Source organism: Dipodomys spectabilis, unplaced genomic scaffold, assembly GCF_019054845.1.
Source record: "Dipodomys spectabilis isolate Male_0828 unplaced genomic scaffold, ASM1905484v1 ptg000259l, whole genome shotgun sequence".
Classification (NCBI taxonomy): domain Eukaryota; kingdom Metazoa; phylum Chordata; class Mammalia; order Rodentia; family Heteromyidae; genus Dipodomys; species Dipodomys spectabilis.
The window spans coordinates 1,468,027-1,540,115 of NW_024870936.1; positions in this window are offsets into that span (position 1 = coordinate 1,468,027).

The window sequence follows — 72,089 nt, forward strand, 5'->3', positions numbered from 1 at the left end:
TTGTTTCACACAATAAGAGTATATTTCCTGGGTAAGGATAATTCTCAAGGGAACCTACAGGATTTACAGCAAGGTTTGTGAGGTTTGTTTGTTTACTGTGAAAATGCGCCATCTTACCACATTGCTCACTCTCAGCTAAGTCGCCATGGATTTCTTTGCATGAAAGTCTATTTTCCCAAGCAATTTTAAATTTTCTTAATAGGCTAAGTTAAAAAGTTTGAACAATTAAATTTTACCTGTCATAATTTTAAAACTCTTTTGAAATTCCTTTATCAGAATCGCGAATTTACCCATCCTAATTCCACCTTGACCATCAAAAACAGTTAACATGTTGTTTTCATGATATAGTATCCATGAAACTATTATTTTTCAGTGGCTTTGTTATGCATACATATGAACATATAAGCTGATGCTGAGCAAAATGAACTCCAAGATATGGAAAGAGATATTTATTTGCAGTTGTTGTTTTTATTGTACTATGTGGTTTCTATTTTCCTTGGGTTTTTCCCTTATGGTTTATCTCTGACTGTGTTTGATTTTGGTACCCTGTGTATTGTGTATACATTTACCTTAATTAGGGAAGGGAAGAGGAACAACAAAATGGCGAGACAAAGGACAAAGGGGAAACCAATGCAATAGCAATACTCACAAGACAATATGTTGGAAATGTACATTACAACTTGTGAGGGGTTTTGGGGTGAAGGAAAACTGTGAGAAAAATGAGAGAGGGGATAACAAGTTTGAAAAGTTATGTATTCACTGCCTTACAATTGCTAAACCACTACACATCACTTTCACATTAAAATTAAATTTTTAAAAATCAGCTGCATGAAATAAAATTTCACTGTATTGCTATAGTAAATATTATTCTGTATGTAGTAACGTTAAAAAATCAGTACTATTTGGCATCTAATTTGAATTAATTACCCCTTCTTTTTCAGAGGGCCATCTACTTGAATGTTATCCAACTAGACACTTTTTCACAATATACTTGCCAATATTTTCAAAAAAGAATAAATTAGTACATTCTCATACTAAAACCGAAAACTGTTTAATTCTATAGAAACCTATAACTTTTAAATTCCTATGACTAGTAACTACTCACTTTCATATTCTGAACATTCCATAACTGAGAGATTCAAAATAGTACCTGTTTGCATTTTATGTAATTCTGTAATAGATGCATTTTCCAATGAGGTGTTAGAGAATGTGAAGTGAACAGAAAAATAGCCATATTCTGGTTAGGATAAAACTATAAAGCATCGGTTATAATTAATTCTTCAAGAGTAAGCAATAGTTTATCAGATTAAGCTATTATTTCTATGACCATCAATCCCAAAATTTATGCCATGAAGTCACCTAGACCAACAGTTTCCAACTTGTAAGGTGCACCTCAAAATTCCCTTAATTCACATCACAAATAACTTATCTCTATTGGGAAAAAATACTACACCTCTGTTATTGTGATGCCCTCCATGTTCTGGAAAGAACACCACAATAAACTGGGTTGCATCATTTTTCCTCCACTGGTATTCTTGCAAAAATTATTTATATTTATACTTTTTTAACTATCATAGATATTCAGGATGCTAAGATTGGAAGATTACAGTTCAAAGCACACCCGGGCAGGAAGGTTCCCTAGATTCTTAACTCCAATAAATTTCCCAGCAAAAGCCAGACACAAGTGGTACTGAGGTTGAAGTGGTAGGGCACAAGCCTTGAGCTTAACAGGCTCAGAGACAGTGTCCAGGTCCAGAGTTCAAGCCCTATGACAAAGCAATAAAACAAAAACAAAAATAAAAACAAGCCCCAAAACTAGCATTTTTCTCATAGTATACAGAAGCACATAATTAAGGAAATTGCTTCCTGTGTTACATACCGGTAGAAGAAAGAAGATGTCACACAATTATTCTCTTCATACCATGTTATATTAAAGCCTCAAAAAATTGCTTTTTCTAAATTTATAAATTAATATAATCAATTTGTTGGCATCTCGGTCTATATTATTCACATTATCATTTTATATATGAAGTGTTAGTATTATCTATTAACTGAGTTCTAATTATAGCTCTATTGAAACAATATGCTAGGCAAATAGAATGCAAGAAATATTTGTAAATTTGTCAATTAAACCCTCTACTTAAAGAGAATTTTGTAGTATCCTGTAGAATATGATATTACAAACAAAACCAAAATATTTATTTGAAATCTAAACTCTAATTTAGCAAGATCTATAAAGACCTACATTAGATGAACATTGCTATTCCTCCAGGCTTAAGCTTTTGTAATCCTTCATCCTATCATTGGAATCTAGCAGAATGGTAATTACTTACTATTTCAAATTTTGGTGGGAATCATGAACCATTTTGCATCTAGGAATGTTCTGTAATGAAGAGAGCATTTAAAACAAAACTGAGGAGTATATACCAGTTGCATTTCAATAGAAAAATTGGCTTCTCAAAACATAATGAAGAAATCAACCCAAACTTCCAACTGTGTATTCCTTTCTTGTTTAGTTTGTTTTATTAAGACAACATTATACTACCTGGTCCAGGGAAGGTATCAGTAGTAATTCCAGTCTCTAATCTCCTGTCAGTCTGAGTGCTATTGCCCCATCATAGCTTCTTGGTTTATTTATTTATTTGTTTGTTTATTCATTTTTTGGGTCCATTAATGGGTCTGGACTCTAGGCCTGGGTGCTGACCCTCAGCTCTTCAGCTCAAGGCTAGCGCTCTACCACTTGAGCCACGGAGCCAATTCCGGCTTTTTTCTTTTTGCTTATGTGGTGCTGAGGAATTGAACCCAGGGCTTCATGCATGCAAGGCAAGTGCTCTACCACTGAGCCACCTTCCCAGCTCCTTCTTGGTTTATTTAATCTTGATACAGCCTAGCAATTCTGAACTTCTCCAGTGATATTATCCACTAGACTTCTCAGACTGTTCATGTACTATTTTCAAAGATGTTCTAACAATTGACACAGGGTATGAACATTTTCAAATGCACCTGCGGGGTCTCTGATTCATTCCTCCATGGATCCAATCCCTTTAATATTGATTACTTGACTCTCTTACTATCTCTGGTCCCTACATACGTAATATTCTCAAACTCTTTTGAAGAAAGTTCACTTTAGGACTTTCTAACATTAAAAATTATCACTTGATTCTAGTCCTACTCAGGACATATTTTCTATTGTTTTCTAACTTTTCTCCATATTCTGAGAATTGCTTCATTTTTGTATATGTGTGTGCACATATAAGTGCCTCTGTGTGTATGTGTATGTTTATATGTATGTATGCAAAAGCCTCAAACTCTTATTCATCATTCTTGCTCATGACTGTTATTCCATCACCTGAACCATTCTTCCAATCCAGGTTTTGGCTGGTTAATAATAGATATTGTCTCAAAAACTGTTCTGCCCTGGCTGGATGCAAACTGAAATTCCCAGACTCCTTTACATTCTTAGGTTTCATTTATCCAGTAGAATCAACTTTTAAACTACAAACATTTTTGTGAGTATAAAGTCTAAGCTGTAGCCCAGATTTTTAACTCAAGAATTCATATAAAGATAGATGAACATACACATTACATATGCTGAGTGCACACTGTTAGAAATGTGATCCTAAGCTGGTGAGAACTGAGGATTGGGTTCAAAGCCAGCCTGGAGACTCTTTTCTCTAATTTACTGCAAGAAAACTGGAAGTGGCACTGTGGCTCAAGTGGTAGAGAATTAGCCTTGAGCGGAATAGCAGAGGGACAGTGCCCAGGCCCAGAGTTCAAGTGCCAGGACCACCACCAAATATATATATATATATATATATATATGTAAAGGAAAGAAAAAAATGTGATCTTATCCACCAGTTCATGGCTAGTATAATCACTGCTCTCTCAAGATGGAATATTTTTTTCCAATTAAGTCCATGCTCTTATATCTGACTTGCATTGGAAACAGAATTATTGTTCCATTCTACTTTCTACAAAGTTGTATCATTAACAAGCGTGATTTAGAAAGGGAGTGTCCTCATACTTCATGTTCCACGTAGGAGTCATACTTTTTCTCTAGCACTCTCATAAATCTACATATTGGACTTGGCTTTATTGTTTCAACGTGGTCCTATTTGTAGAGTCTTCAATAGTGTTTTGAACCCTTATACTTAAACAGAATTTCTCTTTCTCTTATTATTGTTATAGTTAACATGAGTTAACAAATTCATGTACAGTTGGAAAATAATGCGCAGCACATACACTCACAAAAAATGGTCTGAGAAACTTCTTCCACTTTAAAATTAGCCTTAATTTACAGAGAATTTACAAAGTTTGAACTCAATATACTCATGCATAATGTATTTATAAGAAATAAAAATTTCATATTTTCTCTTCACTAAGTTGTCTCTGAAACATGTGTTACCTCAGGTCCAAAGGTGTCCTTGTGTTATTTCGGTGAAGCCAGAAAACATTCATTATACTTCAAGCAGCACCATAGATTGTTCCTTGAAGTAACTGTTACTGGATGTGGAAACTGATCCCAGGAGAGGAATTGAACATATAGGATTGACAAAGTTCAAGTTAACTTGTGCTTTCCTTTATACTATAAAAGGAGACAATCTGAAGTCTTGAAGGAAACTCTGTCCCTGACTTTTTCTAGTGTGCTTTTACCCATATATAATTTTTCTGTAAACTTCTAGTTGAGAGTATTACAAAAAGATATAATGTGCCATTAGATGGCCAGCATAGAACAAAAGGAAATAACGTTGTTTTAAATATGTTCTACTGCAGGGGCTGGGAAGGTGGCTCTGAGGTAGAGCACTTGCCTTGCATGCCTGAGGCCCTGGGTTAGATTCCTCTGCACCACATAAGCAAAAATAAGCCAGAAGTGGTGCTGGGGCTCAAGTTGTAGAGTGCTAGCCTTGAGTTGAAAAGCTGAGGTAAAGCGCCCAGGCCCAGAGTTCAGGCCCACGACTGGATCCAAAAACGAATTCTACTGCAAAGAAACAAAGACATGGATGTTTTAAAGTGTTTTATGGTTGGATATTTCACCCTTGAGATTATTCTTTTGTTGCAGGAGTCAGTTATCAATTCCTTATTTTGGTCCTGAGTTCTCCAGAGCAATAAGGATTCCAAAAAAGCATCCAGTGCGTATGATCAGCAAAAGGAGCTACTTCTCAGACCAGTACTCCTTTAAGGAGGGTCCCAATGAAATATCTGCTTTTTGTTTGCTTTTTTGTTTAGCTTGTGTTGGTTCTGGGGCTTGAACTCAGAGACTGTTCCCTGTCCCTGAACAGTTTTCTTTCCTGCTCACCTACCCCCAAAGCTAGTACTCTACTGCTTGAACCAAAACTCCACTTGTTTTTTTTTGCTGTGTAATTACAGATAAGAGTTTGACAGACTCTCCTGCCTGGATTGGCTTTAAACTAACATAGTAAGAAAGCCAAGTATAGACTGTATAGACTGTATAGACTTCTCTTTTCAAACCAGAAATATTACATGAAGTTTATTGTAAAGCTAATATTTGATAATTTTTTCTTTCTTTTTTATTGTGAGCATACCATACAGAGAAGTTACAATTACATGGGCAAGATAACGAGTACATTTCTTATCAATCATTGTTGCCTCCTCTTTGTTTCCCCTTTCCATCCCTTCCCATATAGCCCCCTTCTCCACACCCGATCTCCACCCCACCAAAGTTATAAAGTTCGTTTTCGACATAACAACCTGTACATCTCATTGTTGCAATGGGTCCACGGGTATCCCTAGTTAAACGCTTTGTTTTTAGAGAATATGTCCAGCAAAGAATCCATGACATAACTCAGCAAAAGTAGGTACACTGAATCATTTTGGAATTTTTTTTTTGCTTGGGAAGATTATTGATCTTGTCATTCCTTTTGGGGAAACTTAAAGTCATATTTCAACTTTTTTGTTGGTTGTGGGGCTTGAACTCTGATCCTGGGTGCTTAGCTACAGCACCACCTCCGGCTTTCTGATGGTAAATTGAAGGTTAGGGTCTCATGGATTTTCCTGACCAGTCTGGCTTTGAACCACAATCCTCTGGTCTCAACCGCCTGAGTAGCTAGTATTACAGGTGTAATCCACCAGCACCTGGCTCATATTTGCATTTATGTGCACAGAATGACACTGTGTAGACAAAGAATGGAAATTTTAACCAAATGATGATATTGCAGCATTTCAGAAAAATTGAAGTAGCAATAAATATGTCCTCCTTTTCCATTTTGTTACATTAATGACTGATGAGGTATGAGACCCTTACATTAGCATCCTCTGCCATCTGTATAGGTATATTTAGTATCAGGAATTGTTTATAGAGAAATATAGAAGGAATGAGATTTTTAGAAAGCAAAGGAGATAAGGTATGAAAGAATAACTTAGAAGGAGATACATTTATCACACAGAGATTAATAGCTAGCCTAAGAGATTTAGAATGCTAAAGGCGATGAGGAAAAGCCTAGGTGACAACTAGTTCTACAGTAACCAAAAATGGTTCTCTAGAACAGTTTCTGGTATACCTTAATTACTATAATTTATTCCCTCTATCTGGAGTTATTTCTTATTATCTGTCACAACTATTAATTAGCCTCTGCCTTTTTGGTGCCATTACTGACCAAAAAGATTTCAAAATCACACTTAGCCTACCCTTCTCTTTGTGATTAGTAGTGACAACACAAATCCTGGAATCGCTGAATTTCTAGAATTAAACTTCACCTGACATCTAAGCACATTCCTGGCATTAATTGCTGTGACTTAATGAACAAAACTTTTTCAACAAAGTATCCTCATATAAGTAACGTACATGAATTACGGACTGTTGTCAGGGGTCAGTATGGAAGGAGCAATTATATATTCCAAGTATGGGATCTTTAGTTTGCATTTACTAACTAAATGTTTTATTTTTTTTTTGTTGTTGTTCTTTTTGCCAGTCGAGGGGCTTAAACTCAGGGGTAGGGAATTTTCCTGAGCTTTTTTTTTCTTGCTCAATGCTAGCTCTCTACCACTTGAGGCACAGCACCAATTCCAGTGTTTTGTTTTTTTAAATGTGTTACTAAGTAATTGAACCCAGGATTTCATGGATGCTAGGCAATCACCTTACCATGAAGCCACATTCCCAGAGCCCTAAATAACGTTCTTAAAATGGCATTACATTTTCATTCCATGACTATGTATCATAATTTTGGCCAGGTGCTAGAAAATGATGTAGATAACAATACAATACAATAAGGCTAGTAAGGCTGGATGGACAATGAATAACTGTCATGGTCTAGCCAGGGAACAGAGGGGCTTATCTCATGGAGCTTTTTCAATGAGCTGAGCAAGACAGCTCCTGACCCACAGCCCACCTTGAGAATGAGAGGGCCACCTTGGGTTCCAGCCACATGGGGATGCTTTGCCACCTCCTCCAGCACCCAGTCAACCAGTTTTTGTGAAAGAGAGAGAGAAAAAGTCAGAATTACAATTAAGTCTGGTGCCAGTGGCTCAGAATTCTAATCCTAATTACACAAGACAGTGAGATATGAGGATGATGGTTCATAAGCAGCCCAGGAAGGAATATCTGTGAGACTCTTATCTCCAAATAACCACCAGAAAATCAGAAGTAATGCTGTGGGCTCAAGTGGTAGAGCACTATCCTTTTGCTGAGGCTCTCGGGAACAGCAACCATGCCTAGAGTTCTATCTCCACGACTGACAAGAAGTGGACTTCCTACCACAAGAAGTGGACTGAATAGCACCCATTGTCCTAGGGAGCATGGGAATAAAGTCAAGCAGAGCTTCCTGTGAAGTTGAAGTCATAAGTAGGTCACCTGGATCCTCTGTGCCTTGGTTTCACCAGCTGCAAAACTAAACACAGTGAAGGATCCTCTTCCTCATGGGGATAGGGTAATGATGAAAGAGAGCCATGTTTTGTTTCATAATCCCATATCTGTTGCGCAATTCATAACAGGCCCCACCTGAGCGCTTTCTGGCTATCTTCCTGTCATTTGCTCACAGAATTGCCGAGAACCTTATCTGAAGTTTGTTCCTAGCCATGCTCCAGAGATCCCTCTGTATAAATCCCTTGTTTCCTCACAACTGTACTGTGAGGAGAATGAGGTCTGATGGTTGCGACCCTACCCAGAGCTTCACCTGAGGTCAAGAATCGTCTTCTGTGATTTTGCTGCCTGCTCAAACTGACTTAAGAAACCATTCAAGCCACAGGAAAATCAAACACCACATGCAGACCAGAGACTCCAACAAGAGACAGGTTAAGCACACAAGGGAGATACAAGATCTTCACATCCCCCCCCCCAAGTAAATCAAAGAACTCTTTTTTTTGTACCTTTTATAAAAATTTTTTTTCTAAATTTTTTTTTAACTTTTAACTTTAATTTATTTTTTTGTTTGCTATTAAATTTTTTCTTCCTATCATAATTTTTATTTTAGGGTTATATGTTTGTGTACTTTTTTTTTCCTCTTTTTTTCTTAAAATTTTTTTTTTGTTTAGCTCCACTGACCATTTGTCCTTTTTTTCTTTCCTTCTCAATCTTTTCACTTTTTCTTCTTTTTCATTCTTCTTTGCGTGACTTAATTGCTGTTCTGCTCATCCTCAGATATGCCAATAGTCGATTATTAGACCTTAGCCACATTGTGTACACACTTAATCCAGAAATTTATTACTCAATTTAAAACCTCTTAGAGTTAAATTCATTAATAGTACTACCTCTTTATGCCTATATAATATTTTAAGCATTTTTATTTTTAAGTTTTTCACATCTCTTTTCTATCCCTCCCCTTCTCTTATTCTATCCACGTTCTTCTCTGAATATTATGTTTTCATCTTTGCATACATTTTTGTCGGTTTTGGGGCTTGAACTCTGGACCTGAGTGCTGTAACTCAGCTCTTCAGCTCAAGGTGAGCACTCTACCAATTGAGCTATATCGCCACTTCCTCATCTTTGCATAATTCTTAAGTGTTGCTCTTAAATTTTAATTTTTGTTTTTCTATTTTTTCTTGTCTTTTTTCTTTCTCTTAATTCTTATTTTCTCTCTCTCTACTATCGTTCTATCCAAACTATTTCCAGCTTTGAGATTAGAATTTAGTTAAGTTAACTCTCCCACTGCCTTTCCACATCCCTATATGCCTATTTTTACTCATATCTCTCCCTAAATTTAATAATTTCTGTTTGCCAAATTCTTCTTTGCAGTTCGTAGCACATTAATACATAGTTGTTTGATGTTGAATAGTGTATCTGTTGAACTAGATTGTATCTGCAGAATTTTGACTTTGCAACTACAGACTTTGGTTGATGCTTGCCTTAAAATAGTGTGCTAGCACAAAACTGGCATTACTTTCATCCAAATGGGCAGAACAACCTGGAAAAACACAAGAAAAATGGCAAGTCCGGGTATCTCAACTCACACTCATGATAATCAGGGGTCAGAAAAGATAATCAATAATCCAGAGGAGAGTTGCCAAAAAGCTCTACAAACACTACTGGTAAATATGGTAAGTGAAAAGATTGAAAACCTGCAAAGGATTCTGAATGAGTGTGATAGGGAGAGGAGGCAAAACAAAGCTTAATACAGGAATATCATGAACGTGAGGAAGCTACTCAAAGATTGATACAGTAATTGCATGAGCAGCTTGAGAACATTCAAAGAGAAATAAAGGAATGTCTTGAGCAGGCCGAGATCAGTCAAAGAGAGCTACAGGAACTGTGTGAATGTGAAGAAGCTAATCAAAGGGTGATACAGGAGTTGAGAGAGCGGGAAGAGAATGCAGAAAGATCACTAAAGGAATTCATGGAATCCATAAACAGAGAACTGAAAGAAGTCAGAGAGATCACAAAGGGAATCCTGAATGGAACTCACCAGAAGGAATGGGAATAACCAATCAACTAATTGATTTGAGAATAAACACTGAAAACCAAATTTAAGAAGTAAAGAAGTTCACACAAGATCTAAAACAATGCTCCAACAAAGAATTTGAAGCCATCAACACTGAACAACTAGAAGAAAAAGGAATTAAATTCAAAGTAGAAAGTCTGGATAGTAGGTTAGACCATGAAGAAGATCGAATTTCGGGATACAAGACAGCCTAGATATTACAGAGAAAGACCATACAACCATCCAAGACATCCAAGAAATATGATAGATCTTTTCAACACTTGGAAGACACCATCAGAAAGCCTAATATGAGGATAATGGGTATAGAGGAGAACCTAGAGACAGATGTTAATTGTCTAGGAAATTTGTGTAACAGGATCCTAGCAGAGAACTTCCCAAACATGCAAAAAGATAGGCCTATATAGATACAAGAAGCTTATGGAACCCCAAATAGACCAGACCAAAACAGGACATCCCACTGTCACATTATAATCTGCACAGGATCAATTCAGACCAAGGAATGGAGCCTTAAAGAAGTCAAGGAGAAAAGAACAATCACCTATAAACAGAAACCAATTATAATCATTACAGATTTCTCAGTAGAGCCTATTATAGCAAGAAGATCCTGGAATGGTGTTTGCCATGCGCTAAAGACTAACAACTATTAACCAAGAATACTGTACCCAGCTAAACTCTCCTTCATAACTGGAGGTCAAATAAAAACTGTCCATAGCAAAGAAAATTTGAAACAATATATCTCCACCAAACCAGCCCTTCAAAACATTCTTAAAGACGTCCTACACATAGAAAACCAACAAGACCACAATAAAGGCCAAGAAATTGCACCCAAACTGAGAATCCAAGAACCATAGGAAGAACCCAGTTGACTCAGCCCCCAAGAAGGTGGATAAAATGGCAGGTACTCCCAAATACCTCTCAGTCCTATCTCTCAACATTAACGAACTTAACTCTCCAATTAAGTGGCGTAGACTATCTAGTAGGATTAAAATCAAGACCCTTTTATCTGCTACCATCAGGAGTCACTTCTTGCCCATAAAAAAAAACACATTTTGAATATGAAAGGCTGCAACAAAATCTACCAAGCAAATGGCCCCCCAAAACAGGCAGGAGCTGCAATCCTAATATCAGATAAAAGAGTCTTCAAATTAAAATTCGTGAGAAGAGATAAAGAAGGTCGCTGCATACTAATTAAGGGATCTCACCTTCAGGAGGATATTACAATTCTAAATACCTATTCGGCAAACAACAGAGCACCTAAATTTATCCAAGAAACACTACTTTCCCTCAAATCCCACAGAGATCCTAAGACATTAATTGTGGGGAATTTAACACACCACTTTCCCCAATAGATAGATCAACTGGGCAAAAACTCAACAGAGAAACCAAAGATCTAAACAACTGCATAGATCAACTAGATTGCATAGACATCTACCGAATATTTCACACAGCAGCATCAGAATACACGTTTTTCTCAGCAGCACATGGAACATCTTCCAAAATAAACCACATTTTAGGACACAAAGCAAACTTGTCCAGATTCAGAAACACTGAAGTTATACCTTGCATTCTCTCAGATCACAAGGGAATAAAATTTAAACTCAACACCAAAAGCCACCAGAGAAAATCCTGTAACACATGGAGGCTGAACAACACACTGCTGAATCACGAGTGGGTCATGGAAGAGATTAGAAAGGAAACTCATGAACACACAAATTACCAGCTCCTCTGGGACACAGCAAAGGAATTACTAAGGGGCAAGTTTATAGCTCTGAAATTCCTATATCAAGAAATGGGAGAGATCTGAAACCAATCATTTAATGAGACATCTGAGCCTCCTTGAAAAAGAGCAGCAAGATAATCCCCAATCCAGTAGACCGTAAGAAATAATTAAAATTAAATCAGAATTAAATGAATTAGAATAAAAAAAAAGAATAAAAAAAACAAAGATTTCTTACTTCGAAAAAATTAACAAAATTGAGACTCTTAGCAAATCTTATCAGAAAAAGAAGAGAACAAACCAAAATAAATAAACTCAGAGATGAGCATGGAAACATCACCACAGAAACGACCAAGATTTTGAACATTATAAGGAAATATTTCTCAAAACTTTATGCTAATAATTTTGAGAACTTGGCAGAAATGGACCTTTTCCTAGCAAATATTCACATGCAGAAACTAAACCAGGACGAGTTAAACCAGCTTAACAGGCCCATATCAAGCATTGAAATAGAAACAGCAATACCAGACCTCCCATCTAAGAAAAGCCCAGGACCAGATGGCTTTACAGCAGAATTCTAAAAGGCCTTCAAAACACAGCTAATACCAATACTCCTCCAACTCCTCAATGAAGTTGAAAGAGAAATTTCACTACTGAACTCATTCTATGAAGCCATAATAACCCTCATCCACAAACCAGGCAAGGACTCACCACAGAAAGATATCTATAGACCCATTTCTTTGATGAACATTGATGCAAAACTTCTCAACAAAATTTTGACCAATGGACTTCAACGATTCATCCAAAAAATCCTACACCACGATCAAACAGGATTCATTTCAGGGATGCAAAGCTGGGTCAATATAGGCAAATCAATTAGTATAATTCATCACAACAACAGGAGCAAGGATCAGAACCACATGGTTATCTCAATAGATGCAGAAAAAGCAATTGACAAGATTCAACGCCCCTTTATGATGAAGGTTTTGGAAAAATTAGGAATCTATGGAACATTCCTCAATACAATAATGGTGGTATATGACAAACCTACAGCCAGCATTATACTTAATGGTGAAAAACTAAAGCCATTTCCTCTTAACTCAGGAATGAGACAAGAATGTCCACTCTCTCCACTTCTCTTCCATCTAATATTAGAATGTCTAGCTACAGGATAAGACAAGATGCAAACCTAAAAGGAATCGAAATAGGGAAAGAAGAATAAAATTCTCCCTCTTTGCAGATGTCATGATCTTGTATTTAAAGAATCCTGTAGTCTCCACTCACAAATCACTCAAGCTGATTCAAAACTTTGACAAAGTAGCAGAGTATAAAATTAACCGTCAAAAAGCAGTGGCTTTTCTGTATACCAACAATGAGAAAAGTGTGGATGAAATTAGGAAAGCATCCCCATTCTTAATAGCCCCACAAAAAATAAAATGCCTAGGAATTAACTTAACCAAAGAAGTGAAGGACCTCTATGATGAAAATATTAAAAACCTGAAAAAGGAAATCAGAAGAGATCTTAGAATGTGGCAAAAACTCCCATGCTCCGTGATTGAAAGATCAAGATCATGAAAATGGCAATACTTGCATAGGCTATCTACAATTTCAATGCGATCACTACATATACTCCAACCCCATTCCTCAAGGAAATAGAAGAGGCAATCCAATAATTCATAGGGAACAATAAAAGACCCCGAATAGCAAAAATGATCCTCAACAGGAAGAACAGTCTTGGAGGAATATCAATACCAAATTTCAAACTCTACTACAAAGCAACAGTAATCAAAACAGCTTGGTACAGGCACAAGAACAGACCTCAGGACCAATGGAATAGAATTGAAAATCCAGAAATGAACCTACAGGCCAATAGCCATCTAATATTCTATAAGGGAGCTAACAAAATAGAATGGAAGAAAGACAGCTTCTTCAGTAAATGGTGCTGGCAAAGTTGGTTATCTACTAAAGCTAGATCCTTATATATCACCCTGCACCAGAATCAACACCAAATGGATCAAAGACCTCGGAGTCAAAGCAGACACGCTGAAAACATTACAGGATGGAATAGGAGAAACCCTAGTTTTCTTTGCCACAGGCTGAAATTTTCTTAATAGAGACCCAGAAACATAACAAAAGGTTGGACAAATGGGATTGCATGAAATTGCAGAGCTTCTGCATGGCAAAGGACATAGCTAGCAAGATCAATAGAAAGAACACGGATTGGGAGAAAATCTTCACTAGCCATACAACAGACAAGGGTCTCATATCTAAAATATACCTGGAACTCAAAAAATTAAATGTCCCAACAACAAATCTTCAAAGAAACAACCACCCAATTAATAAGTGGGCTAAAGCCTTAAAGAGAAACTTCTCTGAAGAGGAAAGAAGGATGGCCAATAGACACATGAAGAAATGCTCAACCTCTCTAGCCATAAAAGAAATGCAAATCAAAACAACATTGAGATACACCAACTCACCACAATTAGAATGGCTATAAAGGAGAACTCTGATAACAGATTCTGGAGGAGATGTGGACAGAAGGGAATCTTACTGAATTGTTGGTAGGAGTGTAAATATGTTCAACCACTTTTGAAAGCAGTATGGATGTTCCTCAAAAGACTCCACATAGAGCTCCCTATGACCCAGCATTCCCAATTTTTGGCATTTACCCAAATGTTCACAAACAATACCACACTAAAGCTACCAGCACAACTATGTTTATTGCAGCCTTATTTACCATAGCTAAGATATGGAACCAACCCATACACAATATACATAATATACACAACCCATACACAATATACACAATGGAATTCTATGCCTCCATAAGAAAGAATGACATTGCTCCATTTGTCAGAAAATGGAAAGACTAATTATATTAAGTGAAGTAAGCCAGGTCCAAAGAATCATAGGTCCCATGGTTTCCCTTATTTGCAATAACTAGTATATGTCTAAGTCAAACAGAAAAGTTAGATATGTTGATGTTAAGGAAATGAACCCTAAGACATGTATTCAAAATTTTTTTCTTTCATACGATTGTTTCTAGTACATTTATAAGATTATTTCTTTGTTGCTTTTTATATCCCTCCCTCACGGTATAATCCCTGCTTTCACTGTATTTGATGTTGTTATAATTTATGGAGGTGAAAGGAAAAAACAAATTGTTTAAATAGGGAGTACAGGTGGACCCATTGCAACAAAGAGATGTAGAAGTCATATGTAGAAAATGAAATTTACAACTTTGATAGGGGGAAGGGGAGAGTCCGATAGGGGGTGGGGGGGAGAGGATGGGATGGGATGGGGAAACAAAGGAGGAAGCTATAATGCTTGATAAGTAAAGTACTCATTATCTTGCCCATGTAATTTTAACCCCTCTGTACAGTAATTTTACAATTAAAAAAAAAAAAGAAAGAATCGGCTGCTGTGGACTAAAAGTTTGGCATAATCCATCTAAATCGATAACTGTGCATGTTGTTACATGTCTACCATCCCAACTACAGAGTACCAGGTCTGTTGGAGCATATCTGTCACAAATAGAAGGACCTCGATCCAGCCCAGCCACAGCATATATTGAGGCTCTGTTTCAGAAATGCCCAAGACAGAAAGGTGGTTCTTCAGAGCCAGGGACAGGACACAAATAGGGGGTCATGGTGCCCCCAGAGTGGTGTCTGACCCAGGGTAGGGGTGGTTTTGTGGCAGCCACTCACATGTGCTGCTGGGAGAAGTTGCTTGAGGCTGCTCCAGGTGGGATGAGCAGTGATGGCAGTGGCATTGCAGACACATGGAGGCAGAGCAGAGAACCAGGTCCAGGGACCAGGTTGGGGCTTTACGAGGCCTGGCAGGGTGCCATTGCCTGATGTTTGAAATTCCGAACCTTGGGAAGGTGGGGAGGGGGCTGGTGCGTGGGCAGGCATCTCAATTTCCTTCCATATTCCAGTCGCCTTGAGTCTCTTCCTCACCACTTAGCCATCTCTACCTTCCTCAACTGCTGGTAGTGGTGTAAACTAACAGAGGGAATCCCAGTGCTACCAGGCAGCATGGAATGTGGGCGTGGCCACCATTCTTGTATCTCATTGGTCAGAAAGAACCATGAAAGAATGGGGGTGTGGCCAGAATCCTGTGATGCAAGCAGCATGGGCTGAGTCAAGAAGACAGCCGCTTCTCTAGCCCTTTTCCCAGGGAACAATGTCCAATTCAGTTGGAGACAAGAGGGTGACCTGTGTTAGCCAGATGGCTGCACAGATTGTTGTGTATGTCTGTTTGTTCCCAGTCCCAGACCTTGAACTGAGTATATGAGCACAGTCTGTGAGCTGCTTTTGCTCAAAGCTAGCCTTCCACACTGGAGCCACAGGGATTCTGGCTTTGTTGGCCCTGAAGTTGGACTTTCTTGCGTAGGGTGACTTCAACCATGATCCTCCCATCACAGCCTTGTAAGTATAAAGGAAGACTGTTGAGAGCCACTGGTTCCTGCCTAATCATTGGTCTTACGGATGTTCTTAGACAGACTGGTGAGTTCCCTATCCTCGGGTTTAAGTGGTGGGAGCTGTAGCCCACAGTTAGAATCCTGGTCCTGCCACCTCCAAATGGAAGGAGATGCTAAGAAACTTATTCCTGTCCTTATGCTTACCAATGGAATATGATGTATGTCATGATTGAAAGAGCAGTTCTTGAATGATTCTAGGATAAAATTATAAATAATTATGATCAATGTTAGTTAATTCTTTATGAAGCATTTAAACAATCACATTCATAAAATGGAGGCATAATGAAATACCTAAGAATTACTATACTATTACATAATATAAAGGTGCCATTTTTATGCCAGGACTGGGATTGGAACATATGGTCTTGGTAACTCTGTTGCACTGTGTGGGAAGGGGAAGCTGGCCTCCTTGAAGTCAAGAAATTCAAGTCTGTTCCTTAGGCCTGAAATAGATCCCCACCACTAGAAAACATCCTATTCATGTACAATTTACATATATTATTTATATTTATATACATATGTTGACTCCATATTGCATTCAGTGCAGTTATTATATTTTTTTGTTTTATTCATGTATAGACCGTTTTTTGACTATTATGGCACATAAAACATTGATTACATAAGATAGAGGTCTGCATATGTATTCCACTTCATACCTAACACCCAGGACTTTCACAAAAGGAAAACATGTGTTACCATCAACTTCTTACTCCACAATTCATTTTGGCTGAGTGCTGGCATCTGAACTCATGGCCTACAAGCATACAAGGCCCAATTGATGAATGGGTGAGTGTCAGCATGCCATCCTGGGGTAAATTGATCTGACAGTCTCTTCCCTGGACCTGAGATCAAGCCCCAGGTGTTAGCAAAATAAGAACAGGTTGGCATGCAGATGGCAGTACGCTAATAAATATGTATTTTTATAGAGTGTTAGAGATGTCTATACATTATTCAGTTATATAGACTACATTCCTACCAATTCCTGGGTATTAAGCATGCGTCCATGCAATTAATGTTATTGTTTTCATCCTTATACTATTAATGAAATCAATCAGTGTCCTGAAATTATTGCGTTCCTGTAAGTAATAACATTCTTTTCATGCTTCATAAATATTAAAAAAAATCAATTAGCCTCCTGAAATAATGCTGTCTAAATTTATAGGAGCATCATTCATGATCAACTCATTGAACCTTGACATTGATAACATTCCATTGTTCTTCCTATGGATAGGAACCATTTTCTTAGTTATCTCCTGCCATTGGTTGGTGTTAGGAGGGGGATTCGAAATCAGGGCCTATGTTGGCACGTGGGCCTATGGCTTCCCTTCAGCAATGCAAGGTGAAGTACACTTTGCAACAGTGTCATTCAGACCCGTGAGGGTCACCATGCAAAGGAAGAAAACATAAAAAGGCCACATATTTTCTGTGCATTTCTTTCCCTGCAAGACCTGGAGGTCTATGATCCCAGAAGCAACTGTAGGTCTAGTGGCTGCACCCCAGACTAGGGTGATCAAAGCTGAGGCAGTTGCCAAAACCTGATTTCAAGCCCGTACTGAGAAAAGTAAAATAAAAAATTTAGCTCCCTGGATTGCAATTTGTGATGTTTATTCTAACAGGCTTTGGATTTGAACTCAGGATCTGGGTAAATCTGCAGCAATGTGGATGAAGGGGAAGATCACTGTACTTGAAGATAAGAAAGTCAGGCCTATTCCCTAGTCCTGAATTCAAGCACCAGCCCTTGAAAACATATTATTTATATACATTGTAAAGATAGGATTTATACTTACCTATAGATGTTCAGTCCATACATGTTTGGTGTGGTTGTTCCTTGAATTTTTTGTTTTATTCATTTATTTACCATTGATTATACTATGATGATACCCATTCCGTTTATTACATTGATGACATCCTATCACAGAGCATCTATATTTGTAGAAATGTTCTCCATCATGCCAGTATTCTCAGGATCACCCAGGATATTCAGAGAAAGAGAAAACAAGTTTCACACTTGGCTTCTTACTCCACAACCCACTTGTTGGTAGTGTTGGAACCTGGACTCAGGGCATAGTAGGAACAATTGGTCAATAAGTCAATGTGAACACACCAACCTATGAGCAACTAAGGATCTAGGCCATTCCCAGGATCTGACATTGATCCCCAGGGTCGTCCACTCTAGTCATAAATTAATAATTTAAACATACAGTCTATATTGACATACATGTGTCAACAGAATCTTGTGTTTAGTGAACTTCTCCTTATTTTGTCTCTATTTCATGGAGGTATTGTGTATTTTACTGAATATGGTAACAGGTATAACTTTGCTGCAATGGATGGCAACTTGTTCCTATGGTTATAGGGTTGCCTATGAATTCCCCTACTTGGTTGAGACTCAGGACTTTCACAGGAGAGGAAAACGTGCAACAACTGTCTTCTGACATCAGGATGAAATTTTTGTCAGTGCTGCGATTTGAACCCAGGTCTGGGTAGCTCTGTTGCACTGCGGGTGAAGGGGAAGCTCACCATCCTTGAAGACTAGAATGTCAAGCCTGGTCTAGGGCCTAATTTGAAGCCCCAGCACTGGACAAAATAGCAAGCCCACCTTTTTTAAACGTAGGCTCTCTCTTTACCAACAGAAGTGTGGTATGGCCAGTTCATAGGACAGGTCGATATTTAGCTTTCGTAGGTACATCCAGACTGCTTTCCAAATTGGTGGTATTAGTATACATTCCCACTAGCAATGTAGTAATGTTACTTTCTTTGTATCCCTTCCAGCATTTGTCATTGGCTGAATTTAGGATGTGGGCCATTCTAACTGGGGTAACGTGTTATCTCAGAGTTGTTTTTATTTGCATTTCCCTTACAGCCAGGGATGATGAACATTTCCTCATGTATTTCTTTGCCGGTTTTATCTCTTCTTCTGATAAGTCTCTCTTTAGCTCCCTTGACCATTTCAAGATTGGTTTGTTAGGTTTGTGAAGGGTTAGTTTCTTGACTTCACTATATATAATATAATGGATATTATAATATAATGGATATTAGACGCTTGTCTGTTATATTGCTGGTAAATATTTTTTCCCATTTCATCCCATTTCCTGGTAATCTCTATGATTCCTTTTTTTTAGGTTTTTATAGGTTTCATGAAACAGACCCTCTATATCTTTAGTGAGGTTAATCCCTAGATATTTTTTATTTTGAGGTTATTTTGAATGGGGTTGTTTCTTTGATTTCCCTTTCTATTTGTACATTGTTACTATACAGAAAGGCGATTGATTTCTGTAGGTTAATTTCGTATCCTGCTACTTTGCCAAATTGGTTTATAAGCTCTAAGTGTTTGGGGATGGAGCTTTAGGGCTTGGTAATTTATAAAATAATGCCATCTGCAAAAAGAGAGAATTTATATTCTTCCTCTCCTATGTGGATCCCTTTAATGTCTTTTTCTTGCCTTATTGCTCTGTCTAAGAATTCCAGAACTATATTGAAGAAGCGTGGATAGAGTGGGCATCCTTGCCTTGTTCCTGTTTTCAGGGGAATTGGTTGTAGTTTATCCCTATTAAGTATAATATTGGCCTTTGATGTGCCATGTAAGGCTTTTGTTATCTTATGAAATGTTCCTCCTATTCCTATTTTTTTTCCATAGTGTTTAACATAAATGAGTGATGAATTTTATCAAAAGCCTTTTCTGCATCAATGAAGATAATCATGTGGTTCTTGACCTTGGATCTATTAATGTGATGGATTAGATTTATTTACTTACCTATGTTAAACCATCCCTGCATCTCTGGAATGAAACCCACTTGGTCATAATGTATGATTTTTTTGAAATGTTTCTGGATTCTGTTGGCTGCAATTTTATTGAGGAGCTTTGTATCTGTCTTAATCAAACTGATTGGTGTGTAGTTCTTTTTTTGTTGGGTCTTTGCCTGGTTTGGGAATGAATGTGATATTGGCTTCATAGAATGAGTTTGGGATTATTCCCTCTGTTTCTATTTCTCTGAAGAGCTTGAGGTCTTATAGAATTCTGTAGTGAATCCATCAGTTCCTGGACTTTTCTTGTTGGAAGATTTCTGATTACTTCTACTATCTCATTGTAGGTAATTGACATGTTTAATTGATTTCTTTCTTCTTGTTATGTTTGAGCAATTTGTATTTCTTATATTTCAGGCAAAAAAAAAATGTTTATTTACTGAAATGCTGCCCATACCATGTATGGTGGAGAAGCATGGATTAAAAGGAAGGGGGTGACCCACCTCTGGGTTGGACTTAGCTAGGCTAGGAAAAGGAAGAAGTGTGGCCAGGTGGGAAAAAGTGTGGCCACACCACACTGGATCTCGATGTGACCTCAGGGTCTGGGACCCTCCTAAGGTATGATGGGAGGCTTGTGACCAGAGGTGGCCCAGGATGTCATCTAACAGGAGGGGAAGGTGTCTGCTTCCAGGTCTGCTAGTTACCTATGTAACAGATATTGGGCGAAAACTTAGCCAAGAATGAGGGAGGTGTTCCTCTTCAGACCTTACATTGCAGCCTTTTGATATTTATGAAAAAATGTGAAAATTCTCTTTGGCTATTTCCTGTTTGCAAGGGGTATCAACAGTGTTTGGACATCTTTGCTAACAAAGCACATCAGATGGTTGGGCCTCAGTTACCAGAGTCTGTGAAAAGAGCAACTTGTTAGCAAGGCACATTTGAATAGATGGATGGAGAAGAAAGCTTGGTGGAAGGGTCAGGATAGTAGGGGGGCAAATCCTTCACCCACCATTTGGCCAAGATGGCAAATTTCTAAAAAAATATGGAAAGAAAGCCTGAACAAAAAATCAAGCCTAGTTTGGCTAGCCTTTTAGAGGGAATGTAGAATTGGTCCCCTGGACCCAGCCCATGTCGCACGCTTCATGGCACAATAAAAATAGTTGTAGAAAAGAAAGGGAGAGATAGAGAAAGTTGGACATGATTAGCAGAGAGCAAAGAAATCCAGAAAGTGAACAGACTTCTGACCATTTACCATTGCATAGGGAATAATTGTCTAACTATGAGAAAAGCATAAAAAAATTAAGTGCTCTGGCTATCCAGGGAGCGCAGGAGCCATTTCAGAGGGGTTTCGTGGCTCTGGCATGATTCATAGCACCCTGTCAAATGTGTAGGAGTGTCAGTTTGGTGAGTGAAGGAGAGCTGACCAGGCGGAAGCGATGTCCCTACTTCCCCTAGAGCACTCTAGAAAGAAATGGCCAAGACCCCATAACCAAGCAACCTCGTGTTCGGAGGTGACCAGTCTTTCCGCTAAAGGCCACAGGAACTCTCTGGCATGGTGCCACATCTGAACAGAAATTGAGCAACAGAGAACCCTAGAGAGTAGTTTCACTCACCAGAGAAGAGAAGTGGTGTGGACATGGATGTGAAGGCCATCAATGGTATTGGTGAAAAGTCTCGGGTGGTGTCTCAAGGCTGTTTAGTTCACAGAAAAAGGAGTGGTTAAGAAATTATAACATTTCCAAATCAAAAATTGCATCTGAGTTACAGCATCATATGTAATGAATATTAAATAGGTAGATTTCATTCGGTAGCCTATGAAGAGAATACCACACACTATTAAGGCAGGAAAAGTTTATTTACCGAACTGCTGCCCCCACCATACATGGTGGAGAAGCAGGTCCAAAAAGGAAAGAGGAGATAGCAATTTGTATTTCTGTAGAAATTCATCCATGTCTGCTAGGTTTTCCTTCCTTTGTAAGTAGAGTCCAGAATTATTTCCTTATGATTGTTTGGATGTCTTGGATGTTTATTGTAATTTTTCCTGTGGTATCTCTGATAATATTGATTTGGGTCTCCTCTCTTAGTTTGTTAGTTTCTCTTGTCAGTGGTCCGTCAGTCTTATTGATTTTTTTCTTAAAAACCATTTTTTGTTTTATTAATTTTATTTATAATTTTCTCAGTCTCTATCTCATTAATTTCAGCTCTTATTTCGGTTATCTCTTTCTGTCTAGCAACTTTAGGTTCAATTTTTTTCTTGTTTCTCTAGCAGTTTTAGTTGTATCGTAAGATTGTTTAGTTGGTCTCTGTGTTCTTGATATGTGCACTGAGAGCAATACATTTGCCCCTCAGGACTGCTTTCGCTGGGTCCCATAGGTTTCTTTTTGATGTTTCTTCATTTTCACTGAATTGTAGGAACTTTTGAATTTCTTCTTTAACTTCTTCTGTGACCCATGTATTGTTCAACTTAGTACAGTTTAATTTCCATGTGTTTAAGTTTTTTCTACTTTATGCCTTGTTATTGAGAACCAGTTTGATTCCACTATGGTCAGATAGGATACAGGGTATTATGTCGATCCTCTTGTGTTTGCTTAAATTCCTTGTATGAACTAAGAAATGATGTATTGTAGAAAAAGTGAAGGGTTGGCAAGAGTTAGACCCTGCTGGTGTAAATGCCTCTAATTGTATCTACTCAGGAGGCTCAGATCTGTGTATTCAGGTTCAAAGCCAAACCAGGCAGGAAAGTTCATGAGACTTTTCTGAGGTTGTTCAGCACCACACCTGGTTCATGTCTGGGGTTGTTCACCACCTTTGCCACCATGGGCTGGGCTGAGATGCTTATACAAGCGGCTATGGAGAGGCCCTCCACCCCACCAGGAGTCAAGTGTTAACCAGTGCTGTTGCCTCAGGCTGGGCTGGGCTGCTTATGTGGGCCGGTATGGAGAGGCACAAACTGCCATGGGTCTGAAGTTGTTCACTGCAGCTGTCCCCGTCCCAGTTATCACTACCGCCCAGGGCTGGTCTTGGCTGTTCCTGTGGGCTAGTGCCAAGAGGTATTGTGCCCAGAGTCTGGGTGGTTTGCCACTACTTCCAGCTGCTGCTGCTGCTCCGGATTAGGCTAGGCTGTTTACACCAGCAGGACAGAGGTGCCACACTACAAATCTAGGGTTGTTCGCCACTGCTGACAGCTGCTGCTGCCCCTGACAGGGTTGGGCTCCTTGCACCAGCCAGGCAGAGGCACCCTGCCAGAGAGGGTGAGGGGAATCTTCATGCCTGCTCTTCTGAAATTTCGGTTTGTATTCTCTGGGTTGGCACTGGACCTGGGGAGTCTCCTGTGAGCCTTGGGATGTTTGCGGGTGTGTGGTCCTCAGAGGGTCCAGAGCCAGGCCACTTAAGCAACCTGGCACAAAGCTCCACCACTTAAGCTGCTCAGCGAGGAGCCCCATCGCCAACAAGGGGTGGGGGAAGGGTCTTCCCACTTTACTGTCTTTGTTGGTTTTTCCCTTTTCTTTTTTCACTTCCTGTATCTCTCTGAGTAATCGCCTTTTATTGTGGGTCACTTGCAGAAATGGAGCATTGAAATCCAAACTCTGTATTTCATTGGGGAGAGCTGTGATGTTTCCCTGCTGTTCCATGGCCATCTTGGCCCCTCCACTTTAGGTGGAGTTTTTCTTAGGTGGCCCGTGGGTTTTGGTTACCAAAGGAGAGGTCCATAAAAGAATATGTTGTAAAGCCTGCAGATTGTAGCTAGACATTTCTGTTTATATAGCCTTCCCAAATTTAGGAACCAAAGGGGGTGGTCCACCCTAAAATATTTCAAAGGGATTAAATCCTTTAACATAAGGGCTGCATCTTGGTCAAAGGAGAGCAAGTGGAGCAGGCTCACCTAGCCATGGACAGTCTCTGTATTTAATTTAGTCAGTTTCTATTGAGGGCTTATTCATTCTTTCTAATGCCTTGACCTCTGAGATCTATAAATGGATTGTAACTTCCAATTTATTCCTAGAGTGTTAGTTAATAATTGAGAACTTGGGCCATGAATGCAGGGCCATCTTTGGACCCCACAAATAAGGGTAAGCCAAATCAATGAATTATTACGTGCCTCAGCTCAGCCTAAAGTAGTGTCCACTATTACTAATAGATACCAATACCCATACTTTGCAAACTTTACCTCTGTGAAGTCCACTTTCCCAAATTCACCATCTGAGGTTCCTCACATATGAATTCTTTCCATAGGTTCCAGCTTTTCAGCATTTACCTGTTGGAAATTACCTACACACCGTACAAAGTATTGTCAGGCTAAGGCCCCACTGGTTTTCAGAAAAATTTTAGGTAGTGGCCTAGGGAAATTTTCCAGGGTGCAAATATCTACATGTAAACTGACAGAAAGCTTGAGCCTGTATGCGTTTTTCACAAGTTCAGTGTCAACATTTGCACACTTATTACAACTGTTTTTGCTTCTTCCTTTAATTTTAACGACTAGTAGCTCTAGTACGTCACTGGTTTTAGAGTGATCTCCCAAGCTACCTGATAAGCTCAGATGTTTCCCTGTATCTTAGGGTCTCTAGTTTCTTTAACTCCTGTACAGTACTCTGAACCTTGGAGACTTCTTCCATTTTATTCTCCTCCTTTTCTCTCAAACTTGCTTTCCAGATCCCACTCTCCTTCTCAAGGTGCTCCTTAACCTGTAACTGTTTTGGCAGGGTCACAGGAGAGTTCCGTTGACTGGCAAACTGCTGCTCCTTCTCACAACACCTTTGCTTGCTCTTCAGCTTCTCCCTTAAGTTAACAAAGGTGCTATTGCGAGGTATTTTTTCCCACCTCCACCTGTTCCATTGGGACACGATGCTTCTGCATTACATTTATGGTGAAGATCTCAGCAGTCTTTTGGGGCTTTTACTCTAGTAGTTTCTCTTTCTAGTTTTCCACTTCAGTGTATTTTTGTGACAGATCTTTCAACTGTTTGTTTAGCTCTTCTGTTTTTCTTCCTAATGCTCTTGCCGTTTCCCCAGCATTCCCTATCAGAGCATGTGGTCCTTTAACTCTTTCTGAAGAGTAACAATCACTTTCTTGAGCCTGATATTTTCCTGTTTACTTTTCTTGTCCTCATCTTCTATGACACAGTACTTCACCATCTTCTCTGCTAACTACTCTTTCCTTCTCTCTCTGTTGCTTTGAATTTCTGGTGACAATTTTCAAAGCTTATAACTGACATGTACTTCAGCCTAATACATTCTTATATCAGGTCCAGCTCCTTTTTCATGTCCACGATTTCTTAATCAGGTCTCTTCTTGGCCTCACTTGTGGTTAGCAAGGATGGCAGTATTGCTGTCTTGTTCTTCTGTTCGCCTGTGATCCCCTAATTTGCCTCATACTCATCCAGGCTAATGAACTTGAATTTCATTTGATTCTGCGTGTTTTCTAGGTTCCTTTTGAGGATTTTCTTCTCATTTTTGACTCTCACAAGTTTATATATTCAAATATTTTCTTCATGTCAAATAATTCTTTCTGTTTTTTCCAATGGGCTCTTCTACGTGCTTTTAACCTCTTAGTTGCTTTTGACTGGCACATAATGGAGATTCAGTCTTTTATAAGCCTGTGTTTTGAGATAGAAGTTGTGAATTTTTCTTTGCCACATTTCTTCTTAAGTTCAAAGGGCTGCTTTTTAAATTGAACACAGTTGGAATTCAGAGCCCCAAGCTCCTTTGCATGTTACTCCAGAGACATGAACACATTTTCCAGTTGTTTAATGTGATTACATATCCTGTTATTTTCTATCTTTCTCCTCCTTGGACATTCTTTTTCCCAATGTCCATTTTGCTTTCAATAAGCACACTGATCTAGGCTTAGAGGTTTCCTACTGTCATTTGCAAATGAATTTTACTGTCTTTGCCAAGGGTTTCTTGATCCCTATTCTGGTGCTCCTATTAAAACTTAACCCCCTTTCTTAGAGTCTTTTTTATCCAGGGTATCTCTGTTATCAAACACCTACTGGGCAACCACTTCCAACTTAGAATACACCTTTCTCTCAAAACCTTCTATCTTTTGAAGCTTTCTTCTAATATCTGGGGCTGACTGGGTAATAAAGGCCATATTTAGGGCTCTTTGATTCTCCAGGGCTTCAAGATCTATAGGCCTATATGTCCTACAGTCTTCTGGGAGAAGTTCCAGAAAAGCATTAGGGTACTCACTGAGGAACTGTACCATCTCACTCAACATATTTGATGACTCGGCTTTATAGCCACTGAGGTATCCCTGCTAATCAAACCTAGCAATAATAGGTAAGCACTTCCATACCTCGATCACTGTTAGTATCAGCTTGGGTAAGTCTGTGGAAAGACTTGCTGCAAATGGTCTGGTTCAATAGTGGGGCTACCTTCTGGTCCAAGTACTACTTTCAAGTCACTGAGCAGGATTCACTCCCTTTTCTAACAGGTGAAACTCTAACAGGTGCTCATTCCGGATGTGCTTGTGTGTGAAAATTATTGTCACTAATGAAATAATGGGTCCCTGTTTTTTTTTTTCTGAAAAGGATAGAGTTTGCTGTTTCCAGTTATACAGGTCACTAGTTGTAAAGGGAATATATATTAAAAAGGGGGCCTGCCCCCCATCTCCTCCATGTTCCTGTCTCAAGGGTAATAATGGTAATATACCACATTGTACCACCTCAGACTGGCAAAAGTAACCACTTTTGGTATAGGAGGACTTAACATTACAGGTGCTGATGGCAAAGAATAGGAGAGAGTACATCAATGCATCTTCCTCTGAAGGACTCTGTAACCCTGGGGGAGAATATTTTTTGGATATGGCAACTTGGATATGGCCTTGCTCTCCAATCCTGAGAAAAGGAGTAAACAGAGATGCATACAGGACACAGATAGAACTATCAGCATACACAAACAGACCAATAGCCACAGACACTTGACATACATGTCCCATACCTCTCAATGTTGACCACTACAGGAGGTCCCAAATGACAGAGAGAATGTCCCAGATTGCCTCTTGAGGAGGCCGCAGATGACCCCTGGAAAATGTCACATATGATCTCCCAAGGAGGCCCTAGATAATCTCTCATAGAGGTTCCATATGGCTCCCCAAGGAAGTGTCAGATGACCTCCAAAGGAGGTCCAAGATGTCCTCTCAATGAGGCTGAGATTACCTCTCGAATAGCTCCCAGATGGCCACTCAAAGAGGCCATATATGAACCCCAGAGGAGGGTCCAGATAACCCTCTTGAGAAAGCCACAGATGACCTCCAGAGAAGGTCCTGTATAGCTTCTCAAGGAAGTCCCAGATGATGTCTGAAGACGGTCATACATTTCTCATCAAGGTAACCCAAGCTGACCTCCCAAAGAAGTTCCAGATGACCTCAGGAGTTGGTCCTAGATTCTCTTAAGGAAGTCCTAAAGACTATTTTTGAAGAGCTCTCAGGTTGCCTCCTGAGGAAGCCCCAGATGACCTCTGAAGAAAGTCCAACATGGCCCCTAGAGAAGGCCCCTGACAAACTCCAAGGTAGGTTTCAGATGGCTTCTCAAGGAAGTCGCAGATGTATTCGTGATGAGGTTCCAGATGGTTTCCCAAGGAAGCCCTACATGACCTCTCAAGGAGTTCCCAGAAGTCACAAATGACCTCCAGATGGGGTCCCCAAAACAAGCTGGCAAGTTTTCCTAGACGCACCCCTAACGGAACCTAAATGACTTTTGTCAATGTTGGTCCTCTGGAGACAAACACTCGAGGTAGACTCTTAACGCTGAGGGTTGACATTTTCACGTATGGGGATTTTTCCGTGGGGCCAAGGCCTGATGCTATCCAAATTGATTATCTCGATGGGGTTGCTGAAAATTAGGAACTCTGTAGTTCAAGAGAATCCATCGAGACACATTTAATATAATAAATGTTCTCCAAACCACCAACCCCCAAAATTATGATATCCAAATCTCCAAAAATCAAAGTGCAAGCCTTTTTCCCCCTTCCCTTTGTCTCTCCTTGGCTACAGAACTATAAATCCTTCTATGTCTTTCCATTTTTCTCTTCTACCAGTTCCTTCTTCTCTTCAGGCCTCTCCACTTATCACAGGTCTGAACTGCTTTGCCTGGGTCGTCAGTTGCCATCGTTCACCTCCTGTCCCCCCTCAACTTTCTCTCCTCCAAGGTTCTTTCCCCTTCTGCTATCACACCACTTCTTTCCTTCCAGGACTTTTCCCTTTTTCTCTCTCCTTCTATTGCTCTGAACAAGCAGCCTATATAAAGTCTGTACCCCTTCTCTACTCCAACTGCCTAACAGTTTTCAACTGTCACATCCCAAACTGCCCACAGCCCAATCACTTCTTCACAGCTCAACACATGTTGATTAATGCACCAGCCCCTCCCACAGAATGCCCCACCTCCTTTGGTGGCATATTTTGTCCTCTCCAGCTGGCCAGGAGATGGTGCCTGGCTGATTATCGGACCCTATAGGTTATTGGGGCACTGCTGATTATTACATTATCCTCCTTGTGAACTAGTAGCAATTGAAATTGGAAATTTGATTGTGATATTACAAACTCGTTGTGACATCACAAACCCACTTTGACATCATCATCAGCACGACATCACAAACCCATTGTGACAATATTGTCATTGTAACATGATTCCATTGTGACATCTCAAATCTATTATGACCTCTTAGTTCCTTTGAAAAATCCATGCCCTTTTCAACAGCACAGTCCCTTTGTGTACCCATATCCTTGTTGTTAACCGACAATTGAGATCAGACATGCCATTATGACATCAAAACGTGTGACATCCTCAACAGTGTGACATCACATTTTCATTATGAGAGCATCAACACGTTGTGACATCACCAAACTCAATGACATAATCGCATTATGACAATAATTCTCATTGTGACATCATAGACACATTGTGAATGCCTATTCTGTGATTTCATTGTATTTCAAAAGTGGCATGAGAGTTGATATCAGAAACACATTTTTGTGCCTACATAACCATTTTGACGTCATAATCACGTTGTGATATCACAGTGCCATTGTGATATCTCTACCACAATGTGATATCACAAACATCTGTCCTCATAACTTTTGTGACATGCTAACATTATGATATCTTAGACCTTCTTGCCCTCATAATTTTTCAACCTCATATTTCATGTATGACATGAAATACTAGAAATCCACTGACATCATGACCATTGTGACATCACACTGACAGATGTCATGATCATCGTGTCACATTGTGACATCACAAAAATTTTGATGTCACAATTAGTTGGTGATGCCATACAGGTAAGGGGTCACAGTAGGTCTATGATGTCACAATTGGTTGGTGATATCCAAATGGCATAAAGGATCTCATTTGTCATGAAATCACAGAGAATACGAGTTCACGAATGGACTGTGGTATCTGCAAAGGCATGTGTAGTTTGAAAATGTGTTGAAGTCCTAGGAGGACTATGATGTCACAGTGTTCATGATGTCTGTCAGTATGATGTCACAATGGTCATGATGTCACAGTGGATTTCTGACATCACATATCATAACTGAAATATTATAAGGTTTAAAAGAGATTATGAGCTCATAAAGGGCACGACACAAGACTTATGAAGACAGTGTGGGCACACAGGCATCAAAAATTACCCTGAGAGGAAGTTGAGTGGGCAGAGACTGATTTGTATAAGTTCAGTGTGTAAACAGCTTGTGGAAGCTTAGGTGCATGATAAGGTATGACCTTTACAGTGATTGGTTGGTTCCAATTCCTCCCCTCCCACGCAGTCTTATGCTTTAAAAAGGGCTTGCTCTGTGTTAATAAATGAGTCCTTGCTTGACTTGAATCCCCGCTGTGTCTGATTGTCTCTTGGGCTAAGGGAGGGTAGGGAACAGGCGAGCGGCCAAACTTACCTTTCCTTGGACCCCGTCCATCTTTCGTGGGACAGACAAAGACCTGACATCTGGCTCCCAACATGGGGCTCGAAAGGAAAAGATATTGGCTGAAGCTAAGCGCTTTCTCAAGGTAAGTGAAACCCTTAGTATGGGTAATGCTATTTCACAGAAGAAGGACAAGGAGGCAACATTAGGCCTAGAGGGAGTAAAGGAGGACTTGGGAAGTGAGAAGGAAAAGGAATGGGTTCCACCGAGAATGCACGGAGACTCGCACAGTAGAAGTCAAAACTAGGGTGGAGGAGTTCCGGGAAGATGGCGGAGGAGAAGCTGGAATCTGAACAAGCTCTCGCATAGAAAGCAGGTTTAGAGTTCCAGTGAACAGTCCTAAGCCAGAGAATCACACCAAGTGTGCCATCACAGGACAGAGAGTTAGACAAGAGAGGGGAAGCCAAGACAAGGAGACACATCTGAGCGCCTGCCAGCAGCCGCGGCGGCGGCGGCGGCGGCGGCGGCGGCAGGGTCGCGGCAGCGACCGCAGCCGCGGCCATACCTGAGCGCTCACACAGAGAGTCCGGGACGAAGGAGCCAGATGCAGCGGGTGAGAGGATTCTACTCAACACCAGCAAGAACCGACAAGGAGTGGACATCTTCATCCTGCAGTTTGCAGACCAGAGACGACCCAGGATCCAAGACTCGGCATGAGTAGAAGCCCGACATCCTCACTCCTTCTCCGGGAGCAGAGGAGGGAAGGCCACCCCTCCCCCCCAGCACCGGTGATCTCCATCTTGGATACCGACAAAGCTCGGAGGAGCTGCTAGCTCCAACTCAGGCCTTGGAATAAAACGAGTCATATAACAGGTCACAAGAACTTAACGGCAAAGTGACCTGCCAGACTCAGCTCCATCCAGGGAAAAGTCACCCAGCTCAGGCACCAGCCATTGGAGTGGCTTTCCTCACTGGGTAACTAGAGCCAGAGGCTGCCCCTCCCTCTAGCAGCCTCCACAATCAATTGAAAAACAGAAACCCTGAGAATGGCTCCAGGGTGGGCTCTGTGAATTTTTCACAAAATAGCCCCAGGGAAAAGGTACTGTTTGTTGAAAGGCCTCAACTCTACCAGAACCTAGCCTCATCACCCCTCTTTTGTGATTCTCAAAGCAGATCACCCTCCCATTAAACTAACCTGGGAGGGGGATCTCAAAATCTTGGGTAAAGCAGAGCATTTTTCTGCCTGTTTGAACAAACTGACTCAAGAAACCAATCAAGCCACAGGACCTCAAGCTGACCAGAGATTCCAACAAGAGGCTGGGTACAGACAAAAGGGAGATACAGGATTCTTCCCACCCCTCCCAAAAACTTAAAAAAAAAAAATCAAAGAACTTTTTTTTTCTTCTTCTTTTTTTTTTTTTTTTTTTGGTACCTTATATATATAAAATTTTTTTTCCTTTTCTAAAACTTTTATTAATCTTTAATTTTTACCTTTTTTGAAAAAATAATTGTTTTCCAGTAACTTTTTTTTCCCTCTTATAATTTTTATTTTAGGAATACGTGAATGCACGTTTTCCTTTCTTTTCTTGTCTTCTCTCTCTTTTTCTTTCTTTCTTATCTTTTTGTTTTTTGTCTAGCTCTACTGAACTTCTGACCTTTTTTTTTCTCCCTTTCTTATCCTTTTCACCTTTTCCTTTCTTTTGCTCTTCTGTATGTGACTTAACTCTTGTCCTGCACATCCTCAGATAAACCCATAGTTAACTAGTAGACCCTATCCCCCATTGTGTACACACTTAATCCACAAATTTATTACTCAATCCAAAACCTCTGAGACTTAAATTCCTTAATAGCAGTACTACCTCTTTATACCTATATAATATTTTAAGCATTTTTTAAGTTTTTCACATCTCCTCTATCTCCTTCCTGTTTTCTCATTATATTCACATTCCTCATTAAATAGATGGTCTTTCAATCTCCATAACTATATTAATTTTTACGTTTCTAATTGTTTTTCTGGTCTCTTTTCATTTCCCTTTCCCTTTCTTCTTTTTCTCTCCCTCTCTACTTGCATCCTACCCAACCTATTTCCTGCATTGAGATTAGGACATAGTTAACTCTCCCTGTGCCTCCCCACACCAATCTATTCCTAATTTTTACCCACATCTCTCCCTAAACCTAAAAATTTCTGGTTTTCCAAATTCTTCTGTGCGGTTCGAAGCCCATTAACATATAGTTGTTTGATGTTGAATAGATGTATCTGTTGAACTAGATTGTATTTGTAGACTATTGACTGTATAAATGCAAACGTTGGTTGATGGTTGCCTTAAGATAGTGTTCTAGCACAAAACTGGTGCTATTTTCATCTCAAATGGGCAGAGTAAGCCGGAAAAACACAAGAAAAATGGCAAATCCGGGTATCTCAATTCCCAATCTTGATAATCAGGGGTCAGATCAGATAATGAATAATCCAGAGGAGAGCTCCCAAATAGCTCTACAAACACTGGTGGCAAACATGATAAATGAGAAGTTTGACAACTTACAAAGGACTCTGTATGAGCGTGATAGGGAGAGAGAGGAGGCATCCCAAAAGTTTATACAGGAATATCATAAGCGTGAGGAAGCTACTCAAAAACTGATACAGGATTTGCATGAACAACTTGAGAATACTCAAAGAGAAAGGGAGGAATGGCGTGAGCAGGCTGAGAACACTCAAAGAGAACTGCAGGAATCCCACGAACGGGAGGAAAGAGAACTGCAGGAATCCCACAAACGGGAGGAAGCTAATCAAAGAGTAATTCAGGAATTGAGAGACCAGGTAGAGAACACACAAAGATCACTAAAGGCATTCATGGAATCCATTAACAAAGAGCTGAAGGAAGTCAGGGAGACCACAAAGGGAAAGCTGAATGGAACCCAACAGAAGGAATGGGAGTCCAAAGAAACCATAACCAATCAACTAAGTGATTTGAGAACAAATGCTGAACACCAAATTAAAGAAGTAAAGAAAATCATACAAGACCAAAAACAGAGATTCAACAAAGAACTTGAAGCCATCAAAGCTGACCAATTAGAAGGAAAAGAGATAAAAAACAAAGTAGAGAGTCTTGAGAGCAGGTTAGACCATGCAGAAGATCGAATCTCAGGGATTGAAGACAGCCTAGATATTATAGAGAAAGAACATACAACCATCCAAGACAAGTCCAAGAAGTATGATACATCTATCCAACACCTGGAAGACACCATCAGAAAGCCTAATCTAAGGATAATGGGTGTAGAGGAGCACCTAGAAACAGAAGTTAATGGTCTAGGAAATTTGTTTAACAGGATCCTAGCAGAGAACTTCCCAAACATACAAAAAGATAGGCCTATTCAGATACAAGAAGCTTTTAGAACCCCAAATAGACCAGACCAGAATAGGACATCCCACCGTCACATTATAATCCATACAGGATCAACTCAGACCAAGGAAAAGCTCCTTAAAGCAGTCAAGGAGAAAAGGGTAATCACCTATAAAGGGAAACCAATTAGAATCACCTCAGATTTCTCAGCAGAGACAATCAAAGCAAGAAGAGCCTGGAATGATGTATGCCATGCCCTAAAAACAAACAACTATCAACCAAGAATACTGTACCCAGCTAAACTCTCCTTCATAACTGAAGGCCAAATAAAAACCTTCCATAGCAAAGAAAAATTGAAACAATACATCTCCACCAAACCAGCCCTACAAAAGATTCTTAAAGATGTCCTACACATAGAAAACCAACAAGACCGCAACAAAGGCCAAGAAACTGCACCCAAACTGAGAATCCAAGAACCATAGGAAGAACCCAGTTTTCGCAGCCCCCAAGAAGGTGGATAACATGGCAGGAACTCCCAATTACCTCTCAGTCCTATCTCTTAACGTTAACGGACTGAACTCTCCAATTAAGCGACATAGACTGTCTAGTTGGATTAAAAAACAAGACCCTTCTATCTGCTGCCTTCAGGAGTCACATCTTGCCCGTAAAAACAAACACATTTTCAATGTTAAAGGCTGGAACAAAATCTACCAAGCAAACGGCCCCCATAAACAGGCGGGAGTTGCAATCTTAATATCAGATAAAATAGACTTCAAATTAAAATTCGTGAGAAGAGATAAAGAAGGTCGCTACATACTAATTAAAGGATCTCTCCTTCAGGAGGATATTACAATTCTAAATATCTATTCGCCAAACAATGGAGCACCCAAATTTATCAAAGAAACACTACTTTCCCTCAAATCCCATATAGATCCAAAGACATTAATTGTTGGGGATTTTAACACACCCCTCTCCCCACTAGATAGATCAACTCGACAAAAACTCAACAGAGAAACCGCAGATCTAAACAGCTGCATAGATCAACTAGACTTAACAGACATCTACCGAACATTTCACCCAGCAGCATCAGAATACACGTTTTTCCCAGCAGCACATGGAACGTTTTCTAAAATAGACCACATTTTAGGCCACAAAGCAAACTTGTCAAAATTCAGAAACATTGAAGTTATACCTTGCATTCTCTCTGACCACAAGGGAATAAAATTAGAACTAACACCAAAAGCCACCAAAGAAAGTCCAGTATCACATTGAGGCTGAACAACACACTGCTGAATCAAGAGTGGGTCATGGAAGAGATTAGAAAGGAAATTCAAATGTTCATGCTATTCAACAAAAATGAACACACAAATTACCAGCTCCTCTGGGACACAGCAAAGGCAGTACTCAGAGGCAAATTTATAGCTCTGAGCTCCTACATCAACAAATTGGAGAGATCTGAAACTAGCAACTTAATGACACATCTAAACCTCCTTGAAAAAGAGCAGCAAGATAAACCCCAATCCAGTAGATGGAAAGAAATAATCAAAATTAAATCAGAATTAAATGAATTAGAATCCAAAAAAACTACAGAAAGAATCAACAAAACAAAGAGTTGGTTCTTCGAAAAACTTAACAAAATTGACAGACCCTTAGCAAAACTTATCAGAAAAAGAAGAGAACACACCCAAATTAATAAACTCAGAGATGAGAATGGAAACATCACCACGGAAACAACCAAGATTCAGAACATTATAAGGGAATACTTCTCAAAACTTTATGCTAATAAGTTTGAGAACTTGACAGAAATGGACCTCTTCCTAGCAAATATTGACATGCCAAAACTAAACCAAGATGAGTTAAACCAGCTTAACAGGCCCATATCAAGCATTGAAATAGAAACAGCAATAAGAGACCTCCCAGCTAAGAAAAGTCCAGCACCAGATGGTTTTACAGCGGAATTTTACAAGGCCTTCAAAGCAGAGCTCACACCAATACTCCTCCAACTCTTCAATGAAATTGAAAGAGAAAGCTCACTACCGAACACATTCTATGAAGCCATGATAACCCTCATCCCAAAACCAGGCAGGGACTCATCAAAGAAAGAGAACTATAGACGCATTTCTTTGATGAAAATTGATGCAAAATTCTCAACAAAATTTTGGCCAATCGACTTCAACAATTCATCCAAAAAATCATACACCACGATCAAACAGGATTCATTTCAGGGATGCAAAGCTGGTTCAATATACGCAAATCAATTTATATTATTCATCACATCAACAGGAGCAAGAATAAGAACCACATGGTTATCTCAATAGACGCAGAAAAAGCATTCGACAAGATCCAACACCCCTTTATGATGAAGGTTTTGGAAAAATTAGGAATCCATGGAACCTTCCTCAATACAATAAAGGCTGTATATGACAAACCTACAGCCAGCATTATACTCAATGGTGAAAAACTAAAGCCATTTCCTCTTAACTCAGGAACAAGACAAGGATGCCCACTCTCTCCACTTCTCTTCAATCTAGTATTAGAATGCCTAGCTACAGCAATAAGACAAGATGCAGACATAAAGAGGATCCAAATAGGGAAAGAAGAAATAAAACTCTCCCTCTTTGCAGATGACATGATCTTGTATTTAAAGAATCCCATAGACTCCACTCCCAAATTACTCAAGCTGATTCAAACTTTGGCAAAGTAGCAGGGTATAAAATTAACCCCCCAAAATCAATGGCTTTTCTGTATGCCAACAATGAGAAAAGTGTGGCTGAAATTAGGAAAACAACTCCATTTGTAATAGCCCCACAAAAAATAAAATACCTCGGAATTAACTTAACTAAAGAAGTGAAGGATCTCTATGATGAAAACTTTAAAATCTTGAAAAAGGAAATCAACACAGAACTTAAAAAATGGCAAAACCTCCCATGCTCTTGGATTGGAAAGATTAACATCGTGAAAATGGCAATACTTCCCAAGGCTATCTACAAATTCAACGCAATACCTATCAAAATTCCACCCTCATTCTTCAAGGAAATAGAAGAGGCAATCCAAAAATTCATATGGAACAATAAAAGACCCCGAATAGCAAAAACGCTCCTCAACGGAAAGAACACTGCTGGAGGAATATCAATACCAAATTTCAAACTCTACTATAAAGCCATAGTAATCAAAACAGCTTGGTATTGGCATAAGAACAGACCTCAGGACCAATGGAATAGAATTGAAAACCCAGAAATGAACCTACAGACCTATAGCCATCTAATCTTCGATAAGGGAGCTAAAACAACAGAATGGAAAACAGACAGCCTCTTCAGTAAATGGTGCTGGCAAAACTGGTTAACTACATGTAGAAAACTAAATCTAGATCCTTATATATCACCCTGCACCAGAATCAACTCCAAATGGATCAAAGACCTTGAACTCAAAGCAGACACTCTGAAAACATTACAGGATGGAATAGGAGAAACCCTGGGTCTCCTTGGCTCAGGCCGAAATTTTCTGAATAGAGACCCGGAAACACAACAAATCAAAGAAAGGTTGGACAAATGGGATTGTATAAGGTTGCAGAGCTTCTGCAGGGCAAATGACATAGCTAGCAAGATCAATAGAAAGCCCACGGACTGGGAGAAGATCTTTACTAGCCATACAACGGACAAGGGTCTCATATCTAAAATATACTTGGAACTCAAAAAATTAAACCACCCAACAACAAATCCTCAAAGAAACAACTGCCCAATAAGTAAGTGGGCGAAAGACTTAAAGAGAAGCTTCTCTGAAGAAGAAAGAAGGATGGCCAATAGACACATGAAGAAATGTTCAACATCCCTAGCCATAAAAGAAATGCAAATCAAAACAACATTGAGATATCACCTCACTCCAGTTAGAACGGCAAAAATCAAGAACTCTAACAACAACAGATGCTGGAGGGGATGTGGACAGAAAGGAACCTTACTTCATTGTTCGTGGGAATGTAAACTTGTTCAACCACTTTGGAAAGCAGTATGGAGGTTCCTCAAAAGACTTCACATAGAGCTCCCCTATGACCCAGCAATCCCACTTTTGGGCATTTACCCTAATGTTTACAAATAAGACCTCACTAAAGCTACCAGCACAACTATGTTTATTGCAGCATTATTTACCATAGCTAAGATATGGAACCAACCCAGATCCCCCTCAGTAGATGAATGGATCAAGAAAATGTGGTATATATACACAATGGAATTCTATGCCTCCATCAGAAAGAATGATATTGCCCCATTTGTTAGAAAATGGAAAAACTTGGAAAAGATTATATTAAGTGAAGTAAGCCAGGCCCAAAGAAACGTAGGTCCCATGGTTTCCCTTATTTGTAATATCTAGTATATGTATGAGTCAAGCGGAAAAGGTCAGATAATGTGATGTCAGGAAAATGAACCCTTAGATGTGTATTTTAATGTTTTTTTTCTTTCATGCATGTGTTTCTAACACATTTATAAGATTATCTCTTTGTTGCTTTGTATGTCCCTCCTCCACAGTATAACCCCTGCTTTCACTATATTTGATGTCAGTATAACTTGTGGAGGAGATGGGGAAAAACCAGTTGTTTAAGGATACAGGTGGACCTGTTGCAACAATGAGAAGTACAAGTTGTCATGTCCAAAACGAGCTTTACAACGTTGGTGCGGGGGGGGGGGGGGGGGAAGGAGAAGGATTGGGATTAGGGGGGGAGGGGGGAGGCTGGGAAGTGATGTGAAGGATAAACAAAGGAGGAGGCTGCAATGCTTGTTAAGAAATGTACGCATTATCCTGCCCATGTAACTGTAACTCCTCTGTACAGCATGTTCACAAATAAAATTAAATTAAATTAAAAAAAAAAAACTAGGGTGAATGTTACCCCCTATGACTCGGGTATCCCTGACAGTCCTAGGCCCCCACTCTATTCCCCTTATTGGGGGGAGGTAAGGTGCCCTATGGGACCTGCAAGAGGAATCTGCAAGACTTGGACTCCTAACAACCTTCCATAGAGGGGCAGAGAGCTGGGGAAATAACCTAGTTGGAGTCCTGACCTTTAAGGGAAGTGCCACCCAGGAGCCCGGACCCTAGGCCACAGGATTCATTTCCCCAAGCTTATCCGGTAAATCTGGCACCAGGAGCTAATAGGTACTTGGAATGGTATCCATGGGAAGCTAAGGATCTGAAAGAGCTCCACAAGGTGGTGTCGGAGGTTGGCCAAAACTCTCCTTGGGCCCAGACCCTATTACATGACATTGATTATAACCTATGTATCTGGTGGGATGTGGCCAAAGCCCTCCTCACCAGTTCTCAGTTTATTAAATGGTGTGCCTTCTTTAAGGAGGAATGCAGAGTGCGGGTGGAGAATAACTGGCAGGCTCAACCTGCGATACCTATTACTTATGCACTGTTAACAGGGACAGGGGAAAGGTACTCCATTGGCATCCAACAGGCCGCAATACCGGGCTTTTACCATGACCAGATGAGACAGGCAGGATTTGCTGTATGGTACAAACTGGATGATTGGCCCACTGAATCCCCCATAGCAGGAGTGAGACAAAAACTTGATGAGCCTCTAGCTGAGTTTGTAGACCGAGTCCAACAGAATATTAGCCACAAGCTGCTGGCAGGGAACCTCCGATATCAGTTTGTAAAGTTGCTGGTTTGGGAAGGGGTGAATACAGACCACTGCATGGCCTGTGCAAGATAGAGAGAGAGTTCCATGAGAAGATGGGTGGTCACCTCGCAAGATGTGGGAACACAACAGCACCAGTCCCAATCGTAACCTTTAGCTTTGTAGGCTCAGACATCTGCAATGACTGAGGCTATTACCCAGGTGCTGGCAGCCAAAGGCCGAAGACCACGAAAACTGTCAGGGAGAGGGACTTGTTTTAAATTCGGGAAGGAGGGGCACTTTAAGAGGGACTATTCACAACAATCCCCCCCTCCCCCACACCAAATGGCCCGGGGGGTCCAAACTACCCCCTATACCCTGCCCCAGTTTCAGGAAAGGGTACCATTGGACAAAGGATTGTCGATCCAAATTTGATGTAAATGGGAAGCCTTTAAAATAGGGTAGGGACGTCCTCCAGCCCCGTTAACTCAAGGAGGAACCCCCTCTGTTGTGAGGCCCAGGAAGCCTCATAACATGACAACCCAGGCCCATAGGACCGTGCCCCTGGAGGAAGGACTCCACCTTAAAATGAGTATTTTCATAGACAGGAAGAGGTTTCACTGTCTATGGACACGGGGAAAAATCGAAGCATACTCAGGGAGGATGAAGTGCCATTAGACTGGAAGCTTGGACCTGGGCCACTGATATTAGGGGTAGGGGGTAACTCCCAGTCCAAAGAAACGGTGGCCCTTATGAAATGGACTAGCCCAGATGGAGAACAGGGAAAGATACGCCCTAGTGGCAAAAACCTCATTGCCAATTTACTAGGGCAAGACATGTTAAGACAAATGGATGCCATGGTCAGTACAGACCATCGAGCATACTATGATGATATCCTGGATGGGGAAGAAGCACAAAGGCTTAAACAGGATCTAGAGGGAGTTAAAGAAAAGGATTCTTTTAACTTTCATAATTAAAGACAAGAATAGAGGGGATCCGCTTGGGTGCATCCCCAATCCTAAAGGCCACTGCCCTAGAGTACCTCCCATTAGGTGGAAACCCAGAAGCCCTATCTGGGTGGAGAAGTGGCCATTAACCAAACCTAAACTTGTAGCACTCCACTTTTTGGTGAAGGAACAGATAAACCTTGGGCACATATGTCCTTCTATGAGTCCTTGTAACACACCCATTCCTGTTATTCAAAAAGCCTCGGGGGCTTGGTGTATACTCCAAGATCTAAGTAAGGTAAATGAAAGGATGGAGTTAGTAGGAATGCCCCTAAGAGGCATGCCCTGGACTCCCACTGTACCTTCAGAATATACCTTGGTTGTAATTGATATTAAAGACTTTTTTCTCTCCCTTGTATCCAGATGACTGCGAGAAGTTTGCTTTCTCCATCCTTTCTCTTAATTTTTCCCAGCCTGATTGGAGGTTTTTTTTTTTTTTTTAAATGTTAACATACTGTACAGAGGGGTTACAATTACATGGGCAAGATAATGAGTACATTTCCTATCAAGAATTGTAGCCTCCTCCTTTGTTTACCCTTCACATCCCTTCCCAGCCGCCCCCTGCCCCGCACTCAATCCTCCCCCCCCCACCAAAGTTGTAAATTTCGTTATCGACATGAAAATTTGTATTTCTCATTGCTGCAACGGGTCCACCTGTGTACTTATTTAAACGACTTGTTTTTCCCCTTCCCCTCCACAAATTATACCGACATCAAATACAGTGAAAGCAGGGGTTATACTGTGGGGGAGGGACATACAATGCAACAAAGAAATAATCTTATAAATGCATTAGAAACAAATGCATGAAAGAAAAAAAACATTTAAATACATATCTTAGGGTTCATTTTCCTAACATCACATTATCTGACCTTTTCCGCTTGACTCATACATATACTAGATATTGCAAATAACGGAAACCATGGGACCTATGTTTCTTTGGGCTTGGCTTACTTCACTTAATATAATTTTTTTTCCAAGTCTCTCCATGATTTTTTAAAGTTATGAGGTCATATTAGGTTTGTGAATACACAATGGGACAGTGATATCCCCATGCAAAATCAACTCACTACATCATGTCAAAATATTGTTTTGGTGTCACAATTAGTTGATGATGCTACATTGGTAATGAGGTCACAAAAGATTAGTGATGTCACAGTGTGTTGGGCATGTCACAATGACATGATGGGTCTCAATTGTCTTTAACTTACAATGAGTATATGAGTTCACAAAGGGACTTTGGTTTCTCCAAAAGTATGTGTTGTCACAAATATATTGAAATCCTAAAAGGTTTGTGATGTCAGAATTTGACACAATGGTTATGGAATCTGGCAGTGTGATATCACCATTGTCATAATGTCACTGAGAATTTGTGATATCAAATGGCATATGTGAAATTTAATGAGGTCAACAAGAGATTATGAGGACAAAAAGGCCTAAGATATTAGAATTTCAGCATGTCACAAAAGTTATGATGACAGGATAGATTTGTGGTGTCATGGTGGGTTATGTGATATTGTGATATGTGGGTTATTGTGATATCACAGTGGCAACGTGATATACAAAGGGATTGTAATGTCACAATGGTAATGAGTTCATGATTTGTTTATGATATCAACCTACAGGCCATATTTTAAATAGAACGAAATCACAGAAAAGGCATTCATAATGTGTCTATGATGTCACAAGGACAATGTGAAGTTATAAATCTATCATATCATTTTAGTTTTATGATTTCACAATGAGCAGATGTTGTCAAAATGACAATGTGATGTCACAATTGTGATGAACTCATAAACTGTTTTTGATGTTAAAATGTCATGTCTGATTCTCAATTGTCAATATTTCTCAGTGGGGATTTGAGTACACAAAGGTAATGTGATGTCACAAAGCTATATATTTTTTCAAAGGATATAAGAGGTCATAATAGATTTGGGATGTCTCAATGTGATTCTGGTGTCAAAACAGCAATGTGATGTCACAATGGGTTTGTGGTGTCACATTGGTGATGAGGTCATAATGGATTAGTTATATCACGAGTTTGTAATATCACAATTATTTGTCCAATTTCAATTGCTACTAAACCACCATGAGGACACTGTAAAAACCAACAGTGCCCCTATAATCCACGGGAACAGATATTCATCATGGCCTCTTGGTCTAGGCCACAAGAGAGGGGGATTGCATGCCACTGGAGGGGGCAGGACATGCTGCTGAAAGAGATAGGATGTCAAGCCCCACTTGGTGAGCTGCCAAAAAGTGAATGGGCATGAACATTTGGGAAGTGATGATTGAAAACTGTTATGCAGGAAACATATTGCACTGGGGGAAGGGTACAGCCTATATATAGGCTGCATGTTCAGAGCAACAGAAGGGGAGAGAAAAAGGGGAAAGGCCTGGAAAGAAAGAAGTGATGAGACTGCAGGAAGGTAAAGACCTGGGAGGAGAGGAAATTGAGGGAGAGCAGGAGGTGAAGGATGGCAGCTGGCCACTTGAATAGGCCAGGTCAAGATGTCAAGAATAGAACAGCCTGAAGAGAAGAAGGGAATGGTAGAAGGAAAAAATGAAAAGACCTGAAAGGTAGGACAGGTCTGGAGAGGAGGATGAAGAGAAAGGAAAAAGCCTTGACCTTTGAAGTGTGGAGTTTTGGAGATCATTATTTTGAGGGATGGTTGTTTGCAGACCAGTTAACAAATGGCTGGGCTTCTCATTGGAGTTCTGAGGGTTCATGGTTGAGGCTGCATTTAGCTCTGGACATCCAGCCCAGGTCAAGGTAGTCGCTTGTTACAAAATTTATGAGGACAAGATAGGTTTGTGATATTACATTGCATTAATTATATCACAATGTCAATATGAGGTCACAAAGGGATTGTAATGTCACAATGGTGATGTGGTCACAATGAGTATCTGAAATCAAACTATATGCCACATTTGAGATAGAATGAAATCACAGAATAGGCAATCACATTGTCTCTATGACCTCACAATGAAAATGTGATGTCATAATGCTATGATGTCATTGTCATTTTGGGATGTCACAATGGGCTGATGTTATCCTAACAACAATGTGATCTAGCTCTGGAGATAATGTCACAAAGCATTTGGAATGGTACAATGGCATGTCTGATATCAGTTGTCCTTTGTTCACAATGAGGATATAATTATCCAAAGGGACTGTGATGTCACAAACACCATGTGCTTTTTCAAAGGTGCTAAGAATTCACAACAGGTTTGGGATGTCACAAGGTGATCGTGATATCACTGTGGAAATATGATGTCACAATGGATTTGTGATGTCACAATGTGAATAAGATCACACTTGGATAGTGATGTCACTGTGAATTTGTAATATTACCATGTAATGGTAATATTACTAGATCACAATGAGGATACGAGTTCACATAAGGAGCTAGAAGTCAGAAAGGCCATGAATTTTGTAAAATATTATGAGGACATGATAGATTGGTGGAAATGCGATGGGACAGAGATATCCCATTGGTAATATAATGTTGCCATTACATGAGATGGTATTGTTTTGAAGTCACAAATAGTTGGTAATGCCGTATAGGTGATGAGGTCACATAGATTTGTGATTTCACAATGGGATGTTGATGTCACAATCTCATGCTAGGTCTCTAATTGACAATGAATATATAAGTTCACAAGGGATAATGATGTATCCAAAGGCATATTTTGGCACATGTGTAATGAGTCTTAACAGGTTTGTGATGTCACAATGTGACTCAGTGCTCATGACATCTGGCAGTGTGATGTCACAGTGGTCGTGATGTCACAGTGGATTTCTGATATCACATGTAATACCTCATGTATTATGAGTTAAACAATTTATGAGCTCAGAGATGATGTCGAAGTGGCATGGCAGATCTCAATTGTCATTAATTGGGAATGAATATATGAGTTCAAAAAGGGACTGTAGCCAGGCGCTGGTGGCTCACGCCTGTAATCCTAGCTACTCAGGAGGCTGAGATCTGAGGATTGCAGTTCAAAGCCAGCCTGGGCAGGAGAGACCGTGAGACTCCTATCTCCAATAAAAAAAAAAACAAAAACAAAAACACCAGAAAACTGTAAGTGGCGCTGTAGCTCAAGTGGTAGAGCACTCACCTTGAGCTGAAGAGCTGAGGGACAGCGCCCAAGCCCAGAGTTCAAGCCCCACGGCCAACCAAAAAATAAAAAATAAAAAAAAGGGACTGCAATGTCTCCAAAGCCATGTGTTGTCACAAATGTGATGCCGTTCTAACAGGTTTGTGATGCCACAATGTGACATAATGGTCATGATATCTGGCAGTATGATGTCACAGGGGATTTCTGATATCATATGTCATACCAGAAATATGAGATTGAAAACAGCTTACGAGCTCACAAAGGGCCTAATATATGACAATGGAACCATGTCACAAAACTTATAAAGACTGGTTTGTGATGGCACAGCAGATTAATGATGTCACAATGGCAATGTGATGTCACAAAGGATTGTGATATCACAATGGTTAAATGGTCAAATGGGTTTCTGAAATAGAATGAATTCAAAGAATAATCCTTCACCGTTATGTCTATGACGTAACAATGTGCTGTGATTTATCATGCTATGATGCCATTGTCATTTGACGATGTCACAATGAGCTGGTGGTGTCATAATGACAATTTGGTGTCACTGCTGATTTATGATCTTACAATGGTTATGAGGTCACATTATGTTTCTGATATCAACACACATGTCAAATTTAAAATAGAATGAAAAAGCCTGGCACCGGTGGCTCATGTCTGTAATCCCAGCTACTCAGGAGGCTGAGATCTGAGGATTGCAGTTCAAAGCCACCTAAGGCTGGAAAGTCCATGAGATTCTTATTTCCAATAAAAACTACTAGAAAACCAGAAGTGGTGCTGTGGCTCAAGTGATAGTGTGGTCGCCTAGAGCTGTAGAGCAGGGACAGCAACCAAGCCCAAATTTCAAGCCCCATGACCAATTACAACAACAACAAAAAGATTAAAAACAGGCATTCACAATCTGTCTATAACATCACAATGAAAATGTGATCTCATAATACTATCTTGTCGTAGTTTTGTGATGTCAAAAGTAGTTGATGCTGTCATAATGAGAATGTTATATCACACTGGTGCTGTCACAAACGGTTCATGATGTTACAATGGCATGTCTGATATCAATTGTCAGTTCATAATGAGGGTATAGTTACACAAAGGGACTGTGATGTCACAAAGGCCATGTTTTTTCAAAGTTGCTAAGAGGTCCTAATAAGTTTGGGATGTCACACTGTGATAGTGATGTCAAATATCTATGGAAGCTCACAATGGTTTTGTGATGTCACACTGGTGACGAAATTAAAGTTTTTTGAAGTCACATCTCATAATCACATACCCAATTTCAGTTGCTACTAGTTCACAATGAGGATAAGTGTTCACAGAAGAAGACAAATATAAAAGGCCATGAATTTTCTAAAATGCTATGAAGACATACTTTGTTTTTGAAAACACAATGGAACAGTGATATCACTATGGCAATGTGAGGTTGCAATATGATGACTTAGTAATGTATTGATACCACAATTGGTGATGCCACACTAGTTATGAGTTTACAAGAGGTGTGTGATATCACAATGTGTTGGTGACATCACAATGACACATGTGATCTCAATTGTCAACTCACAATGAGTGTATGAGCTCACAAAGGGACTGTGATGTCTCTAAAGGCATGCGTTGTCTCAAAAGTGATGAAGTCCTAACAGGTGTGTGTTGTCAGAATGTGACAAAATGCTCATATCATCTATCAGTGTGATGTCACCATGATCTAGATGTCACACTGGATTCGGGTATCACATTTCATACCTGGATTGGGTAAGAATGGATTGGAATTTCACAGTGGATTAGTGATATTACTATGGAAATGTGGGGTCACAAAGGGATTGTGCTACCACAATGGCTATTAGATCACAATGTGTTTCTACTATAATAGGTTTGTGCTGTCACAATTGGTTGGAAATGTCACAATGGCATGCCGATTCTCAAATGTTATTAATTCACAATGAAGGTATGAGTTCACAAAGGGACTGCGTTGTCTCCACACAAATGTTTGTCATCACACAAATATGTGTCATCACACAAATGTGTGTCATCACACAAATGTGATGAAATCCTAACAGATTTGTGAGTTCACAATGTGACACCATAGTCTTGATGTATATCAATGTGATGTCACAATATTTAAAATGTCAGAGTCAATTTCTGATATCATATGTCAAACCTGAATTATTGAAAACAGAATACAAGCTTACTAAAGGCCTAAAATATCCTAATGGCAGTATATCACAGAAGTTATGACTAAAAACTCAGTCTTTGGAGCTTAAGATTCTTTCTTTGAAATTGTATCCTCTTTGTGAACTAGTAGAAATTGAAATTGGACATGTTATTGTCATAATACAAACTCATAGTGACATCACAAACTCATTGTGACATCACATTGTTGTTGTGCCTTCACAATCAAATTGTGACATCAGAAAGCAATTGTGAACTCTTAGCACCTTTAAAAAACACATGACTTCTTTGGCCTCACAGACCCTTTGTGTACCCATATTCTCATAGTGAACTAATGAAAATTGTGATCACACACAGCATTGTATCATCACAAATACTTTGTGCAATAATTACAACTGTGAAATCACATTGCCATCATGACACCATCATTTCATTGTGACAACACCAAACCCCAATGACACCATACCATTTTTTCTTTTTTTTCTTCTGTACGTTTTCTATTGTAAATATAGTGTACAGAAGGATTACAGTTACATGAGTAAGATAATGAGTACATATCCTATCAAACTGCTGCTTTGACATCAGATTGTCACTTTGATGTCATAGACCCATTTTGAATGACTATCCTTTGATTTCATTCTATTTCAAATGTGCCATGTGGGTTGATATCAGGAAACCATTGTGAACTCATTACCTTTGTTACATCAAAATCTCTTTGTCACAGCACAATGCCTTTGTTATATCACTAACCCACTGTGACATCCAATACCTTTGCTGCCTTCATAACTTTTGTGACATGCCATTGTGATATTTTAGGCCCTTTGTGAGTTGAAAATTTGTTTGACCTCATATGTCATATATGACGAGTTATCTAAAATCAAGTGTAACATCATGATATCACACCACTGGACATCATAACCGTTGTGTCACTTTGTGACATCTCAGAACTGTTAGTTCTTCAACTTTTTGACTACATATACTTTGGGGACATCAGAATCCCTTCCCAAACTCATATACTCATGGTGAGTTAATGACAGTTGAGATCCCACATGCCATTGTGACATCACCAACTCTTTGGGCCATCTAAAATCTATTGCGACTTCCTCATCAATATCGCGTCACCAATTGGAAATTCAAAACATTATTGTAACATGATGTTGAGACATCACATTGTCATTGTGAGATCAGTGTCCTATTGGGTTTTCACATAGTATGACCTCATACTATGAAGCTTCTTCTATCACCTGGTATCCTCATATTGAATTATGAGTAATTGAAATTGGATAGATCATTCTGATATTACAAACTGTGAAATCTCAAAAACATTGTGACCTCATCAAAAACCCAATGGAACATCTCATTTCCATTGTGATATTATGAATCACATTGTGCCATTCCAAAGCTATTATGACCTCTTACCGCCTTTGAAAACACACATGGCCTCGGTGACATGACAGAACATTTTTTGTATCTATAACCTCATAGGGAACTAATGACAACTGACATCAGACATACAATTGAAACATAAAAAAATCCTTTCTGACATCATCATAATTGTGAAATCATGTTGCCATTATGACAACATCAGCTCATTTTGACATTTAAAACTACAATGACATCATAGCAATGTAACCCTACATTGTCATTCTGATATCATAGACACGTTGTGTTTGCCCTTTATGTTATTTGATTCTATTTCTAATGTGGCATTTCGTTTGATATCAGAAACCCATTGTGAGTTCATGACCATTGTGATATCATGGTGCCTTAGTAGCATCATATTGCCATTGTGATGTCACATTGCCAAATTGATGTCACAAAGGGATTCTGATCTGACAATGGTTATGACATCACAATGAGTTTCTAATATCAACCCTCATGCCACATTTCAAATACAATGAAATCACAGATTAGGCATTCAAAATGTGACTATGATGTCACAATGACATAATGGAAAATGCTATAATGTCACTGTCATTTTGTGATGTCACCATAATCTAAAGATGTCATAACAACAATGTGATGCCATAATGGTTATGACGCCACACAAGGTTTATAATGTTACAATGGTTATGAGGTCACAGTGTGTTTCTGATATCAACTGATATGTCACATTTGAAATAGAATGAAATCATAGGATATACATTCACAATGTATCTATGACAACAAAATGGCAATGCGATGTCATAATGCTATGGTGTCACTGTAGCTTGGTTATTTCACCATGAGCTGATGGTGTTATAATGACAGTCTGATGTCTCACTGGTGATGATGTTACAAAGGATTTGTGATGTCACAATGGCATGTCAGATCTTAATTGCCATTAGTTTATAGTGAGGATATGAGAATGAAATCACAATGACATACACAAATGAACTGTGATGACACAAAGGCCATGTTTTTTTGTCAAAACTGCTAAAGTTCCTAATAGGTTTCGGTGGTCAAATTGTTAATGATATAAAAATAGGTTAATATTGTCAAAAGTATTTTGTAATATCACTTATTTCAACTCAGTCACCCTTTCATCTGAGGAGGGTGCCAGAAAAGCCCACTAGGGAGGTGATGGCACTGGGGGTCAGATAGAAGGTGAATATCTGGGAGGAACACACCCCCTCCGACACACATACACCCAGCCCGTCTCCCCCCACCCCAGCTGTCAACACTACTCACAGGGTGATCACATTTCTCAGCTCTGCCAGCATCTACTGATGCTCCCAGTCCAGCTGGTCTCCTTGTCCTTCCCAAGAATCCACCCAGTTGCCCAGAAGCATCTAAGCTGGAAGTAGGGGGTCTGTCCATGTATGTAGCCTTTAGGACCCAATCAATTTCCTCAACACCGCCCCCAACCAGGGTCAATCACCCCCTGGAGACCCCATGAACCCCCGCTTATTTTCAGTCCTGCCTCTGAGGAGCAACATGTCTGGGGATTCCTTCACCCTGTGACCTGGCCTAAGGTTTTAGTGAATGAGGAGTTAAGGCTGGTGGTTCCCTAGGGGAAGGGTCTGGACCTGGAGAAGGGGAGAGGTGGGTGGTGCTGTGTCATTAGAGTAGTGCTCCCCTTGGGTGGGAGCCCTTGGTTTTTACAAGGGAACAGGGAATGGGAACCTATGTCCTTCAGCTTGTACATTGTCCTAATGAGGAACCAACAAACTTAGGAGAGGCACTATTCTGTGTGTGTGTGTGTGTGTGTGTGTGTGTGTGTGTGTGTGTGTGTGTGTGTGTGTGTGAGAGAGAGAGAGAGAGAGAGAGAGAGAGAGAGAGAGAATCTTTCTCCTTGTCCTGACTGTGCTCAGGTGAGTGATCAGTTGGCAAAGTGCAGGTTCTGCATGGATGATGAGTCTTCTGTCACCGGTCTGGATTTGTGTGTGTGTGTGTGTTTGTGTGTGTGTGTGTGTGTGTGTGTGTGTGTGTGTGTGTGTATTTTGGGAGAGCAGGGAGATTAGAGCAATGAAAATATATTTAAGTAATCATGTCTAAAATCAGCTAAAGCATTTTAATTCTGTGTGTGTATTTGTTGTTCTCTTTTCAATACCAAGTACGAGCCCAGCCACAATTTTTGTTTTCTCCTTCACAGTTTCTTTGCTCCTTTATGGGATGATTTCAGTAGACATTCCTTTCCACACCTTTCCACCTATCTCTTCCCCCTTTCCTATAGCGAACAGTAGATGCTAGGCCTGCATGTGCCTCCCCTAGGTGACCTGTGTGAACCTGGCCTAGATTGGACACCGGTCCTTCTATCTCCAGCCAAAATTGTGGTGGGGCGAGTGTGACCACAGCCAAACTATTCCAGCAGACACTCTGCTTTTGTGATTATAGTTGAAGCTAATTCAAGGGTTGGGAATGTGTCTGTCTAACAAAATTAGGGGATGAGATGGGGGAGAGGGTAGGACTGGGGCTGTGAATCTATGAGGTTTTGGGGGCTGGCATAAGGTGTGACATGGCAGATGGTTCACCATGACCAAGGATGAGAGAGGAACGTTACCTAGGGCATTTATGGTCTCTGTGGGCATCCGGGCACAGGGCTCTGGGCCCCCACTGTTAGCGTAGATTCCCTCCTGGGGCATTGCACCAGTTTTCTTTTTTTTAATTTATTTAATTTAATTTTATTTGTGAACATACTGTTCAGAGGAGTTACAGTTACATGGGCGGGATAATGCGTACATTTCTTACCGAGCATTGCAGCCTCCTACTTTGTTGACCCTTCACATCCCTTCCCAGCCTCCCCACTCCGCCCCTAATCCCAGTCCTTCTCCTTCACGCCCTTACTCCCCCTTCCCCCCCCCCACGCACCAACGTTGTAAAGCTCGTTTTGGACATAACAACTTGTACTTCTTATTGTTGCAACAGGTGCACCTGTATCCTTAAACAACTGGTTATTCCCCATTTCCTCCACAAGTTATACTGACATCAAATATAGTGAAAGCAGGGTTTACACTGTGGGGGAGGGACATACAAAGCAACAAAGAGATAATCTTATAAATGTGTTAGAAACACACACATGAAAGAAAAAAAAACTTTAAAATACACATCTAAGGGTTCTTTTTCCTGACATCACATTATCTGACCTTTTCCGCTTGACTCATACATATACTAGATATTACAAATAAGGGAAACCATGGGACCTACGTTTCTTTGGGCCTGGCTTACTTCACTTAATATAATTTTTTTCAAGTTTTTCCATTTCCTAACAAATGAGGCAATGTCATTCTTTCTGATGGAGGCATAGAATTCCATTGTGTATATATACCACATTTTCTTGATCCATTCATCTACTGAGGGGCATCTGAGTTGGTTCCATATCATAGCTATGGTAAATAATGCTGCAATAAACATAGTTGTGCTGGTAGCTTTAGTGTGGTCTTGTTTGTAAACATTAGGGTAAATGCCCAAAAGTGGGATTGCTGGGTCATAGGGGAGCTCTATGTGAAGTCTTTTGAGGAACCTCCATACTGCTTTCCAAAGTGGTTGAACAAGTTTACATTCCCACCAACAATGAAGTAAGGTTCCTTTCTGTCCACATCCCCTCCAGCATCTGTTGTTGTTAGAGTTCTTGATTTTTGCCGTTCTAATTGGAGTGAGGTGATATCTCAATGTTGTTTTGATTTGCATTTCTTTTATGGCTAGGGATGTGGAGCATTTCTTCATGTGTCTATTGGCCATCCTTCTTTCTTCTTCAGAGAAGTTTTTCTTTAAGTCTTTCGCCCACTTATTTATTGGGCAGTTGTTTCTTTGAGGATTTGTTGTTGGGGGGTTTAATTTTTTGAGTTCCAAGTTTATTTTAGATATGAGACCCTTGTCCGTTGTATGGCTAGTAAAGATCTTCTCCCAATCCGTGGGCTTTCTATTGATCTTGCTAGCTATGTCATTTGCCATGCAGAAGCTCTGCAACTTTATGCAATCCCATTTGTCCAACCTTTCTTTGATTTGTTGTGTTTCCGGGTCTCTATTCAGAAAATTTCGGCCTGAGCCAAGGAGACCTAGGGTTTCTCCTATTCCATCCTGTAATGTTTTCAGGGTGTCTGCTTTGAGTTAAAGGTCTTTGATCCATTTGGAGTTGATTCTGGTGCAGGGTGATATATAAGGATCTAGCTTAAGTTTTCTAAATGTGGTTAAACAATTTTGCAAGCACCATTTACTGAAGAGGTTGTCTTTCTTCCATTCTATTGTTTTAGCTCCCTTATCGAAGATTAGATGACTATAGGTCTGTAGGTTCATTTCTGGGTTTTCAATTCTATTCCATTGGTCCTGAGGTCTGTTCTTGTGCCAGTACCAAGCTGTTTTGATTACTATGCTTTATAGTAGAGTTTGAAGTTTGGTATTGATATTCCTCCAGCAGTGTTCTTTCCATTCAGGAGCGTTTTTGCTATTCAGGGTCTTTTATTGTTCCATATGAATTTTTGGATTGCCTCTTCTATTTCCTTGAAGAATGAGGTTGGAATTCGGATAGGTATTGCGTTGAATTTGTAGATAGCCTTGGGAAGTATTGCCATTTTCACGATGTTAATCTTTCCAATCCAGGAGCATGGGAGGTTTTGCCATTTTTTAAGTTCTGTGTTGATTTCCTTTTTCAAGATTTTAAAGTTTTCATCATAGAGGTCCTTCACTTCTTTAGTTAAGTTAATTCCTAGGTATTTTATTTTTTGTGGGGCTATTACAAATGGAGTTGCTTTCCTAATTTCAGCCACACTTTTCTCATTGTTGGCATACAGAAAAGCCATTGATTTTTGGGGGTTAATTTTATACCCTGCTACTTTGCCAAAGTTTTGAATCAGCTTGAGTAATTTGGGAGTGAAGTCTATGGGATTCTTTAAATACAAGATCATGTCATCTGCAAAGAGGGAGAGTTTTATTTCTTCTTTCCCTATTTGGATCCCCTTTATGTCTGCATCTTGTCTTATTGCTGTAGCTAGGCATTCTAATACTAGATTGAAGAGAAGTGGAGAGAGTGGGCATCCTTGTCTTGTTCCTGAGTTAAGAGGAAATGGCTTTAGTTTTTCACCATTGAGTATAATGCTGGCTGTAGGTTTGTCATATACAGCCTTTATTGTATTGAGGAAGGTTCCATGGATTCCTAATTTTTCCAAAACCTTCATCATAAAGGGGTGTTGGATCTTGTCGAATGCTTTTTCTGCGTCTATTGAGATAACCATGTGGTTCTTATTCTTGCTCCTGTTGATGTGATGAATAATATAAATTTATTTGCGTATATTGAACCAGCTTTGCATCCCTGAAATGAATCCTGTTTGATCGTGGTGTATGATTTTTTGGATGAATTGTTGAAGTCGATTGGCCAAAATTTTGTTGAGAAGTTTTGCATCAATGTTCATCAGAGAAATGGGTCTATAGTTCTCTTTCTTTGATGAGTCCCTGCCTGGTTTTGGGATGAGGGTTATCATGGCTTCATAGAATGTGTTCGGTAGTGAGCTTTCTCTTTCAATTTCATTGAAGAGTTGGAGGAGAATTGGTGTGAGCTCTGCTTTCAAGGCCTTGTAAAATTCTGCTGTAAAACCATCTGGTCCTGGACTTTTCTTAGCTGGGAGGTCTCTTATTGCTGTTTCTATTTCAATGCTTGATATGGGCCTGTTAAGCTGGTTTAACTCATCTTTTTTTAGTTTTGGCATGTCAATATTTGTTAGGAAGAGGTCCATTTCTGTCAAGTTCTCAAACTTATTAGCATAAAGTTTTGAGAAGAATTCCCTTATAATGTTCTGAATCTTGGTTGTTTCCGTGGTGATGTTTCCATTCTCATCTCTGAGTTTATTAATTTGGGTGTGTTCTCTTCTTTTTCTGATAAGATTTGCTAAGGGTCTGTCAATTTTGTTAAGTTTTTCAAAGAACCAACTCTTTGTTTTGTTGATTCTTTCTATAGATTTTTTGGATTCTAATTTATTTAATATTGATTTAATTTTGATTATTTCTTCCCGTCTACTGGATTGGGGTTTATCTTGCTGCTCTTTTTCAAGGAGGTTTAGATGTGTCATTAAATTGCTAGTTTCAGATCTCTCCAATTTGTTGATGTAGGAGCTCAGAGCTATAAACTTGCCTCTGAGTACTGCCTTTGCTGTATCCCAGAGGAGCTGGTAATTTGTGTGGTCATTTTTGTTGAATGGCATGAACATTTGAATTTCCTTTCTAATCTCTTCCATGACCCACTCTTGATTCAGCAGTGTGTTGTTCAGCCTCCATGTGATACCGGACTTTCTTTGGTGGCTTTTGGTTTTGAGTTCTAATTTTATTCCCTTGTGGTCAGAGAGAATACCAGGTATAACTTCAATGTTTCTGAATTTAGACAAGTTTGCTTTGTGGCCTAAAATGTGGTCTATTTTAGAAAACGTTCCATGTGCTGCTGAGAAAAATGTGTATTCTGATGCTGCTGGGTGAAATGTTCGGTAGATGTCTGTTAAGTCTAGTTGACCTATGCAGCTGTTTAGAGCTGCGGTTTCTCTGTTGAGTTTTTGTCGAGTTGATCTATCTAGTGGGGAGAGGGGTGTGTTAAAATCCCCAACAATTAATGTCTTTGGATCTATATGGGATTTGAGGGAAAGTAGTGTTTCTTTGATAAATTTGGGTGCTCCATTGTTTCGCGAATAGATATTTAGAATTGTAATATCCTCCTGAAGGAGAGATCCTTTAATTAGTATGTAGCGACCTTCTTTATCTCTTCTCACGAATTTTAATTTGAAGTATATTTTATCTGATATTAAGATTGCAACTCCTGCCTGTTTATGGGGGCCGTTTGCTTGGTAGATATTGTTCCAGCCTTTAACATTGAAAATGTGTTTGTTTTTACGGGCAAGATGTGACTCCTGCAGGCAGCAGATAGAAGGGTCTTGTTTTTTAATCCAACTAGACAGTCTATGTCGCTTAATTGGAGAGTTCAGTCCGTTAACTTTAAGAGATAGGACTGAGAGGTATTTGGGAGTTCCTGCCATGTTATACACCTTCTTGGGGGCTGCGAAAACTGGGTTCTTCCTATGGTTCTTGGATTCTCAGTTTGGGTGCAGTTTCTTGGCCTTTGTTGCGGTCTTGTTGGTTTTCTATGTGTAGGACATCTTTAAGAATCTTTTGTAGGGCTGGTTTGGTGGAGATGTATTGTTTCAATTTCTCTTTGCTATGAAAGGTTTTTATTTGGCCTTCAGTTATGAAGGAGAGTTTAGCTGGGTACAGTATTCTTGGTTGATAGTTGTTTGTTTTTAGGGCATGGCATACATCATTCCAGGCTCTTCTTGCTTTGATTGTCTCTGCTGAGAAATCTGAGGTGATTCTATTTGGTTTCCCTTTATAGGTGATTACCCTTTTCTCCTTGACAGCTTTAAGGATCTTTTCCTTGTTCTAAGTTGATCCTGTGTGGATTATAATGTGACGGTGGGATGTCCTATTCTGGTCTGGTCTATTTGGGGTTTTAAAAGCTTCTTGTATCTGAATAGGCCTATCTTTTTGTATGTTTGGGAAGTTCTCTGCTAGGATCCTGTTAAACAAATTTCCTAGACCATTAACTTCTGTTTCTAGGTGCTCCTCTACACCCATTATCCTTAGATTAGGCCTTCTGATGGTGTCTTCCAGGTGTTGGATAGATGTATCATACTTCTTGGACTTGTCTTGGATGGTTGTATGTTCTTTCTCTATAATATCTAGGCTGTCTTCAATCCCTGAGATTCGATCTTCTGCATGGTCTAACCTGCTCTCAAGACTCTCTACTTTGTTTTTTATCTCTTTTCCTTCTAATTGGTCAGCTTTGATGGCTTCAAGTTCTTTGTTGAAGCTCTGTTTTAGGTCTTGTATGAATTTCTTTACTTCCTTAATTTGGTGTTCAGTGTTTGTTCTCAAATCACTTAGTTGATTGGTTATGGTTTCTTTGGACTCCCATTCCTTCTGTTGGGTTCCATTCAGCATTCCCTTTGTGGTCTTCCTGACTTCCTTCAGCTCTTTGTTAATGGATTCCATGAATGCCTTTAGTGATCTTTGTGTGTTCTCTACCTGGTCTCTCAATTCCTGAATTACTCTTTGATTAGCTTCCTCCCGTTTGTGGGATTCCTGCAGTTCTCTTTCCTCCCGTTCGTGGGATTCCTGCAGTTCTCTTTGAGTGTTCTCAGCCTGCTCATGCCATTCCTCCCTTTCTCATTGAGTATTCTCAAGTTGTTCACGCAAATCCTCTATCAGTTTTTGAGTAGCTTCCTCACGCTTATGATATTCCTGTATAAACTTTTGGGATGCCTCCTTTCTCTCACTATCACGCTCATACAGAGTCCTTTGTAAGTTGTCAAACTTCTCATTTATCATGTTTGCCACCAGTGTTTGTAGAGCTATTTGGGAACTCTCCTCTGGATTGTTCATTATCTGATCTGACCCCTGATTATCAAGATTGGGAATTGAGATACCCGGATTTGCCATTTTTCTTGTGTTTTTCCGGCTTACTCTGCCCATTTGAGATGAAAATAGCACCAGTTTTGTGCTAGAACACTATCTTAAGGCAACCATCAACCAACGTTTGCATTTATACAGTCAACAGTCTACAGATACAATCTAGTTCAACAGATACATCTATTCAACATCAAACAACTATATGTTAATGGGCTTCGAACCGCAGAGAAGAATTTGGAAAACCAGAAATTTTTAGGTTTAGGGAGAGATGTGGGTAAAAATTAGGAATAGATTGGTGTGGGGAGGCACAGGGAGAGTTAACTATGTCCTAATCTCAATGCAGGAAATAGGTTGGGTAGGATGCAAGTAGAGAGGGAGAGAAAAAGAAGAAAGGGAAAGGGAAATGAAAAGAGACCAGAATAAAAAATTAGAAACAAAAAGATTAATATAATTATGGTGATTGAAGAAATGCCTGAACATGAGGATGCTAATCAAAGAGAAATACAGGAACTGAGGGATCAGTATGAGAATAGACAAAGATCAAAATGGCATTCTTGGAATCCATAACCAGAGAGCTGAAAGAAATCAGGGAGACCGCAAAGGGAATGCTCAGTGGAGCTCGACAGAAGGAATGGGAGTCCAAGGAATCCATAACCAATCAACTAAGTGATTTGAGAATAAACACGGAACACCAAATTATGGAAGTAAAGAAGTCCTTACAAGATCAAGAACAAAGTTCCAACAAAGAATTTGAAGCCATCACAACCATCCAATTACAAGGGAATGGAATGAAATAAAACACAAAATACAAAGTCTTGAAAGTAGGTTAGACCATGCAGAAGATCGAATCTCAGGGATTGAAGACAGCCTAGATATTATAGAGAAACAACCTACAACCATCCCAGACAAATCCAAGATATACGATAGATCTATCCAAAACTTGGAAGATACCATCAGAATGCCTAATCTAAGGATAATGAGTGTAGAGGAGAATCTAGAGACAGAAGTTAATGATCTAGGATATTTTTTAACAAGATCCTAGCAGAGAACTTCCCAAACATGCAAAAAATAGGCCTATTCATACACAAGAAGCTTTTAGAACTCTAAATAGACCAGACCTGAACAGGACAGCCCACAGTCACATTATAACCTGTACAGGATCAATTCAGGCCAAGGAAAACATCCTTAAAGCTGTCAAGGAGAAAAGATCAATCACCTATAAAGGGAAAACAATTAGAATCACCTCAGATTTCTCAGCAGAGACAATCAAAACAAGAAGAGCCTGGAAAGAGGTTTGCCATGCCCTAAAGACAAACAACTATCAACCAAAAGTACTGTACCCAGCTAAACTCACCTTCATAATTGAAGGTAAAATAAAAATGGTCCAAAGCAACCAAAAATTGAAACAATATATTGCCACCAAACCAGTCCTACAAAAGATATTAAAGATGTTCTACACATAAAAAAAACAACAAGACCACAGTAAAGGCCAAGAAACCACACCCAAACTGAGAATCCAAGAATCATAGGAAGAACCGAGTTGCTGCAGGCCCCAAGAAGGTGGATAAAATGTCAGGAACTCCCAAATACCTCTCAATCCTATCTCTCCACATTCACGGATTCACTCTCCAATCAAACTACATAGACTCTCTAGTTGGATTAAAAAGCAAGATTCTTCTATCTGCTTGCCCATAAAAACAAACACATTTTCAATGGGCAAGGCTGGAACAAAATCTACCAAACAAACAGCCCCCATATACAGGCGGGAGTTGCAAGCCTAATATCAGAAAAAATAGACTTCAAATTAAAATTAGTGGGAACAGATAAAGAAGGTCACTCCATACTAATAAAGGGATTTCTCCTTCAGCAGGATATTACAATTCTAAATATTAGCCAAAAAAAGGAGCATGCAAATTTATCCAAGAAACACTACTTTATCTCAAATCTCATATAGATCCAAAGACATTAATTGTCAGAGACTTTAACACTCCACTATCCCCACTAGGTAAATCAAAATGGCAAAATCTCAACAGAGAAACCGCAGACCTAAACAACTGCATAGATCAACTAGATTTAACAGACAGCTACCGAATATTTCACCCAGCAGCATCAGAATACAGGTTTTTCTCAGCAGCACATGGAATATTTTCCAAAACAGACCACATTTTAGGTCACAAAGCAAAATTGTCCAAATTCAGAAACATTGAAGTCATACCTTGCATTCTCTCAGATCACAAGGGAATAAAATTAGAATTCAACACCAAAAGCCACCAAAAGCCTCCTGTAATACACGGAGGGTGAACTACACACTATTTAACGACCAGTGGGTCATGGAAGAGATTAGAATAAAAATTCAAGTGTTCATGATATATAACAAAAATGAGCACACAAACTACCAGCTCCTCTTTGACACAGCAAGGCAGTACTCAGAAACAAGTTTATAGCTCTGAGTTCCAACATCAACAAATTGGAGAGATCTGAAAGCAACAATTTAATGAGAAAGATGAGCATCCTTGAAACAAAAGCAGCAAGATAACCCACAATCCAGTGGATGGAAAGGTATAATTAAATTAAAATAGAATTAAATGCATTAGGATCCAAAATAACCACAGAAAGAATCAACAAAACAAAGAGCTGGTTCTTCGAAAAAATTAACAAAATTGACAGACCCTTAGCAAATCTTATCAGAAAAAGAAGAGAACACATCCAAATAAATAAACCCAGAGATGAGAATGGAAACATCAACACAAAAACTACCAAGATTCAGAACATTATAAGGGAACACTTCTCAAAACTTTATGCTAATAAATTTGAGAACTTAGCAGGAATGGACCTTTTCTGAGCAAATATCGACATGCCAAAACTAAACCAAGATGACTCAAACCATCTTAACAGGTCCATATCAAGCATTGAAATAGAAAAAGCAATAACACACCTCCCATCTAAGAAAAGCCCAGGACCAGATTGCTTTACAGCAGAATTCAATAAGGCCTTCAAAACAGAGCCGACACCAATACTCCTTCAACTCTTCAATGAAATTGAAAGAGAAAGTGCACTACGAAATTCATTCTATGAAGCTATATTAACCCTCATCCTAAAACCAGGCAGGGACTCATCAAATAAAGAGAACTATAGACCCACAACTTTGATGAACTTTGTCGCAAAACTTCTCAATAAAATTTTCGCAAAGCGACTTCAACAATTCATCACAAAATCGTACATCACGATCAAACAAAATTCATTTCAGGGATGCAAAGCTGGTTCAATATACGCAAATCAATTAATTACATCAAGAAGAGCCAGGATAATAATCACATGGTTATCTCAATAGATGCAGAAAAAGCATTTGACAAGATCCAATACCCCTTTATGATGAAGGTTCTGGAAAAACTAGGAATCCATGGAACCTTCCTTAATACTATAAAGGCTGTATATGACAAACCTACAGCCAGTAATATACTCAATGTTGAAAAACTAAAGCCATTTCCTCTAAACTCAGGAACAAGACAAGGATGCCCACTTTCTCCACTTCTCTTCAATCTAGTATTAGAATGCCTAGCAACAGCAATAAGACAAGATGCAAACATAAAGGGGATCCAAATAGGGAAAGAAGAAGTAAAACTCTCCCTCTTTGCAGACGACAGGATCTTGTATTTAAAGAATCCCACAGACTCCACTCCCAAATTACTCAAGGTGATTCAAAATTTTGGCAAAGTATCAGGGTATAAAATTAACCCTCAAAAATCAAGGGCTTTTCTACATGCCAGTAATGAGAAAAATGTGGCTGAAATCAGGAGAGCAACTCCATTCCTAATAGCCCTACAAAAAATAAAATACCTAGGAATTAACTGAACCAAAAAAGTGAAGGACCTCTATGATGAAAACTTTAAAAACCTGAAAAAGGAAATCAAAACAGAACTTAGAAACTGGCAAAAACTCCCATTCTCCTGGATTGAAAAGATCAACATCGTGCAAATGGCAATACTTCTCAAGGCTATCTACAAATTCAATGCAATACCCATCAATATTCCAAAGTCATTCTTCAAGGAAATAGAAGAGGCAATCCAAAAATTCATATGGAACAATAAAAGACACCAAATAGAAAAATGATCCTTAACAGAAAGTACAGTACTGGAAGAATATCAATACCAAATTTCAAAATCTACTACAAAGCCATAGTAGTCAAAACAGCTTGGTACTGGCACAAGAACAGAACTCAAAACCAATGTAATAGAATTGAAAACCCAGAGATGAACCTATACACCTATAGCCGTCTAATCCTCGACAAGAGACCTCAAAATATAATGGAAGAAAAACAGTCTCTTCAGTAAATGGTGCTGGCAAAATTGATTAACTACTTGTAGAAAACTAAAGCTAGATCCTTATATATCACCTAGCACCAGAATCAAACCCAAATGGATCAAAGACTTCAGAGTCAAAGCAGACATTCTGAAGACATTATAGGATTGAATAGGAGAAACCATAGGTCTACTTGGCATAAGGTGAAATTTTCTTGATAGAGACCCAGAAACACAACAAATCAAAGAATGGTTGGACAAATGGTTGGACAAATGCATGAAATTGCAGAGCTTCTGCATGGCAAAGGACATAGCTAGCAAGATCAATAGAAAACGCACGGATTGAGAAAACATCTTCAATGACCATACAACAGAGAAGGTTCGCATATCTAAAATATACCTGGAACTTAAAAAATTAAATCCCACAACCATAAATCCTCAAAAAAACAAATGCCCAATAAATCAGTGAGCTAAAGACTTAAAGTGAAACTTCTCTGGAGAGCAGAGAAGGATGGCCAATAGACACATGAAGAAATGATCAACCTCTCTAGCCATAAAAGAAATGCAAATAAAAACAACATTGAGATACCACCTCACCCCAGTTAGAATGGCTGTAATCAAGATCTCTAATAACAACAGATGCTGGAGGGGATATGGTCAGAAGGGAAACTTATTTCATTGTTGGTGGGAGTGTAAACTTTTTCAACCACTTTGGAAAGCAGTATGGATCAGGTGGGGGGTGGGGAGGAGTATGGAAAGGGATGGGAAGGGGAAACAACGAGGAGGCAACAATGCTTTATAAGAAATGTACTCGTTATCTTGCCCATGTAATTGTAACTGCTCTGTATGGTATTCTCACAATAATAATAAAAAAATTACATTCAAAGCAACACAGGCAGAGGTCCCAAGCCAGATTGTCTCCTGCTTTGAATGTTGTGCCTTTACTGCCTTTCTCCACCAGCTGCTGAATCTCCTCCAGCTCTCTCTAAGGTGAGCACCACAGTGGAGGACATCATGGAGAACAGAGATTCTGACCTCACCATCCCCAGCCTCCTAGCTGTGAGCAGAGACGATGTCCAGCACCTGTACTGGACTCTGAGAGATTCAGAGACCCCGGGCTACCTCAAGGACAACTTCTCTGCAACATGAAACTGGGGGGGGGGGCGGAAGGGATGGACCATCATGTCTGGCCCCATGGGGAGGAAAGAGGGCCCTTGAACCAGACACTCATCTCACAGCAACCTCGTTCACACCTGAGTGGGGAATTGAATGCCACAGGGCTGGTCAGCCGCTGGACAGAGATCTTTGAGAAGACAGGTATCCCAGAGGCCCCGGAATCCAGCGAGTACATCATGACTCACATCCTTGGAGCCAAAACAGATAAGTGCAGTGGCACCAGAAGGCCAAGAAGAGGGAGGAGGGAGACCTGTGGGAGAGCTACATCACCCTTCATCCCCTCTCCCCCACAGTGGATATTTATCTGAATCAGATGGGACTTTTCTGTAGTATTGTCATAGACAAATGCTCATTTATTTTTCCACAAACAGTTACAGAGTGCGCCAGGCTTTGGGGGGTCATAGACAATGAAAGGTTCCAGAGAACATGAAGAAACCTTGGTTTGAGCTGGATGCTGCAGCTTCACACCTTCCATTGTAGCTACTTAGGAGGCTGATATCGGAGGATTGAGGCTTTTGGCCCAGGCAGGAAAGCTTGTAAGACTCTTGTCTCCAATTAACTACCAAAAATAAAACATCAGAAGGGGATGTGTGGCTCAAGCCATTGACTGCTAGCCTTGAGTGAAAAGGCCCAGGGACAGCACCTAGGCTCTGAAGTAGAGGCCCAGGACTTACACAAAGAAAGGAAAGAGAGAGAGAGAGGAAGGAAGGACAGAGGGAGAAAAAGAGGAAAGGAAGGAAGAAGGGAGAACATGCAAGCCTTGGTTTGGAGTCCCTGGATCAAGGGAGCCAACCATTCACAATCTCTGTGGGGACAGTTTCAGAGACTAAGGCCAGTATGTAGGACCAAGCCACTAACCGCTTAGTAACTTCATGACATTCAGGAGCTGTGTGGTCACAGACTGCTGAGGAAAGCAGCCTCGGGTAGACCCTAGGGCTCAGGGTTTGAATCAGCCCCAGCCCAAACGAGTTTATTTTCTGGTCAGATAAAAAGAAAGTGTCCAAGGGCTAGGGAGGTATTGGGGTGAGGGAGTGTCAAGAGGGGAGAGGCAAGGGATAAGCAGGAAGATGAAGAGGGAAGATGATCCCAGGTCAGGTGTATCAGAACATTGGAGTCATGATCTTGCCTGATAACCTATACTACCAGTGATAGAGCCTTTGATCCAGCCACGCTGCTATTAAAAGTCCTGACACCTTGGGTTCACTGTTTATGACCTGGCTGTCATTCACTGCAGGATGCCTGTGCAGTACCTCCTTGGGGACTGGGACTTTCCAGGGCTCACTCTGACGATGACACCCGTGGTGTTCATTCCTCCACCAGAGACAGAGGTAAGCATATCATTGTCACAAGACAGCCTGGGAATGAGGGCGTGAGTTGGGACCCTTGTCACCCTGAGACTTCATCGAGAGGGTGCTAGGGCCCCATTTCTGCCATTCTCAGAGGCAGAAGTGGGTCTCTTTGATGGCTCAGTCTTTAGTCTAGGTGGCAGAACTGGGATTCAGAGAGGGCATGCTGAAGGTGGGACAGGGCTGGGTAGAGGCTAGTGGGAAAACCAGAGGCAGTGGGCTCTGAGAAAGGTTGTTTCTTTGATAATACTCACAACACAGGAAAATTCCTGGGATAGATCAGCCCTTTTCACCTTCCCAAGAGGGACCTAGAGACTCTCATTCTCCATCCCTTGACCAAGAAACCCTTTCGTTCCCGTATTATGTGTTTGGATAACTAGATCTCACCTCACTGCCCAGTGTTGAGGCAGGACAGTGAGAGATCCTGATTCTTTGATAAGGTCATTGGATCCTCAGTATGAGATTATACTTGAATGTCCTAACTTGGTGCATGGTCAGTCCCATCTAAGACTGCCATGATGTAGGACAAAGAATCTAGAGAATCAGAGCCGGTTGGGGTCTGTTCTAGGAGGCTTGAGTATTAAGTGTTAGCTTTGAGCTCTGGTGTTCCCACCTGCTTCCCTTTCTTGGGTCGTCTATGCTAGAAAAAACTTGAAACTAGGGTGTGGGTCTTGTCTTTGATGCTCTGAGCTAGCACTCTACCATTTGAGCCATAGCTCCACATCCAGCTTTTTGGGGTGTTTAATTGGAGATAAAGCGCTCTCATGAACTTTGCTGTCAAGGGTGGCATCCACCTGCAGTCCTCAGATCTCAGTCTCCTGAGGGGATAGGATGCCAAGAAGAGAAAAGTATCTTTGGCTGGTGCCAGTAGCTCATGGCTGTCATCCTAGATACTCAGGAGCTGAGATCTGAGGATCATGGTTCAAAGCCAGCCTTGGCAGGAAAGACCCTGAGAGTCTTATCTCCAACAAACCACCAAAAAACCGGAAGGGGTGCTGTGGCTCGTGTAGTAGAGTGCTCGCCTTGAGCTGAAAAGCTCAGGGACAGAACCCAGACCCAGAGTTCAAGCCCCACAACTGAAAAAAGAAAGAAAATAAAATATCTTTGCCTGCAAATATGTAGAGGTGTGTGTGTGGGTGCAGTGATTGAGAAACCAGGTGCTGACCTCACTTTACAGACATTTCTAAGAACTCCCCAAGTTTGCCCCAGTTTGAAGCCACAGTAGGATGGGTGGTGCCTTACCAAGAACTCAAGAGGATGAGGCCTGTGGCAGGCAGGGAGTGGATGAATGGGTGCAGGAGTGGGATTGTTGTGTCTGTATTCTCTCCATTGAAGGATGGATTTTGATGCTGGATGTCAAAGTTTGAAATCAAGGGTTGCAAGAAGTTTGTGGCCTGACGAATTGGGTTTCCTCTGGGTATATGAAGGTGGCTGAAGCCGGGTGCTGCCAGGGCTCACAATTGTCTTCCTAGCTACTCATAAAGCTGTAAAGACCACAGTTCAAAGCCAGCTTGTGCGGGAAAGTCTGTGATACTTGATATCCAATGAACCACCAGAAAACAGGAAGTGGTGCTGTGGCTCAAATTGTAGAGTACTCATCTTCAGCTGAAGAGCTGAAGGACAGCACCCTGGCCCAGAGTTCAAACCCCATGACCAACAATAAACAAAGAGGTGGCCTGAGTTTTCCACGTAGCAGTGTGTACAGTTGGAAATTCCATGCTTGGTTATGAGACATTACAGATATGTGAGAGGCTCAATGTTGTGTCTACAGTTAGTCTCAGTATGATAGTGCCATCTTCTCGAAGGTCAGATGTGATCCTAATGGAGGGAGTTGATGGTTCTGTTCTCAGGAACTGCTGAGGCCTTGGAATGTCCATGTGAATCTGTGTGTGTGTGTGTGTGTGTGTGTGTGTGTGTGTGTGTGTGTGTGTGTAATTTTCCCTCGTCTTTCTCTGTCCCCTTCGTGGGTGCCTGTCTGCCTCTTTCTGACATCAGATGGTGCCCCTCCTCCACACCGACCTTGCCTTTAGCCCCCTATCAGGGTCTACAATGAGTGCTAAATTGCCAGAAGCCTGTGTTCCAACTTTTCTCTGGGGCACAAATCTGGCTGTCCAATATTTGGCCACCTCCAGTGGATTCTGGGAAAGCAGTGCCAGCTGGCATAGGGTCTCCCCTGCCTCAGAGGGAGGGCCTCAGTCATACGATGTCCTGTCCTTTTCCTCAGCTGGGCTTCTGACTGCACATCCCTCTCAGCAGGCTTGTAGTGGAGTGGGGAATGGGGAGTGCTGGTGGCTCTGGCCAACTCGAGCTTGACTTCTGACTTAAGGCCTCCCAAGCAAGGAGGATCCACGGCTACATGGGAGGTGAGGCCAAAGTGGTTTGGAAGTATCTGTCGGTGTCTAGGAAATGTAAATGTACTTTATTGCAGGAAAGTTTATCTTCCAGCACCAGGTTGGCTTCTCAGGTCCTTCTAGACAATTCTGGATGCCCAGACTACAGGAGGCACAGACTTTAGATCCAGGGCCAGGGAACTGGGGGATGAGAAACTGGTATGGCCAATACCTCAATGTTCTGGGGCATTAGTCTTGACCAGGCTATGTCCGCCCCCCTTGTGTACATTCACTTCTTAACCCAGTGTTGGCCACACACTGACAACTTGTGACAGTACTGTGGAAGTGGCAAGAGTGGAAGTAAGATCTAAGATGAACAAAATCAGGATTTATGGCCTGTGGGGGTGGCAAAGGGTGATTTTACAAAAAATCTTAGAGCTGGAACTCAGGGTCTAGACACTGTCCCTGAGCTTTCTTTGCTCAAAGCTAATATTCTACCACTTGATCCACAGCTTAAAATTCATCTTTTTTTTTTACTAGTTTAGTGGAGATAAGAGTCTCATGGACTTTCCTGCCTGGATGACAGGCATGAACCACAGGTGCACTGCTGATAATGGCCTTTCTCCACAGTGGACTGGAAGCTCCAGAAAGCTTTTCTTACTTTTTACTGTGCCAGTACCGGGCCTTGAACTAAGGGTTTGGGCTCTGGTCTCTTAAATTTTTCCCTCAATGCTGGCACTCTACCACTTGAGCCACAGCTCCATTTCTGGCTTTCGGTAGTTCATTGGCAAGAAGCGTCTCAATAACTTTCCTCCACTGGGCTGGCTTTGACCCACGATCTCTGATCCCATTCTCTTTAGTAGCTAGGATTTATAGGGGTTGAGCCATTGGTGGCATTGTGAAGGAAGTGTTCTTAAGCAAGAGTTCTTCCCTGCATTTGCCCTGACTCCTCCATGCAAAGGAGGCCTGAAGGTCAGGAGCTGTGAAAATTAGGCTTCTAGCCACAGGAAATGGCTGGGGTCCATGGAGAAAAGTCAAAGCTAATCTTGCCCCTTCGCCCAATTCTGAGCCCCACCCTCTGCCCTACCTGTGACTCAAGTACAAACCTTGAACCATCCTTGAATGTTCTGCTAGACTTGTCTGAGGTCAAAGAACTTCATTCCACCCACACTACCTGTTCTACACCACATCTCAGGACCTTTGCCCATGCTGTGTACCTTCTGCCTGAGACTCTCTGTCCTGTTCCACATCTTAGAACTCCTGTGGAATTTTGGCACTGGTTACATCACCTACTGGATTAAGTCTTTCCTTCCCTTCTCCAACTTTGTTTTTAATATTGAGTTGCTAGAGATGGAACTTTGCATGTTGACTGGCAAATGCTCTATATTGGTGTGTGTGTGTATGTGTGTGTGTGTGTGTGTGTGTGTGTGTGTGTGTGTGTGTGTGTGTGTGTGTGTGTCACTCCTGGGGTTTGAATTCATGGCCTAGACGCTATCCCTGAGTTTTTATGCTCAAGGCTAGTATTCTACTACTTGAATCACAGCTCTGGCCTTTTGGGTGCTTTATTGGAGAAATGAGTCTCATATAGACTTTCCTGCATGCACTGGCTTGTGGTTATAATGCTCAGATATCATCCTCCTGAGTAGCTAAGATTACAGGGGTGAGCCACCAGCACCTGGCCTCTACCTATCACCTATAACCTCAGCCCTCCTCTGAGTCCCAGAAGAGTATGTCTCACCAAGCTCACATATTTTTTTTGCCAGTGTTGGGGCTTGAAATCAGGGTCTGGGCATGTTACTGAGCTGCTTTTGCTCAAGGCTACATTCTATCATTTAAGCCATAGTGCCACTTATGGCTTTTTTTGTTTATGTGGTACTGAGGAATCAAACCCAGGGCTTCATGCTTGCTAGGTAAACACTCTATCACTAAGCCACATTTGCAGTCCAAGGCTCACTTCTAACAGGAGCTATGAGGGTGGGATTTATTTGAATACCCTTTTCAGCACAGAAATCGCTGGCCATTTCATATCATTGCCAGGATTAGGGACAAGCCTGAGACTTGGCAATGAGGAATGATGAATGAGTGATAGCCACCATGCCCCAGAGATCTAGGCTCATCCTACAGATGGATAGAGAATATGGAGACAGAACCTTCCACAACTCCTACAGTCTGGGAACTGTGGCCTCCCTGGAGGCAGTGGCTGGCTGCTAGATATCCCAGTGGGACACCTCAGCCAGGACATAAGGCACTCATTGCATATGCAAGAACAGGCAATCCTTCGGGGCTTCAGTTATTAAATGGCAGAGAAGGATGCTTTGTTCAAGCTACTTGCTCAGACTTAGTACACTCTAAAGGCTTGTCCCAGCTTTCCCAGGTTGGGGTTCTGGGCATGGGCAACCTGCTGAATGCCCATCATCCATACATCATCAATCTATACACAGAGACATAGAGTTATTGCCTTCTTTTTTTTTTTTTCTTTGGCAGGTCTAAGGTTGAAATATGAGCCTAGGCCCTATCCCTGATCTCCTCTTTCTCAAAGGTAGTGCTCTGCCTTTGAGCCACAGCCCCAACCCATGGGGATATTTTCCTGTGATCTCTTAGAAATAAGAGTGTCGGGACTTTCCTGCCCTGGCTGAATTCAAATTGTCATTCTCTACATCTCAGCCTTCTGAGGAGCTAGGATTACATACAGGAGCCACTGACAACCTGGCTTTCTTCTTCTTCTTCTTCTTTTTTTGGGTCCGGTCATGGGGCCTAAACTCAGCCTGGGCATTGTCCCTCAGCTCTTCAACTCAAGGCTAGCGCTCTACCACTTGAGCCACAGCGCCACTTCCGGCTTTTTTCTTTTTGCTTATGTGGTGCTGAGGAATTGAACCCAGGGCCTCTGGCATGCAAGGCATGTGCTCTACCACTGAGCCACCTTCCCACCTCTTCCTCTTCTTCTTCCTCTTCTTGTTCTTGTTCTTGTTCTTCTTCTTGTTCTTGTTCTTGTTCTTCTTCTTCTTCTTCTTCTTCTTGTTCTTGTTCTTGTTCTTCTTGTTCTTCTTGTTCTTGTTCTTGTTCTTCTTGTTCTTCTTGTTCTTGTTCTTGTTCTTGTTCTTGTTCTTGTTCTTGTTCTTGTTCTTGTTCTTGTTCTTGTTCTTGTTCTTGTTCTTGTTCTTGTTCTTCTTCTTCTTCTTCTTCTTCTTCTTCTCCTCCTCCTCCTTCTTCTCCTTCTTCCTCATCCTGACAATCTTAAATCTTCACAGTGTCATTCCAATGGTTTGCATTTGAAGTAAACTACCCGCCCTGAAGTTCGAATGCCAGCACTGCCACCCACAAATAGAGGGAGATCCTGACAAACTAGTTTCTATTTATGTGAATGCTATCAAAGTAATAATTAAATTTTCAGTTAATTAATGACTCTATTTTAGAACACAAAAATTATTGGATTTATATCTTCCATTCCAGCACCATGGTATGATTACACTAATGGAAGGATTTTGACTAATTTTTAATTAATGTTTTTATAAGTATTCAACCATGATACTTCATTCAATGGAGACATAACTTGAGAGCTTGTTTGGAGGTTCTAGCTGGGGAGCGCAGCTACTCGTATACCCTTGACCGAAGACCAGTCCTCCTCTATCGGGGATGGTCGTCCTCTTCGACCGAGCACGCAGCTTCGGAGGGACGCACATGGAGCAGTGAGGGAGGAAGGGGACACCCGCCTAGCCAGCCAGATCAGCCGAATCAACCCTGGCGATCAATGGGGTGACAGATGTGACAGCCAGATTGCCCTCACATCCTCAATGGAGACATAACTTAATAACTAATAATTGGTAACTATATATATATAATTTAATGATATCCTCACATTCTCTCTCTCTGTACACACACACACACACACACACACACACACACACACACACACATACAGCAATCTACACATATATCAATGTATATATTGGGCACTACTCTGGCTTGATCACAGGTCCTCAGAACTTCCTGGCAACTCAGTTTGCCAGAGGCTGGTGTGCTAAGACTTTGACCCCATTTATGAATTAGCAATTGTAGGCTGTGAGTTGAAGTCCCAGCATGGCCCAAAATTTATTCATGGATTAAGAAGCCACTTTGACACCCTTTTTCCTGAAAAAAAGTCCTGGGTCTCAGTATGATGTATAATTCAGATGCATATATATCCTATGTGATAGGATGTAATAAATGAAATGTTATATGTGTTATAATACTAAATAAATAAGGGTAATAAATGTCATACTCACTAAACCTATGTATGTGAATAGATATCATATATTAATATTATTTTTTCCAGTGCTGGGGCTTCAGTTCATTCCCTGGGAACTGGTCTGAATTTCTTGTCTTCAAGGCGGTAAGCTTCCCCTTCACCCACAGTGTCACAGAGTGACCCAGACCCTGAGTTCAAATCCCAGGCCTGCCAGAAAAATGGTGCAAATTCCAAGCCAGGGCCTTATTTTATTAAGTTTGACCCAGCACGGGCCTTGAATTCAGGTCTCAGCATTTCTGCCACAGCCGATCCTGGAATCCTAGGACCCGAGTTCAAATCTCAGAGTTGGCACAAAATAAATAAATAAATAAAAAGAGAAGGATAAAACTAAGAAATTCAAGAAGGTGGTTTTACATTTTTTCCCTTTTCATTGTGACCATGCCTAAATGACAAGGCCCTGAAAATGTAGATGACCTTGCATACTGATGTTTGGCTGGCTATTATAGAAGCCATAGACAAAACCTCAACTTTGGCCTGGAGGTCGAATCCCCGGGACTGCCACTAATGACTGGCGGGAGATTCTAAGAAATGCATTTCAATATACATACATACAAGTGTTATAAAAGTAACAATTAAATTAGTAGTTAGTGTATGAGTATATTATAAAATTATACATAACAATTATACTACATTGACTAATTTTCAATTAATACTTTATTATGTATTCAACCATGATACTTAAAAATGGAAGGAATAATTTAATTGTCAATAATTGGTAGTAATATAATATTTGTAATTTCATAATATAGAGACATCTTTCTCTTGTTTATATATATATATATATATATATATATATATGTATATATATATATATATATATATATATGCCAATGTACACATTTATCTTTTTATACACTTGTCACTCCTGGGGCTCATTGGTATAGTGATGGTTTCAATTCCTCACTACAACATGCACATAAAAATCTAGAAGTTTTGCTGTTGCTCAAGCAGTTGAGCACTAGCTTTGAGCATAAAAGTTAGACCCTTACTCAAGACCCAGGATATGCGCAAAAATGTTGTGACTGCAAGTCTATAAATATAGGACTTCAAATACCTCATCACAGAGCAAGCCAGGTATCTGATGCTGACAGCTGCCATCTAACCTGACTTAGCCAGAAGAATACCACTACAACCAAGCACCAATACTTGTATAATCCTTGTACAAGACAAACTAGGTACAGTGCTCATGTCCTGAGTTCAAGCTGCAGGACTAGTGTATGCACACAGACACACACACACACACACACACGTGCGTGTACATGCAAACATACACACACACTCACAGAGAAAACAGAAGTGAAGCTGTGACACAGAACGATAAAGCATTAGACTTCTGTCCTGAGCACCCATGCCTTGTGTTCAACCCCAAAACGTAACCACAGGGCCCAACTAGGAGAGGTCAAATGTTTCAAAACATGATGAGCTTCACCAGCCAGCCCTAGATGACAGGAATTTTGTGATAGCCAACACATGCTTGGATTTCACAAGCTTCCAGAAACCTAGGAGAGGCATCATAGGCCCATTATCACCCTCAATGAAACATTTTATTAGGTTCTGTGCCCTAGTTGTCTGCCAGAAGGACTCCTGAATTATATTGAGCACTGTATCTGAACACCGGAATATAGTCTCACAAAGGCAGAACTTGGACTGCAATGGGACATGACACAAATGAAGGCTTCCTGTCAAATCAGAGCACTGGGAAGGGAGACAGCTTGGCGGTATAAAGAGGACTTTTTCTCCTGACCTTCAGAGCCCGTCCACACTCCTCCTCACTATTTGGCCCAGATGGAGTTGTTTGTTACACAGCTGTACAGGAGTGAGGCCTTTTGTGTGCCTGTCCAGACAATGAGAGAGACTTCTTCCAGCAGGCCTGGGATGCAGAGAAACCCTCAGGCTACACTGGGAGCAGTGAGGGGAGCCCTGGAACATGCAATGTCATAAAAGCACTCTCTGTGTTATGAACTCATTGTATTGAATACAAATTTCCTATGTTAGTGCCATTCATCATAGCTACTCTGGAGCTTCACAAGTAGGAATACATCCATACATACACAAAGACATGGAGATACCGGTTCTTTTTGAGGGGGCAGTTCCTGGGGTTGAACCATGAGCCTGGACATTGTCCCTGAGCTCCTTTTACTCAAGGATAGTGCATTAAGCTTGAGTCAAAGCCCCAAATCTGGCTTTTTCTGTGATCTCTTAGAAATAACAGTGTCAAGGACTTTTTTACATTGGCTGGATTTAAATTCAGATTCTCTACATCTCAGCCTCCTGAGGATCTGGAATTACAGTCAGCAGTCACTAGCACCTTCTTTCTTTTCTTCTTCATTTTTTAATCTGGAAAATCTGACTTCTTAACGAGTCATTCCAATGGTTTGAACTTATAAGAGACTACCCAATGTTCTTTATAGCTGCTTTCTCTGAGAAGAATTTTCTCTCCTCATCTTCCCCTCTGGTCACAGGTTTGAAGACAAAAGTGAGAAATGAGTGTCACAGGATTGAGGAGCAAATGTCCACAGAATATGCCAGTACTCTCACTTAACATTGAGCTGCAGTGAATTTACTCTCTCAGGATGAGAGGACTGAAAGCTGGAGCCATCTTCATACTCATACTGCATTGCTCATTTTGCCTTGAAAGTGATCTAATAATTATGAGTGTTTTGTGTCTCCAACCTTAAGTATCTAGAACACACTAGAAAAATATTCATGTTTCTGTTTTCTCTAGTACCTCTCGACATTTAACTAAAAGTTTGTGTGGAGTGGCTCTTAGGGGGAATCCCTGAGGAAAGATACTTGAAGCCTCCTCAGGAGATCACCATTCAAAGACAGTACTACCAGGAATTTCTGTGATATTCTTGTCTCT